A 66,880-nucleotide genomic window follows, 5' to 3' on the forward strand; every position below is an offset into this window, starting at 1 on the left:
TTCCTTGAGTGGAAGTGGCATAATTCTGTAAGTCAGATTTCTAATCAGCTCAGTTCATCCACTAAGGCAATCACTTTCAGAAAATCTCCTTGGTGTCATACTCGTTAAAAAGCATGATACAAACCTTGGTTACACCTCAGTGACAAGGTGGTGTGTTGTGGATGGCTATTGATTTAGTCAGTGTTAAGTCAATGTTAGCTACTTGTGCTGTTTTGACAACCCCACATTAATAAAACATGGGATGTGGATCAGCTCAAATAGCACTACTGAAAATAATTTCAGGGTGAGAACAAAAAACTGGGTGAAATGGAAGATTGTTAATGACTATCTGCAGGGTGGCTTTATGGGGCGTCATTAAACATGGATTTAAGCTAATCATTTTTTGCCCAAAGTTATTTTTCCCTCCTTATTCCCTAAACTAAGGGGCTTGTTATTTTAAAGATATTGTGCCACTGCCACTTCAAACAGTTCCAGCCAGCTGGGGCGGTGCACTAATGATGTGGCCGTGGAAACGGAGCGGCCAGAGGGTCACCCTGTGTCTTATCACTAAGCACAAAACAAGGACAATCCTTTGTTCCCTTCTGCAGATTTAGAGTTAGGATAGCTGACATGATGGAACACAAACCAGATAAAACATGGAATAAATTAATTGCATATTCATTCAAACATGCTTATTCGCTGTGGAGCAATCTTACTTTTTGAAACCTGGTAACTGGGATGTGGGACTAGGCAGGAGAGGGAATACTATACTAGGTTCATCAGCAAATGGAAGAGAGTCACATCCTGTCTTGACGAGTAGGTGGAGGAGGGAGTACAGGTGCTCCATCTAGCTGCAACTTCAAAGGCCTAAGAGGACCCGTTGACTGGACTTGTTGCATCCTCTTTCAATGCTGTGCTTTCATTTCTAATTTCTGACTCTGGGAACCCGGGAGGCCAAGTGCTGCGACAAGCCATTAAAATGTATTCCGATACAGGCACACTCTGAGAAAAACAGTGTTCTTAAAGGGTTATTCGGCTGTCCCCATTGGAGAACCCTTTTTGGTTCCAGGTAGAACCCTTTCTTTAGGAAGAAAGGCACCTAGCAGCAGACAAACAATTACGTTTAGAGGGGCTCTTTAAATGGGCAACAGTCCAATCACAGTCTAACCCTTGCTGGACTCCGAGTCTCTAATTGTCAGTGACTGGGGCAGGCCATTAATTTTCATTATTAAAGAGGAAATATTTAAATAACCAACTCATCTGTTAATGCCATTGTCTGCCCACAGTCTTCTTCCCTCTTTTTTTCTCTCTCCTTTCGCTATAGGCATGGTAAACTCTTTATATGGCTCCTGAGCAATAACAACTGTACTGAGCAATATATAATCGCAACATGCAACAATTTTAATGATTTTACTGAGTTACAGTTCATATAAGGAAATCAGTCAATTGAAATAAATTCATTAGGCCCTAATCTATGGATTTCACATGACTGGGCAGGAGTACAGCCATGGATGGGCCTGGGAGGGCATAGGCCCACCCACTTGGGAGCCAGCCCACCCACTGGGGAGCCAGGCCCAGCCAATCAGAATGTGTTTTTCACCACGAAAGGTCTTTATTACAGACAGAAATATTCCTCAGTTTCATCAGCTGTCCAGGTGGCTGGTCTCAGACAATCCCACAGGTGAAGAAGCCAGATGTGGAGGTCCTGGGCTAGCGTGGTTACACGTGGTCTGCGGTTGTGAGGCCGGGTTGGACGCACTGCCAAATTCTCTAAAACGATGTTGGTGGCAGCTTATGGTAGAGAAATGAACATTAAATTCTCTGGCGACAGCTCTGGTGGACATTCCTGCAGTTAGCATGCCAGTTGCACGCTCCCTCAAAACTTGAGATATTGTGTTGTGTGGCAAAACTGCACATTTTAGAGTGGCCTTTTATTGTCCCCAGCACAAGCTGCACCTGTGTAATGATCATGCTGTTTAATCAGCTTCTTGATATGCCACACCAGTCAGGTGGATGGATTATCTTGGCAGAGGAGAAATGCTCACTAACAGGGATGTAAACAAATTTGTGGAAAAGATTTGAGAGAAATAAGGTTTTTGTGGTATGGAACATTTCTGGAATGTTTTATTTCAGCCCATGAAACAAGGGACCAACACTTTACATGCTGTGTTTATATTGTCATTCAGTATAATTCCGTCCACATAACTGAAGTCAATTAAAAGTGCCCTTGAATCGCCTTTCCTTCAGCAGGTCAATGGATGTGAACAGCCTAATCACAAGATCCTGTTGCGCCTTGGCTTTTCCCCTGGCGCTAAGTGGTTCTATTTGGGAAGTGTCCATCCCTGTGCCATGAAATGGTGCCTGACTGGAGCTTTTTCTTCACCGGCTGTGTGCGGAATAATTGCTGCACGTGGAGAGGCACCTCACCCCAGCAGCCGCGTAATTAATATGTGTGCGCAAAAGAGAACGAGAGAGAGGGAGAGAGCGATGTGTAGTATCTGACAGGGAAGCTAAGGGTTGTTGGTGATGGTGCCTTTCACTTCCTCCATGCTGGTTCATGGGAATTGGGAAGGAGACCCTCTCAAGTTTCCATCGTGTTGTTGTGTGTGAAAGAAAAATAAATGTTCCTTGCTGACAATATTCTCATGTAGTTTATCACTTCTCTAAAAGAGTAATTGTGGGCCTATTGCAAAAAGTCTGATTACAATATGAAATCTTGGTTTCCTGGCTGAGGGGAAGAACATGTAATACATTTAACTCAGGCTGAAGATGATCTACAATCACACTGAATAATGTGGCATAGTCACTCTCAAGGCACAGGAGAGACCTTACAGAGGCTTGGGGCCACGTACACTAGTTAAAAGTCTGTAATAATCCAATTACAAAACCCCACAATGTGTGCATGGATGCCCAGACGGTTGCAGCACAGATGTCCTCAACAGATCACCTCTGAGCAGTGCCCAGGAGGTGATAACACCCATGCTGTGACTCAGAACCCCTGCGGGGACTCTTGGACAGCATTTGAATAAGCAGGCGAAATAGCCTCCATAATCCAGAGGGAAAAAGCTTCTGATCTGAAAACCTGTCAAAAGCTAGGAAAAAGAGAGCCAGTCCTTAGATGGGTGTAGCATGTATTACCCTATTATGGGATTTGATATCCTGCAGCCTATTCACAACAGCACGCCATACAGCCCACCATCAAATAACATGGAACCCTAAAAGTCATGCTGGCAGTATTGGGGGACATCCTTCAAGTGCATTATAGGTTCACAAGGAGGAAGCCAGCTATGGTTCTTTTCTGAGCCAAAGTCTGGTTTAGTAGCAGCCCTTCCCATATTAGGCTAGAGCCAAAATACCACTCAAAAACTGTCTTTTGGTATTTGTTTCATTTATTGTAAGTTTTCTTCCATATTAAGAGATAAAACAGAAAGATAAAATAAGAATAAAAAACGAACAAACAGATGGAAATTGAACACTAAGGCTTGGTTTAAATAAAGGAATTAGCCCCAATACATGGAACGTACAGTATAATCATGAGACAAGTAAACAACCATTCTAAGAGAATCCTTGCAGCATAATAGCTGATAAATCAGGTTATTGGTAATTCAGGTAAGGTTCCCACACTTTGTACAATTGATCTGTTTTAGAATGTAATGCACAAGTCAAATATTCCAATGGAACCCATTGAAATAGTATCTTATGCCAGCCTTTAAAAGATGGGACCTTGTCAGCAATCCAATGTAAGAGGATGTTTTTCCTCTCTGCGAAGGTAAGGATGTTTTACAACCTTCTCTTACCCACAGAAGTAACATGCCTACTAGGGAGACCTAACAGCAAAGAAACCGGGACCAATTCTAGGTCGATCCCTAGAATTTGTTAAATTTCTTGAAGGACATTAGAACAGTACCTTTGTAATTTGGAAAAGGACCATGCATATCTCCAAATCTCCATATCTCCACATCTCCTCGTCGAATAGTAACAGACAGTTCATTCTCCCACACTGGCTTGACCCCTTGTGTGTCTACAGTAGAAAAGGGCCTTAAAGCATCATATAATGAACTTACAGACATTTCCTTTGTGTGAAAAAATGCATTCTTTCAATGACAGACATATCAGGGTTGCCAACCAAGATGGTGCTCTTCAAAATATGTCTGACTTGTAGAAAGCGGAAAAAGTCCTGCTTTGGGAGCTGATATTTCTCAACCATCTGCTCTAATGACATTAGAATCTTGTCAGCTAATAAATAATTTAGTCTGCCTATGCCCTTATTAAGCCAAAGGTTAAAGCCAACATCCAGCAATCCTGTTACAAAATCAGGGTTGTTAAGAATCGGGGTAAGAGCAGAGGTTAGTTTGGGCCTTCCCTGAATTCCATGTTTTGAGGGTATTCTGTGTAATGGGATTATTGCAGCTATCTTTTATAGATTTGAAGCTTCTGAAAAATAAAAGATCCTGCAAGGGGTATTTTGAAAAAGAAGTCTCAATATCTAACCAGAGGAGTCATCATTTGTTATCCCGTCAGTAATATGCCTTAAGTGGGCACACCACTTATAAAATCTCATATTGGGCAGATGTAAGACCCCTACAGAATTTGGCAGCTGCAATATTGCCATCTTAAGTCTTGGCTTGTGTTTTCTCCATATAAAGGAACTTAACCAGCCATTTAAACATTTTATTACTTTATTGGAAAATAAGACCAGGATGATTTGGATTGGGTTAAGTAGTCTAGGTAAAACATTCATTTTCAAGAGGGATATTCTACCTAACCATGAAATCGGAAGAGAATTCCAGCGCTCCAGGTTAGTCCACTATTGATACAGTCCCAAAATGTTTTGCTTGTCAGCAATCGAGTTATCAATATATAGAACTTTCATCAGTGGTGTAAAGTACTTAAGTAAAAATACTTTAATGTACTACTTAAGTCGTTTTGGGGGTATCTGTACTTTACTATTTATGTTTTTGATAACATTCCTAAACAAAATTTGTACTTACTCCCATACATTGAACCTGACACCCAAAAGTACTCGTTACATTTCAAATGCTCAGGCAGGACATCATTATGGTCCAATTCATGCACCTATCAATATAACTCGTCGTCATCTGTACTGCCTCTGATCTGGCGGATTCACTACACACAAGTATTGATCTATGAGTGTTGGAGTGTGCCCCTGTCTGTCTGTAAATAAAAAGAAAATGTGTGCGGTCTGGTTTGCTTAATATTGTCAGAGTGTGCGCAACTGGTCAAAGGAAGTTAGGTGCAGGAGAGCAGAGACGAGTGAACAGGCACACTTTATTCAGGTAGAGGAACAGCCGGACGCAACTGCGTCACAACACTCCGGCCCAAGGAACAAAGCAATAGCGCCCAAATTACACAAAATGGTCAAAATAACCAACCCACGGGTTATAGCAATATCCGGCGCAAAACCAGCCTGAAGCGACTCACACGTAACAAAAAATAATACCACACACAGACATGGGGGGAACAGAGGATAATATACACGTAGAGTAATGAGGGTGTGTAAACCAGGTGTGCGGGAAAACAAGACAAAACAAATGGAAAATGACAGGTGGAGCGGCGATGGCTAGAAGACCGGTGACGTCGACCGCCAAACGCCGCCCAAACAAGGAGAGGGACCGACTTCGGCGGGAGTCGTGACAAATATAAGGAATTTGATGTATAGCATTTACTTTTACTTTTACTCTTGTATGACAATTGGGTACTTTTCCCATCACTGTACTTAAGTACATTTAAAACCAGATACTTTTAGACTTTTATTCAAGTACTATTTTACTGGGTGACTTTCACTTTTATGTGAGTAATTTTCTATTAAGGTATCTTTACTTTTACTCAAGTATGACAATTGAATACTTCTTCCACCACTGACTTTCAAAATACAGAAAGTGTCATAGTATGAAATGTTTTACATGGTATTTTCCTTTTATTAATTAGCCAAGTAGCTAACAGCATGTGGCTATCAGTTATGCTAAACTGAGTTGGGGGGAAAAAACATCACCCAAGTGTCACGCCCTGGCCATAGAGAGGGTTTTATTCTCTATTTTGGTTAGGCCAGGGTGTGACTAGGGTGGGCATTCTATGTTCCCTTTTCTATGTTTTGGTATTTCTTTGTTTTGGCCGGGTATGGTTCTCAATCAGGGACAGCTGTCATTCGTTGTCTCTGATTGAGAACCATACTTAGGTAGCCTTTTCCCACAGGGTTGGTGTGGGTAGTTGTTTTCTGTTTGGTGTGTTCACCTGACAGAGCTGTTGCGTTTTGTTCCACTTTGTTTTTTTGTTGCAGTGTTCAAGTTATTTATAAACATCATGAACACGTACCACGCTGCGCTTTGGTCTACTCCTTCTTCCAAAGACAACCGTTACAGAACTACCCACTACCAACGGACCAAGCAGTGTGATAAAAGGGAGTCATGGACCTGGGAGGAGATCCTGGATGGGGCAGGACCGTGGACAAGGCAGGGAGAGTATCGCCGCCCGCCGGAGGAGATAGAGGCAGCGAAGGCGGAATAGCGTTTCTGGGAGGATCGGCTGAGACGACAGGAGGAGGCTGAGAGGCAGCCCCCCAATTTTTTTTGGGGGGGGCACACGGGGAGATTGGCGGAGTCAGGCGATAGACCTGAGCCGACTCCCCGTGCTTAGCAGAAGCAGCGTGGTACTGGTCAGGCACCGTGTTATGCGTTGAAGCGCACGGTGTCTCCAATACGCACTCATAGCCTGGTGCGCTATAGGCCAGCCCCCCGCAAGTGCCATGCTAGAGTGGGCATCGAGCCAGGGCGGATTGTGCCAGCTCAGCGCATCTGGTCTCCAGTGCGCCGTTTCGGCCCAGGGTATCCTGCGCCGGCTCTACGTTCTGTGTCTCCGGGGCGCTGGGAGAGCTCAGTTCGTCCTGTGCCTGCGCTCCGCCAGTGCCGGGCGAAAGTAGGCATTCAGCCTGGAAGAGTGGTGTCAAGGCTACGCACCAGATCTCCAGTGCTCCCCCACAGCCCGGTCTATCCTGTGCCTCCTCCACGGACCAGGCCTCCAGTAGGTCTCCCCAGCCTGGTGAGTCCTGTGCCTGCTCCCAGAGCCAGGCCTCCTGCATGTCTCCCCAGCCTGGTGAGTCCTGTGCCTGCTCCCAGAGCCAGGCCTCCTGCATGTCTCCCCAGCCTGGTGAATCCTGTGCCTGCGCCCAGAGCCAGGCCTCCTGCAAGTCTCCCCAGCCTGGTGAGTCCTGTGCCTGACTCCAGTCCGGAGCTGCCAGAGTCATCCGCCTGTCCGGAGCTGCCAGAGTCGCCCGCCTGTCCGGAGCTGCCAGAGTCGCCCTCCAGTCCGGAGCTGCCAGAGTCGGTGCCCAGTCCGGGGTCGGCGGCGAGGGTCCCCGGTCTGCGTCCCTCACCGGAGCCGCCACCACGGAGAAAAGCCCACCCAGACCCTCCCCTATAGGTTCAGGTTTTGCGGCCAGAGTCCGCACCTTTGGGGGGGGGGGGGGGGTACTGTCATGCCCTGGCCATAGAGAGGGTTTTATTCTCTATTTTGGTTAGGCCAGGGTGTGACTAGGGTGGGCATTCTATGTTCCTTTTTCTATGATATGGTATTTCTTTGTTTTGGCCGGGTATGGTTCTCAATCAGGGACAGCTGTCATTTGTTGTCTCTGATTGGGAACCATACTTAGGTAGCCTTTTCCAACAGGGTTGGTGTGGGTAGTTGTTTTCTGTTTGGTGTGTTCACCTGACAGAGCTGTTGCGTTTTGTTCCACTTAGTTTTTTTGTTGCAGTGTTCAAGTTATTAATAAACATCATGAACACGTACCACGCTGTGCTTTGGTCTACTCCTTCTTCCAAAGACAACCGTTACACCAAGCAGAAAGCCGTTTCTTCTGTGTGGGCCAATTAAGCGTTAAGCATTGGGTATAGGAGATTCAAAGTTCACACCAATTCAGAGTTCACACATTCTGAGTTAACAGCTCATACAGATCAATGCCTGGCATTGGGTCCCGTGTGGCTCAGTCGTCTTCCTGCGGTGATGGTTGTGGGTTCGATTCCCACAGGGACCAGTATGAAAAATAAAAATAAAAATGTATGCTCTGGATAAATGTAAAATGTAATGGTGTGAGGAAGGATTGAAGTTTGCATCCTGTAGCATTAATTCCAAAAAGTTTTGGAACACTGTAAAGTCCATGGAGAATAAGAGCACTTCCTCCCAGCTGCCAACTGCACCTGAGGATAGGAAACATTGTCATCTACGATAATCTATGATACCCCCCCCCATTCAACCTCTCTTTCGTATTGTCTGAGATCCCCAAAGATTGGAAAGCTGCCGCGGTCATCCCCCTCTTCAAAGCGGGAGACACTCTAGACCCAAACTGTTATAGACATATATCCATCCTGCCCTGCCTTTCTAAAATCTTTGAAAGCTTTCAAAAGCTGGCTTTCAACTCTGTCAATCACCACACTCTTATCGGCAGACTCAATAGCCTTGGCTTCTCAAATGACTGCCTCGCCTGGTTCACCAACTACTTCTCAGATAGAGTTCAGCGTGTCAAATCGGAGAGTCTCTATGGGGGTGCCACAGGGTTCAATTCTCGGGCCGACTCTTTTCTCTGTATATATCAATGATGTTGCTCTTGCTGCTGGTGATTCTCTGATCCACCTCTATGCAGACAACACCATTCTGTATACATCTGGCCCTTCTTTGGACACTGTGCTAACAAACCTCCAAAACAAGCTTCAATGCCATACAACACTCCTTCCGAGGCCTCCAAATGCTTTTAAATGCAAGTAAAACTAAGTGCATGCTCTTCAACTGATTGCTGCTCGCACCCTCCCGCCCGACTAGCATCACTACTCTGGACGGTTCTGACTTAGAATATGTGGACAACTACAAATACCTAGGTGTCTGGTTAGACTGTAAACTCTCCTTCCAGACTCACATTAAGCATCTCCAATCCAAAATTAAATCTAGAATCGGCTTCCTATTTGGCAACAAAGCCTCCTTCAATCATGCTGCCAAACATACCCTCGTAAAACTGACTATCCTACCGATCCTCGACTTCGGAGATGTAATTTACAAAATAGCCTCCAACACTCTACTCAGAAAACTGGATGTAGTCTATCACAGTGCCATCCGTTTGTCACCAAAGCCCCATATACTACCCCCCACTGCGACCTGTATGCTCTCGTTGGCTGGCCCTCACTACATATTTGTCGCCAAACCCACTGGCTCCAGGTCATCTATAAGTCTATGCTAGGTAAAGCCCCACCTTATCTCAGCTCACTGGTCACCAAAGCAACACCCACCCGTAGCATGCGCTAGAGCAGGTATATTTCACTGGTCACCCCCAAAGCCAACACTCCCTTTGGCCGCCTTTTCTTCCAGTTCTCTGCTGCCAATGACTGGAACGAATTGCAAAAATCACTGAAGCTGGAGTCTTATATCGCCCTCTCTATCTTTAAGCATCAGCTGTCAGAGCAGCTTACCGATCACTGTACCTGTACACAGCCAATCTGTATATAGTACACCCAACTACCACATCCCCATATTGTTACTTATCCTCTTGCTCTTTTGCACCCCAGTATCTCTACTTGCACATCATCCTCTGCACATCTATCACTTCAGTGTTAATGCTAAATTGTAATTATTTCGCCTCCATGGCCTATTTATTGCCTTACCTCCCTACTCTTCTACATTTGCACACCATATACATAGATTTTTCTATTGTGTTATTGACTGTACTTTTGTTTATGTGTAACTCTGTGTTGTTGTTTTTGTCGCACTGCTTTGCTTTAGCTTGGCCAGGTTGCCATTGTAAATGAGAACTTGTTCTCAACTGGCCTACCTGGTTACACAAAGGTGAAATAATATATATATATATATATATATATATATATATATACATATATATATATATATATATACATATATATATATATATATATATACATTGCTCAAAAAAATAAAGGGAACACTTAAACAACACAATGTAACTCCAAGTCAATCACACTTCTGTGAAATCAAACTGTCCACTTAGGAAGCAACACTGATTGACAATAAATTTCACATGCTGTTGTGCAAATGGAATAGACAACAGGTGGAAATTATAGGCAATTAGCAAGACACCCTCAATAAAGCAGTGGTTCTGCAGGTGGGGACCACAGACCACTTCTCAGTTCCTATGCTTCCTGGCTGATGTTTTGGTCACTTTTGAATGCTGGCAGTGCTTTCACTCTAGTGGTAGCATGAGACGGAGTCTACAACCCACACAAGTGGCTCAGGTAGTGCAGCTCATCCAGGATGGCACATCAATGCGAGCTGTGGCAAGAAGGTTTGCTGTGTCTGTCAGTGTAGTGTCCAGAGCATGGAGGCGCTACCAGGAGACAGGCCAGTACATCAGGAGACGTGGAGGAGGCCGTAGGAGGGCAACAACCCAGCAGCAGGACAGCTACCTCCACCTTTGTGTAAGGAGGAGCAGGAGAAGCACTGCCAGAGCCCTGCAAAATGACCTCCAGCAGGCCACAAATGTGCATGTGCCTGCTCAAACGGTCAGAAACAGACTCCATGAGGGTGGTATGAGGGCCCGACGTTCACAGGTGGGGGTTATGCTTACAGCCCAACACCGTGCAGGACGTTTGGCATTTGCCAGAGAACACCAAGATTGGCAAATTCGCCACTGGCGCCCTGTGCTCTTCAGAGATGAAAGCAGGTTCACACTGAGCACGTGACAGACGTGACAGAGTCTGGAGACGCCGTGGAGAACGTTCTGCTGCCTGCAACATCCTCCAGCATGACCGGTTTGGCAGTGGGTCAGTCATGGTGTGGGGTGGCATTTCTTTGGGGCGCTGCACAGCCCTCCATGTGCTCGCCAGAGGTAGCCTGACTGCCATTAGGTACCGAGATGAGATCCTCAGACCCCTTGTGAGACCATATGCTGATGCGGTTGGCCCGGGGTTCCTCCTAATGCAAGACAATGCTAGACCTCATGTGGCTGGAGTGTGTCAGCAGTTCCTGCAAGAGGAAGGCATTTATACTATGGACTGGCCCACCCGTTCCCCAGACCTGAATCCAATTGAGCACATCTGGGACATCATGTCTCGCTCCATCCACCAACGCCACGTTGCACCACAGACTGTCCAGGAGTTGGCGGATGCTTTAGTCCAGGTCTGGGAGGAGATCCCTCAGGAGACCATCCGCCACCTCATCAGGAGCATGCCCAGGCGTTGTAGGGAGGTCATACAGGCACGTGGAGGCCACACACACTACTGAGCCTCATTTTGACTTGTTTTAAGGACATTACATCAAAGTTGGATCAGCCTGTAGTGTGGTTTTCCACTTTAATTTTGAGTGTGACTCCAAATCCAGACCTCCATGGGTTGATAAATTGGATTTCCATTGATTATTTTTGTGTGATTTTGTTGTAAGCACATTCAACTATGTAAAGAAAAAGGTATTTAATAAGATTATTTCTTTCATTCAGATCTAGGATGTGTTTTTTAAGTGTTCCCTTTATTTTTTTGAGCAGTATATATTTGTAACTGAGTACATTTCCATGTCACTCAATATTACATCCCATTGGGGGGTGGAACCTCTGACCCCCTGAGTGACAGCCATTCAGAGTGATTGTAGATCATCTTCAGCCTGACCCTCATGACCGGGTTCATTCCCAGGGGTCTATGCTAGGATGTGTAAATTGAACTATTGAACCAATCGATAGACAGTTTGAAACATGTTTTTGCGAGACCTAGGAGTTGTTTCAAACATGTTTCTGATTCTTGCCTCTCCTTTTGCACCACACAATTGTTGTCAATCAATCACATTTATTTATAAAGCCCTTTTTACATCAGCAGATGTCAGAAACTGCTTATACAGAAACCCAGCCTAAAACCCCAAACAGCAAGCAATGCAGATGTAGAAGCAGAGTGGCTAGGAAAAATTCCCTAGAAAGGCAGGAATCTAGGAAGAAACCTAGAGAGGAACCAGGCTCTGAGGGGTGGCCAGTCCTCTTTTGGCTGTGCCGGTTGGAGATTATAACAGCACATTGCCATTAAGGTCAGATTGTCTGGTGTACCTGAAAGATATATTTTTATTCCATAGATAGTGTGCACATCGCTGAACCTACCTTGTGTCATGCTATTTGAGTTATACATTTCCAAACACTTTTTTTTCTGCCTGACTCATTGTTCGGTTATGAGGGAACAAACTCACTGTCAATTTTATTTCTCCCAATGCTTTTAATGAATGTCTTCAGTATAATTCTGTAGGATCTCACCTCTTCTCAGTAGTCTCAGTACAAGGAGCAACCTTGAGAAATGTCAAGCCTGTAAGTTAATCACCATGTTAGACCTTAATACAAATACCATAAATGTCTATTTGGCATCTTCACTCAGTTGAGGTACACACTTATTTGAATATCATGAGTTTTGTAAGCTTTTACCAGAATTTGTATATTTTGGATCTGGTTGGGAGGCAGACAGTTCCACCTCAATACCTGTTGTCATGTTATAGCCTATTATTTAGAATTTCCATCATTCACAGAAGGGATCATCAACTATATTAAGTCGTGGTTCGATTTTTTTTCTTGAGCGGATGGTCGGGGGGCTGGAACATAATTATAAATAATTTGTAGACCGCAAATTGACCCCAAGAAGCCCAAACAGATACAATATTTGACTAAAACAATCATTTCAAACCTTGCTTACATCTGTGTACAGTTACATGTTTCTCTGTATTACGCGTGGGAATACTTGGGAACAGATTTCCAAAATTTAAATCACTTGGAGTTGGTTTCATGGTGTTTTACAGTCTTTTATGTCTAATAATAAAACCACTTGCAGGCCAAATCTGGCCCGTTTACAGGTTGACTTGATAATGTTTGACTTCAGGTAAGTATTCCATCTACTGTTCCCTGTACCAAATAAACAATAACCTGTTGTGTTAATGCTGGTGTAGTTGGCTGAACAAAAATATCCTTTATTATTGTATAATTTTGAAGCTATAGCAGATGATTATGACAGAAGACACAGGTAGAGCTAGCTAAATGTGACAGGTGGATCTACCCTCTTCTTCACAGTGTATTTCTTACATGCCTCCGCAACAGCCCGAGGCGGCGAAAGTGTGCCTTCACTTCCTGTGACTATATATGGAGACCACCGGTATAGCATGAGTGAAGAAGAAAACGGCTCCGGGAAAAATGAGAGCGTTTGTCTGTGATCAAATAAAATAAATTAACGTTTATTGCGGCCGATGACTATCTCCTATCTTAAAGAGACAAGCACGTATTTTCCGTCGATTTTGTTGTGCCAAAACAGGAACTCAGAGACGCAAGCAAAAACATACGCACATCGCAACTGTGAATGAGAAAGCTACAGGTGAGCATTATTTTTCTTTATCTACAGCATTTCAACTTTATTTAGTTGCACGTATACCTTCTCTATTCCATGTCTGTTTTAAAGATGAAAAGAGCACTTTGCATTATTCTGTTTCAATATGTGAACATTTTGGAGGGGACATTTCATTCATACCTGTTGATTTGAATTGTAACCAACTTGCGTGCATAATCAACGAATATTTTAATAAGTTGACAGATACATATTTTATGCCACGGTAAATCTTATGTGTATGAATGTCGTTTTGTTATCTTTTTGTTAGGTGCTAGTCCCCATTTAAGTTTATTATTCTAAGAAAAAGTTGTTTATCCATCCCCTCAGAATCCAGTAATATTAATTTATGTTTTAAAATGAAATCCTAGTTATACATGATGCTTTTGGTTGATCTGTTGGTTGATTATTGACCAGAAAAAAAGTACGAACAGGTGATTTCATTTCCTCAACAAGATGTTGGGTAATGGTACGCACAAATATATTATTCCGTCATTTAGTTGTAGGCTATAATTAGTCGACTATCTTTCAGAGGATCTTGTGTTCTCTAACATGCACTCTGCATGTGATCTTTCAAAGGATTTCATCCTATTGTTCCATCTTAGTTGTTCATGTCAATGATACGTTTAGAAAAGCTGCAACCTGTTCCCTGCATTGGTCAAGGCAACCCAACCTTGCTGAACTGAAACTCTTATTTGGTATGTAGAAATAATTTAAGAAACAGACAGGCAGAGATGCACACACCTTTTTTTAAATACACAAGTATGTATATCAATTATTATTTTCACTTAAAGGCTAGATGTGTGAATTGATAATAACTGCATAGTTACACTTCTAGTGCTCTCAACAAATCTCCATTAATGTACAATCAGAATCCTTTGTAGAGCATACTTTTCCCCAATCATCCAGTCCTGCTAAATTGTCATGAAGCATAGTTTTCTGCATGAGGGATGTATTCGCCAAGAGAACCTTTCTTATGTATATATCATGCAGTTGTCTTGGAAACTGACTAACCTGATGTAGGGATGGTTGATGTGTTCGTTATAGCAATCACTCCTGGTAACCTCCCTTTTAACTTTTAACAATACTTCTGAAAGTACCGATGGTCTCTCTCCAATTATTGTGCGATATTGGCCCTCATTTGTGAATTTCAATGAAGAGGGTTGATGCATAATCAGTCTGGTCTTTGTGGCAATACGCTCTGCACTCAGACGATTTGCATGTACCAGAGAGGTGAACGACTGTTATGCAGATTGCAGGAATATGATTTCCTTTTTTAATGAAGCTCTTTAGAGGTAAACAAAAACAAGCGGGGTCCTAAGTGTTCACTTAGAAGGAGCTCGTTAAGTATCTTAAGGAGACAAATAACTCAGACAGGTGTTGTTGTATTTCCACTGCACCTAGAAAGTAATCACTTAGAGTTGTAATAATGAATTACATTTCATCATCATGTACCCAGTGGATGCATTCAGTGAAGAAAATATTATTTCCTCCACTGAATTTTGCCTCTCCTACATGAGTAGCCTCATAGCCTGTAATTAATCCTGCATCATATTACACTAATCAAAATAATTTAACAAAATGTGCCTCTGCACACACATCGTAATGTCCCAGAAGACAGAAAATGCTGAATCCGATTTTCTTTGACCATTTTGTTTCACATAATTCTTAGAAGTCCCCCTTGAGTTCTCTTGAGAAAATAGGTCTCTCAATCTTATACAAAGAGAACGATTACAGTATAGTCATGTTCTGTCTGCACAGTGCATTTTCAGTGCTGTATTGAGAGTAACATTAGCACACAGTTTGATAGTGTTGTTATTTTTGGGTTATGGCTAATGTATTGTAACATGTGATTGTTTGATTGCTTGGTTCTGTAACGGTCACTTCGGTTTGAGATATGAAAAACACGGTTGATTAGAAATCGCTGTTGCGGAGACATCATTCTAAACACAACAGTCACTTCAATGGTTGTTCCCACATCTATGGTTACATCTATGGCTATAAGAAAATTCCATTCTCTTATTGATTGACAGTTTAAATCTGTCTGTGTGGTACAGTTTCTTCCCTCAGAGCTTTGAGAAAGCCTCCTGCTGCAGGTTAGAGGCTACTTGATTCTAGAGTCTAGCCCTATGAGTCACTCTCTCAGCACTACTGGTGCTATAAAAACACTGGCTAACCCTGTCTATTCCCCGCACCCCTCTCTCTCTCCTTAAACATCCAAAGAGCAACTTGTGAAAAGGTTGAGTGAGAGAGTAACTTCATTTTGATGTGTCCGTATGTCAATTTGGCCCTTATAGTAGGCCTACTAATGACTATGATTCTAAGGATCCAGGCCATATTATGTTGGTTGAAGGGTCCTTTTTTCTAAAGAGAGACGAACACGCCGTGAATCATTCATTTGTGACTTCACACAGGCTCATGGTTTTGTAAAGGATCGAGCTCATAAGCATTTACCCTCACCATCATGCAACCTTTCATATAATATAGTATATCTTGTCATAGTCACCATGGTTGATATTGTGTTGTGTTTGAGGTTGTGTTTGTATTGAGAGTTGAGTTGAGTAGAATAGAGAGGAGACCTTCCTTATCTACATAACATAACCAGTCTGTATTGTTTTACATATCATGTAATGCATTGCATGTACCCAGTGTATTCAGAGAATAGTCATAAAAGTGAATTCTCATTGAATAGAGAATTGTTGCTCCCTGCAGTATGCCCTTGTTCATGTGGCTCTCTAAGTAGTTTCTGCTGTGTTGCCAGGTTGTGGCTTTGTATAGCCTAACTAGCACAGAAAGCCTTTACCCAGGCTGTAAAACAGCTCCTAGACTCTTTCCCACCAACACTGACAAATATTCACTGCCTATCGATCTCAGATGCAAAGTCTTATGTCAATCCTGAATTGAGCGCCCGCTGATCACCCTAACAGATTGGCTCATTGGCGTTGCAGGGGCTGCTGAGAATAAGCTGCTACCGTGGAACCTCTGATTGTCATCCGGTGGTTCTTCCAAAGCCTGGAGGGGATCAGAGCCCTTATCTATCTAGACATGCACACAGATCCCAATGATACTGTTGCTATGTCTCCCCATTCCATGTGAGGAATTTCCTCTCCATGTTCAACAAGAGCCTTAAAGGCTTGATGTGGAGCTCCCAAGCCCAACACGTTCTGTCTGCCATGTCACAATGCCCAGGACTCTAGTATAGCTGTTATGTTTGGGTTGGACATAAGTGAGCCCTTGTCAAATCAATAAGGTCCTTTCCCCCCTGATTATCTGTAGATGAGCCATTCACACAGGTTTCAGTCTGTGGGCCTGAGTGACCACTTCTTTGGCCCACACACAAAGGATTCATAAATGAAATAGATAGTTGTTAATTGGGTTTTGTTCCATAATGATGTTGTTTTTTGTGTGTCTTTGAATGTAATTACATTTTGACAAAGCGGAAGGTCAACATGTGGATATCTTTATTTAATTATCATTTTGCAGAATGTCCATTTGATTGCCAGTCGTTAATGAAAAGGATTCTTGACATTTCAGTGGTTTGTAGAGCATCCTGAACATATATAATATAATAAATAATATAATGAATGACTTCCAGTGTATGTCCCAAAACCACAATAATATTGAGAAATGACAACTGTGGAAAATACAATTGGATTAGAGAAAAATACACACACACACACACACACACACACACACACACACACACACACACACACACACACACACACACACACACACACACACACACACACACACACACACACACACACACACACAGTAGGCCGTATACAGTACAGTCCATGCACATAATCAAGTAGCTCTCCCATAGGACCAACGAGATCATTTAAACAATCTGTATTCCGAGGGACTGGGAGGACCGTCACCAAACATGGCTAAATAGAGAACACTTGGGGACTAATTGATAACAACGGCATTCAAATTACATTTTCTAAAAATGCCTGCCCTCTATTTTGAACATGATATCATGGCAGAATCTGTTCACTCAAGCCTGAAGAAAAGAGATCAAGAAAGCTTGCTGTGAGACTCCAGGGTCCCACTGATGGATACACTTTACAGCAACAGTCTAGGCTGGCTGATGTCATTTGATAGATACCAGTAGGTTAACCAATCTATAAGGATGGTAATGACATCAGCGGCAGGATGAGTCCCCGGCGACAGAATGGGAGATTTTTTTATAGATATGAGTCATAAATCCATTTTTATCTCCATCACAATTAGCTTTGGAAAGAAGCGTGTCATTCTGGCTCCCTGGGAGTCTGATGATGGGGCATTTGCAGTCCTTTAGCCTCCCTGAATACGGAGCTGAGGAGATGAGAATCCAGCTGGGATCGGGACCCACTTTTGCCTCATTGGTGCTGTGGTGTGTTAAGCTAGCCTGGCCAGGGGAAGACTGATATAATAACATCAAGTGATTATTTATGCAGCCTGCCTCGGTAGAATTCTGTCTACCTGGATTTATCAACCCCTTTCTCTCCCTCCACCGTTACCATAGAGACCCCTCCATCCCCTAACAGCAAGGAGCCTTTCGCTGCCGGGGCTCGCTGGCTTCTCACAGGAGAAATACAGTGTTGAGCAACGCCGTCAGTCCCTGTTAAGGTCCGGGAACCTGTGATATATGTGTGTGTGTGAGAGTGAGAGAGAGAGAGACAAAGAGATATTCACTTGGCTGTGAGTCTTTCCATGGCACGTTGACCGGTTTTTGTCACTGGGACTTGATGACTGAGACAGCGTGACATCCAGTTGGGAGGCCAGCCACGTCTAATTGAAATAAGCTGCTCACCTGGAAGAAGGCTTCTCCCTGACTGTGATGCTTTGCTAACTATCACCAGTCAGAGCTGCAAGTGTATACCTAACAGTCAGGTATTGGATCTGAGACACAAGCAGGTATCTGGTGTTAGTAGTCTGCTCGGTTAAAACAGCATCAGGTGTCTATGACCTTGGGGAAACATGAAACGATGCACACAATTGACCAATATATGAACAAATCTCTCTCACAAAAGCCTCCCCTGAGAAATGAAAATGTGAAATGAAAACAGTACTTCTTATCATGTGGGTTTAACTATGCTGTCACTGTATAGGAAATAGTGGCATGAGATTCAAACCCACTTCATTCATAGGCAGTAACTCTTTTGACCCATATCCAAGGGACACTGCAATCCAGAACCTTCCTCACTGGTGGCATCATAGACATATGAATACCTACATCGATGATACTATTGGCATTCTAACTAAAAGAACGAGGCAAGCGCACTATCTGCCTCGACCAGTTACATCGAGTTAATTCCTATTACAAATATATTGTCTAGCTAGCTGTTATTTAATGTGTCACTTTCACTGTTTTTAGAGAAGGCAGAACACAGAGCTGCCAGTCTGTCTCTCTTCCTGTTCCCTCAGAGATGTGACAAAAGAAAGACATTTGCTGTCAGCTGATGAAAAGAATGTATATCTGTCCCCTGAAAAAACTTTGCCATCAATCAAAACCTCTCTCTTGTATCCATGTCATTTCTTGTCTTTTAGTGCCTTTTAGTTTTTTCTCTACCTCAGCATTGTACTGTTACTGCATCTACTGGTGTCAGCCACCATACAAGCTGGCAGAGGCTGGAGAGTGACTCATACTCACTGAGGTGGAACCTAACGATGGCCTTGTTCTTTAGAAATCTCATATCGTATCACAGTTTTACAGTGGATTTAAAAAGTCTACACACCCCTGTTAAAATGCCAGGTTTTTGTGATGTAAAATAATGAGACAAAGATAAATCATGTCAGAACTTTTTCCACCTTTAATGTGACCTACATCGTGAACAATTCAATTGAAAAACAAACTGAAATCTTTGAGGGGGAAAAATAAAAAATAAAAAACTCACAATAACCTGGTTGCATAAGTTTGCACACCCTTAAACTAATACTTTATTGAAGGACCTTTTGATTTTATTACAGCACTCAGTCTTTTTGGGTAGGAGTCTATTAGCATGGCACATCTTGATGTGGCAATATTTGCCCACTCTTCTTTGCAGAAGCGCTCCAAATCTGTCAGATTGCGAGGACATCTCCTGTGCACAGCCCTCTTCAGATCACCCCAGAGATGTTTAATTGGATTCAGGTCTGGGCTCTGGCTGGGCCATTCCAAAACGTTCATCTTCTTCTGGTGAAGCCATGCTTTCGTGGATTTGGATGTGTGCTTTGGGTCATTGTCGTGCTGAAAGGTGAACTTCCTCTTCATCTTTCTAACGGACGCCTGAAGGTTTTGTGCCAAAATTGCCTGGTATTTGGAACTGTTCATAATTCCCTCCACCATGACTAAGGCCCCAGTTCCAGCTGAAGAAAAACAGCCCCAAAGCATGATGCTGCCACCACCATGCTTCACTGTGGGTATTTTGTTCTTTGGGTGATGTGCAGTGTTGTTTTTGCGCCAAACATACCTTTTGGAATTATGGCCAAAAAGTTCAACCTTGGTTTCATCAGACCATAACACATTTTCCCACGTGCTTTTGGGGGACTTGATGTTTGTTTTTGCAAACTTCAGCCGGGCTTGGATGTTTTTCATTGTAAGAAAAGGCTTCCGTCTTGCCACCCTACCCCATAGCCCATTCATATGAAGAATACGGGAGATTGTTGTCACAAGTAGCACACGGCCAGTACTTGCCAGAAATTCCTGCAGTTCCTTTAATGTTGCTGTAGGCCTCTTGGAAGCCTCCCTGACCAGTTTTCTCGTCTTTTCATAAATTTTGGAGGGACGTCCAGTTCTTCGTAATGTCTCTGTGGTGCCATATTTTCTCCACTTGATGATGACTGTCTTCACTGTGTTCCATGGTATATGTAATGCTTTGGAAATTATTTTGTACCCTTCTCATGACTGACATCTTTCAACAATGAGATCCCTCTGATGCTTTGGAAGCTCTCTGCGGACCATGGCTTTTGCTCTGAGATGCAACTAAGAAAATGGCAGGAAAATCCTACTAGAACAGCTGAACTTTATTTTTGATTAATCAGAGTCACTTTAAATGATGGCAGGTGTGTAATGACTTCTATTTAACATGAGTTTGAGTGTGATTGGTTAATTTTGAACACAGCCACATCCCCAGTTATGCAACCAGGTTATTGTAAGGTTTTTATTTTTCATTTTTCCCCCTCGAAGATTTCAGTCTGTTTTTCAATTGCATTGTTCACATTATAGGTCACATTAACAGTAGAAAAAGTTCTGACATGATTTATCTTTGTCTCATTATTTTACATCACAAAAACCTGCCCTTTTAACAGGTGTGTGAAGACTTTTTATATCCACTGTAGGACCCTTAAGAACAAAGTCAGGGATGAATCTGTGGTGATGATGCTTCTATCTTAGCAGCACTTCTCTCTGCTACAGTAGACGGGGGTCGGTGGAGGAGGATTTGAGAGAGCATTGCTTTAATAAGAGTTATTGCAGGTAGGCGTGTCACAACAGTGGCCAACCAGCAAGTCTATGATGAAATCACCCAGCATACGATATCAGTCAGCCTTGGACAGAAATAGCACGTACCTTCTGCCATGGGTTGAGTATAATTGAGTTAAGAGGGTGTGATTACTGTGATTAGCCCTGTGTTTATGTAACCAAAGGGAAGCTCCTCAAGTGGATATAACCCTGTGGTAGATACTGTATATCCAACTATAGTTCAAATAAACACTGGGATAAACAATTACAAGGATTTTCAGACATTTACTGAACATTGTTGTACAACCTGACACTTGTTTTAGGCTCATGTTCATGTGAATTATTCTCCTTGTGACCCCAGGTAGTGAATGAGCATGACGACGTTGCTGGACCTGAAGAGCAGTGTTCTGAGGCAGGTGCAGAGGAGCCAGTCTCTGAGGGGGAGGAGGGAGCCAGCAGCCTCAGCAGCCAGCAGCGTCCCCGTCACACACTGCCCTGACCAGTTACCTCACGGGTGAGTCTCACACACTGCCCTGACCAGTTACCTCACGGGTGAGTCTCACATACTGCCCTGACCAGTTACCTCCCGGGTGAGTCTCACACACTGCCCTGACCAGTTACCTCACGGGTGAGTCTCACATACTGCCCTGACCAGTTACCTCACGGGTGAGTCTCACACACTGCCCTGACCAACTACCTCACGGGTCAAATCAAATCAAATTTATTTATATAGCCCTTCTTACATCAGTTGATATCTCAAAGTGCTGTACAGAAACCCAGCCTAAAACCCCAAGCAGCAAGCAATGCAGGTGTAGAATCAGCCCTTGCCTTAACAGGAAGCCAGTGTAGGGAGGCTAGCACTGGAGTAATATGATCATATTTTTTGGTTCTAGTCAGGATTCTAGCAGCCGTATTTAGCACTAACTGAAGTTTATTTTGTGCTTTATCCGGTAGCCGGAAAGTAGAGCATTGCAGTACTCCAACCTAGAAGTAACAAAGGCATGGATACATTTTTCTGCGTCATTTTTGGACAGAAAGTTTCTGATTTTTGCAATGTTACGTAGATGGAAAAAAGCTGTCCTTGAAACAGTCTTGATATGTTCTTCAAAAGAGAGATCAGGGTCCAGAGTAACGCCGAGGTCCTTCACAGTTTTATTTGAGACGACTGTACAACCATCCAGATTAATTGTCAGATTCAACAGAAGATCTCTTTGTTTCTTGGGACCTAGAACAAGCATCTCTGTTTTGTCCGAGTTTAAGAGTAGAAAGTTTGCAGCCATCCACTTCCTTATGTCTGAGACACAGGCTTCTAGCGAGGGCAATTTTGGGGCTTCACCATGTTTCATTGAAATGTACAGCTGTGTGTCATCCGCATAGCAGTGAAATTTAACATTATGTTTTCGAATGACATCCCCAAGAGGTAAAATAGTCTCACATACTGCCCTGACCAGCTACCTCACAGGTGAGGCTCAGTGGCACACAGAATCAACAGCAGTTATAATCGCACACATGCATGTTAACACGAATATTCACTCACACACTCACTCACTCAGGTAATAATAATAATATAGCACTTTTCATTACAACATAGAATCTCAAAGCGCTTGCAAAGAAACTAGTTATAAAAAATGGAAAGCGAAAGCTGTCTTTTGTCAGCCTTATAGGCAGTTTGAAAAGGCAGTCAGTCTCTGGTGTAGCTTGAGTGGAGAGAGGGGCATTGATGGTTAGCCAGGGAGAAAGTCAGTCTGACAGATACAGCTACACACACACAAACATTCAGACTGGATGAAGGAAAGGTTCCTCTGTCTCTGAGAAGAAGGCCTAGTCTGGTGCTGGGGACTATAAATATTCTGGACAAACCCAATATGTTTAATGTGTCCCTCTCCTCTACTCCAGAGATGGGACCTGTTTCTAAAATGCCTCGATCAGGCAGGTCTTCCCCAAGGAGACATCAAACATCCCAAAATACCAACAGCTACATGCACAGTCAGACACTCAGTGAATTGGGAACATTGTTTTTAGGGGGGAACAACACTTAGAAATAATTAAATGGTCTATCATTTATCTTTAATATATAACTCTAGAACTTTTCAGAACTATTATCGGAAAAGAACGAACCAAATGAATCCAATACGTGTCAACAGAATTTTCTTATGTTATTGATTAACACATTTATTTGATTGATTAACCCCAAACTGAGATGGTTGTGATGAGCTGTCATCCTAAGAATATTGGCAGATGAATTGTTTACAGCAGAATTGACAGGCGCAGGTGAATAAATCAATTGTTTTTCCATTCATCCTTTGGAGCGAGTTTTCTGTTTTGATTCCTCTTCAGCTGAATGTCAAAGCCATAAGTAATGGGCATGTGAACCTTGAGGTTTCTATAGCAACCCAACAACGTCTGTTTGTTACAGCCCGCTCCAAAAATATGAACAGCTAGATTGTTAATGACGGCGCCTATTTTATTTGCGAGGTAGAAAAGCACCTGTGATGCTCTGAGCAGAACCTTTTGTAATTATTACTTTGATCTGTTGAATTATTAAACACGGGCTCTTTAAAAGACTTGAGGCGCTACAGCGACCCAACCCTATTGATACACAGGGGAGATTGGGGTGGGTTGTCTCAGGGGTGGGTTGTCTCAGGGGTGGGTTGTCTCAGGGGTGAGTTGTCTCAGGGGTGGGTTGTCTCAGGGGTGGGTTGTCTCAGGGGTGGGGTGTCTCAGGGGTGGGGTGTCTCAGGGGTGGGTTGTCTCAGGGGTGGGTTGTCTCAGGGGTTGGTTGTCTCAGGGGTGGGTTGTCTCAGGGGTGAGTTGTCTCAGGGGTTGGTTGTCTCAGGGGTGGGTTGTCTCAGGGGTGGGTTGTCTCAGGGGTGGGTTGTCTCAGGGGTTGGTTGTCTCAGGGGTGAGTTGTCTCAGGGGTGGGTTGTCTCAGGGGTGGGTTGTCTCAGAGGTGGGTTGTCTCAGAGGTGGGTTGTCTCAGGGGTGGGTTGTCTCAGGGGTGGGTTGTCTCAGAGGTGGGTTGTCTCAGAGGTGGGTTGTCTCAGGGGTGGGTTGTCTCAGGGGTGGGTTGTCTCAGGGGTGGGTTTTCTCAGGGGTGGGTTGTCTCAGGGGTGGGTTGTCTCAGGGGTGGGTTGTCTCAGGGGTGGGTTGTCTCAGGGGTGGGTTGTCTCAGGGGTGGGTTGTCTCAGGGGTGGGTTGTCTCAGAGGTGGGTTGTCTCAGGAGTTGGTTGTATCGTGAGTTGGTTGTTTCGTGAGTTGGTTGTCACAGTGTTAATTACTCCCAATTTAAATGGCTAATTACTCCCAATCTAATATCTTTAAGAGTAATGTGTGAATTGTATAAAATAACTCATCCACCTGGTCAATTTATGTCAGCATAACGAAACATTAAGGTGAGGGGAATTCATGTGTTTTTCATAGGTAAAATCAAAACTTATATATATTGGTGCTTTCTTTGTAAAGGTTTCTAGGTCAAGCCATGTGGTAACTAGCATCTTAAATCGTTTTTACATGTAAGAGTCTATCTGGGAAGAACACCTTTTTATATCCTGGCGCTGTTGAGTGGAACAAGCTATCACAGCAACTCAAAGCCATGTCGACCATAACGTCATTCGACCAATAGAAAACATGATGTCTGTATGCAATGTTCTAGGCTATGACATTGTCATTCTGTCTTTTGTTTTGTTATGTGTTATATGCCTAAGCCTACTATGTCTGTTTGTAAATGTTTTAACCATTTATTTAAGAAGACCACAATGGAAAAATGTTTTCAAACATTTTTGTGTCCTCCTTGAAGATAGATAGTGCACCTACCTACCTACCTACCTACCTACCTACCTACCTACCTACCTACCTACCTACCTACCTACCTACCTACCGTGCATTCGGAAAGTATTCAGACCCCTTGACTTTTTTCACATTTTGTTACGTTACAGCCTTATTCTAAAATTGATTAAATTACATGTATTCCTCATCAATCTACACACAATACCCCATAATGACAAAGCAAAACCAGTTTAGACATTTCTGCTAATTTATGAGAAAAAAAAAGAAAAAAAAAACCTTATTTACATAAGTATTCAGACCCTTTGCTATGAGACTCGAAATTGAACTCAGGTGCATCCTGTTTCCATTGATCATCCTTAAGATGTTTCTGCAACTTGATTGAAGTCCACCTGTGGTAAATTCAATTGATTGGGCATGATTTGGAAAGGCACACACCTGTCTATATAAGGTCCCACAGTTGACAGTGCATGTCAGAGCAAAAACCAAGCCATGAGGTCGAAGGAATTGTCCGTAGAGGTCCGAGACAGGATTACATCGAGGCACAGATCTAGGGAAGGTACCAAAAAATGACTGCCGGTTTGAAGGTTCCCAAGAACAAAGCGGCCTCCATCATTCTTAAATGGAAGAAGTTTGGAACTATCGAGACTCTTCCTAGAGCTGGCCATCCGGCCAAACTGAGCAATCGGGGGAGAAAGGCCTTGGTCAGGGAGGTGACCAAGAACCCGATGGTCACTCTGACAGAGCTCTAGAATTCCTCTGTGGAGATGTGAGAACCTTCCAGAAGGATAACCATCTCTGCAGCACTCCACCAATCAGGCCTTTATGGTAGAGTGGTCAGACTGAAGCCACTCCTCAGTAAAAGGCACATGACAGCCCGCTTGGAGTTTGCCAAAAGGCACCTAAAGACTCTCAGATCATGAGAAACAAGATTCTCTGATCTGATGAAACAAAGATTGAACTCTTTGACCTGAACGCCAAGCATCACGTCTGTAGGAAACATGGCACAATCCCTACGGTGAAGCATGGTGGTGGCAGCATCATGCTGTGGGGATGTTTTTCAGCGGCAGGGTCTGGGAGGCTAGTCAGGATCGAGGGAAAGATAAATGGAGCAAAGTACAGAGAGATCCTTGATGAAAACCTGCTCCAGAGCGCTCAGGACCTCAGACTGGGGCGAGGGTTCACCTTCCAACAGGACAACAACACACAGCCAAGACAACGCAGAAGTGGCTTTGGGACAAGTCTCTGAATGTCCTTGAGTGGCCCAGCCAGAGCCCATGTAAATATACTAGTCTTTTGTCAAGGGCACTACAATCACTAGTATACAGTCACTAGTAGGTGTTGCAATATTGAAAGTGTCTTCATATAATCTTAGTAAAGTATGATATTTCAGTTTTTACATTTTTTTTATAAATTAGCAACAATTTCTAAAAACCTGTTTTTGCTTTGTCATTATTGGGTATTGTGTATAGATTGATGCGGGGGAAAAACAATGTAATCAATTTTAGAATAAAGCTGTTACGTAACAAAATGTGAAAGTCTGTCTGTCTGATTTACATGGGGGGGATGGGGTTGTCACTATCAACTCCATTATAATACATCCCAAGCTCTTTTGTGCTTTTTTTGTTGTTGTGCTTTTAGCTTCCTTCATTGCCTCTTTCACAAATATATTTTCTGTCACACACGTGCATGTGCAAACACACGCATACATTTACTTAAAATGTCATATGGTATTCTCACGGCATAAAAAGCTTCATTTTGTTCGGAACGTTGTTAATTCAAAGAAAGGCTTTGCTATTTCTAGGACTCGACTCTGTATCCTATATAGCTTCATTTCCTGTTACAAAAGGAATGAGCTAGTAGCGAACAACCGACCTCATACTGTGACATCCAACCCCATGTTGGGGCTGAGTGTGTTTGATGGCTTAACTCCATATTGGAATGCGATTTTTTTAAAAGGCTCCCCATTTCAACCCAAGACATTGTTCTTTCTCCTAATATTGAAACAAGTCTTGTAAAGGCATCTGCATGCTTCCCATCCGAACCGGTTGTGAACAGTTTGTTTATATATTATGACAACATTTGGTGATGTTTTGTTCATTTGGTCATCTGCACAGGTTTTTTTGGGGCTGTTCGTGCACACAAAAATGTCTCTCGAGGCAAGCCGAAGTCGGTAGCCTAAGTCTACGTCCCTTTGTCAGCGATTGGTCAACAGTAGGGATTCTTCGATGAAGTGTTTGTTGTCATTCAACGAGAGACAACTCGTTTTTATGCAAATTGTTTCACTTGAGAAATACTGCACCAAACGTCTTAGATCTAAAATCTCCACAAAAAGAAAAAATGTATGACACATTTCATGAGTTATTTTGAGGAAGTGCATACTGGCTATGGCGTCTCAAGATGAACAAACAGTACTATTGCCACTTTTTTTCAAGTTTTTCAAGCAAAGGTCTTTTAAGGGAGTATGTAAGCACACTCGTTCGGTTCGACCGAGGCATGCTGACACCTTAACAGTACTGGTGCTGAGAAATACACACGAGTAAAAAATAAGTATGACAATCAACCCGTCTCCCCTTTATCAACCCAGCTATGGGAGATGAATTGGATCAGTATCACATCAATCTGACCCATTGATTTGCACTGAAAATGTGACATTCTCCATCCATCCATCATTTTGTACCTACCTGGACTGCAACGAGAGAGATTATAATTAGACCTGGCCCCTGTGTCACCATGATGGTTCTAAACGATCACTCACTCTATCACCACTCGGAGAGAAGAAGGAGGAGGGAGCGGAAGAGGGAGATGGAGGAAGGAGATAGAGAGAGACTCGTCTTCCTCTGCCAGGCAGGCAGCAACCATGGTCATCGTCTCCCACTGAAGACTGCTAGAGCGAACCCTGAGTGAAGTCTGACTGAGCCGCTGGACACTCATCATTAGGTTGCATGAAAGCCTGTTTGTGTCCATCATTAGCCATAGAGAGGGATAGAGAGAGAGCCGACACCTATGATCCACACTGACGCTCATTAATACCAAGGATGCAAATGAGGCATGGCTAAAGCACCAGTGCCCGGCCCAGTGTAGACGACCCAGGGTGTAAATTACCCAGATGGGCGTCTGACGTAACGTCAGTTCCAGGTCAGAGACAAACACACATGGGGGAAAAGATTATACGCAGTTGTTTCTTCAGTCAGAACTAAATAATCACAATGTAGGTTCTCATCCATGGTTGGAAGGAAGTCATATGTTAGTCGTGCGTAGAGAGACATCACATGTAGGAAGTACTGTAGTACTGAAGAGGAGATTATTAACCAATAGACAGACATTTCCTGAGGGTGATTGTATTTTCTAATGACTATGACTTGCTCTTTTCAAAGTCCTGTCCTCACCTTAAACACGGGCCATAATTATTCAGGCATTACCGAATTATTCCCAGCTCATTGATTTGTAACACCATTAGAGGGATTTGAATGTCTTAATTCATTATCATAAAATTAAAGAATGGAGAAAAGACCAGAACACTCACACCTAGCAAACATTCTCTATGTGGTGTTTTGGGAAATACTTTCTGAAGCTTTGAAACTGCATCCTCATAACCCGTATGATGTCTATTAATATGGGGACACTCCCATCTCTCCTCGTGACCCCCCTGCGTCTCCATGGCCAGGGAGATGGTGGCTTCCCTGATTAGCCCGGACCCTAAAGGTCGACTATCCAGAGCGTGAACCGCGAAAGGTCTAACCACAGGAATAATGGGGATCCCTAAACTAAGGGCTAACGCTCTGTTGATACAATTCCCAGCTGCGCCTGAATCGACGAGTGCCTTATGCTGGGAATGCGCGCAAAACTCAAGGAAACAACCATCATACTCCCTGGGAAGGGAGAGACGCATCCCACTGGAACTGGATCCGGACGGGACGGGTAGAGGTAACCCCGGTTGCGCTGGTCGAGGCGCTGGAGAGACAGGTACATGGTCTGGACAACGCGATCCATCATGGCACCGAGATGATGCAGCATTGCCACGTGTTCCTGGACACGCTCCTCGACTCCTCTGACCGGGGTACCTGCTCCTGCTGACTCCATGGTAGGTGTGAAATTCTGTCAGGCGTGTGCGTACTTGTGGTGAAGTCAGGTGCAGGAGAGCAGAGAATTGTGAACAGGTGCACACTTTATTTAGTCAGGAGAGCGATACAGACGGACGCAGCTGCGTCAAAAAACCTCCAGCCAACAAGGCAAAGTGTGTAACGCGCAAAACAGTCACAAAACATCAAATGTATAACAATACAAACAGGTTTCGTGAAATGACACAGGAGAGTGTGTACAAAAACACGTAACACAAACAATTTCACACAAAGACATGAGGGGGAACAGAGGAATAAATACATGTAGTGTGATTGGGGAATGAAAACCAGGTGTGCAGGGAACAAGACAAAACAAATGGACATATGACAAATGGAGCGGCGATGGCTAGAAAGCCGGTGACGTCGACTGCCGAACGCCGCCCAAACAAGGAGAGGAGCCGACTTCGGCGGAAGTCACACTATGTAAGATAAATGTAAGAGAAAACATTTATTTTGTAAAAAAATTTTTTTTATCATGTTTCAGCATATACCCAAACACATGAAGTATTCATCTGTATATGTTCGTCTGAGTCTGAATGTCTAGTTGCCTGTTTCATCTCATAATTCACCTTTTAGACAGCAAAACATGAGCAAAGCTTTTGAATAAATATTCCAAATAAAATGGAATATTAATAATAAACTGTATTGGAAGAAGCTGTTTCCTAGCAACATAAAATGGTGTGTGTGTGCGTGCGTGCTTGTGTGTGTGTGTGTGAGAGAGAGAGAGAGCGAGTGAGACAGAGGGAGAGAGAAAGAGATTGACTGACTCACACAGACCCCTATAATTTGTGATTGTGGGTTTTTCTTAATCACAAATCTGCAAAGAGAATCCAGACGTCAGAAAATACAATTACAAAGGTTAAAAGCGAAAGGTGCCGGGGGTACACTAAACATTGAGCCAAAGTCTTGTTTTGGATACATAGTGTTAAATGTTGATAGACTCAAATAACCTATTTAATCACCATATGACTCATGATGTAACCAACCTGGTAACAAAGCAGACAAGCTTGGCATGCCTTCACAAAAATGTCAGGCTAGCTGTCAGATATGAAAGTACCTATTTAATGGGGCTGACACGTTACAAGACTACCATTTTCTAACATAAATAAAATATCTGTACCTTGAATTTTGTCACTGTATTGAAGGAATGTTTTTCATGCTCATTAATTAGATGTGTACAGAAATGAGGTATTTTAGCTCTTTGGGGATTCTGTCAAGCTTCCATTGTCAAGACAGACAGACATTCTCATTCCTCTGTCATCCTCGTCCCACACTAAACGTACCATGGCCACAAATAATCAGGGGTGTTACCACCCACTACCTCCTGCTCCCTGGAGACACTGTCTCAGACTCAGACAGGGGCGTGGAATGCAATGCATGGGGAGATCAGTGGGCACTGTGTCGGCTGCCACCAGACTGCCACGCACCCACTGTGATGTGACAGGCAGCGTTAATAAAGGCGCGTGACTGAGAGGGGGCCATGTGGACAGCTCCTCTGTCCTCTCTCTGCATAATGAGACAGGGGGTCTGGGCTAGGAGACAGGTGGGGGGCAGGGGGGTGGGGTGGAGGTGTCAGGCCTGTATTGTTGCTCCTGGTGCTCTGCCATACAACTCATTCCAGAACACTCCTCTAGTCTGGGGAGGGAGGAAAAGAGGGGAGGGGGAGAAAGGGAGGGGAAGAAAGGGAGGGAGTGGGGGTATTCCCAAGGTGTTCAGCTGTGCCAGTGAATCCCTCCAACCACGAATGTGCCTCATCACCATGGCGACTGGGGCTATGAAATTAGCAAGTGGCAGGAGTCCAGGAGTTGACCAGCTCAGAGAGAGAAAAAAATCGAATATATTTTGTATCTTCCCTGGATTAGAATAACGTTCTATGGCAGACATGGTAGGGTGGCTTTGAATCTTTGTTGAGCTTCATATTAAGGGTAGTGCAGTGAGATGATTCTTATTGAATGATTCACCACATAGATGGGCTGCTGTCTCACCTTCTATCCACTGTCTGTTTATACTGGTCTTAGGCTACCATAAGTTCCCAGACACACACGTTATTTAAGTGATAATGCCAGAGAAGCCGTTATTTGGAGGATGTATTGGCACGGGTGTTGTTAGGCCCGAGACGAAGTCGGGGACTGGCAAACTGTGCCAATATATCCTCCAACCACCGGCTTCGAGGGCAATATCACGTTTATTTATTTCACCTTTATTTAACCAGGTAGGCAAGTTGAGAACAAGTTCTCATTTACAATTGCGACCTGGCCAAGATAAAGCAAAGCAGTTCGACACATACAACAACACAGAGTTGCACATGGAGTAAAACAAACATACAGGCAATAATACAGTAGGAAAATAAGTCTATATACAAAGTGAGCAAATGAGGTGAGATAAGGGAGGTAAAGGCAAAAAAAGGCCATGGTGGCGAAGTAAATACAATATAACAAGTAAAACACTGGAATGGTAGATTTGGTAGATTTGCAGAGGAAGAAAGTGCAAGTAGAAATAGAAATAATGGAGTGCAAAGGAGCAAAATAAATAAATAAATACAGTAGGGGAAGAGGTAGTTGTTTGGGCTAAATTATAGATGGGCTATGTACAGGTGCAGTAATCTGTGGGCTGCTCTGACAGCTGGTGCTTAAAGCTAGTGAGGGAGATAAGTGTTTCCAGTTTCAGAGATTTGGCTTTGGGGGTGACCAGAGAGATATACCTGCTGGAGCGCGTGCTACAGGTGGGTGCTGCTATGGTGACCAGCGAGCTGAGATAAGGGGGGACTTTACCTAGCAGGGTCTTGTAGATGACCTGGAGCCAGTGGGTTTGGCGACGGGTATGAAGCGAGGGCCAGCCAACGAGAGCGTACAGGTCGCAGTGGTGGGTAGTATATGGGGCTTTGGTGACAAAACGGATGGCACTGTGATAGATTGAGTAGGGTATTGGAGGCTATTTTGTAAATGACATCGCCAAAGTCGAGGATCGGTAGGATGGTCAGTTTTACAGGGGTATGTTTGGCAGCATGAGTGAAGGATGCTTTGTTGCGAAATAGGAAGCCAATTCTAGATTTAACTTTGGATTGGAGATGTTTGATGTGAGTCTGGAAGGAGAGTTTACAGTCTAACCAGACACCTAAGTATTTGCAGTTGTCTACATATTCTATGTCAGAACCGTCCAGAGTAGTGATGCTGGACGGGCGGGCAGGTGCAGGCAGCGATCGGTTGAAGAGCATGCATTTAGTTTAACTTGTATTTAAGAGCAGTTGGAGGCCATGGAAGGAGAGTTGTATGGCATTGAAGTTTGTCTGGAGGGTTGTTAACACAGTGTCCAAAGAAGGGCCAGAAGTATACAGAAGGGTGTCGTCTGCGTAGAGGTGGATCAGAGACTCACCAGCAGCAAGAGCGACATCATTGATGTATACAGAGAAGAGAGTCGGCCCAAGAATTGAACCCTGTGGCACCCCCATAGAGACTGCCAGAGGTCCGGACAACAGGCCCTCCGATTTGACACACTGAACTCTATCAGAGAAGTAGTTGGTGAACCAGGCAAGGCAATCATTTGAGAAACCAATGCTATTGAGTCAGTTTATACAACGGGTTCCCAACATATTCAAATAATGATTGACATATTTCCATTAAAATCAATTTATTCATACTATTTCATCCTTCCACAAGATATAGTCCCGAAACAAATCTAGGGTTGCTACCCAAGCCGGCTGGTCGTTCGTTCTATTGGTTCGGTTGCCAGAGACGCGACCCAGTCATTCAGTCCTGTATCTATGGACGCGACCCAGTCGTTCTTTCTAAATGTTCCATTGCCATACTGGCTGACAACGTTCGTATCCCTTGCTTGCTAGCTAACCAACTACGACTAGCTTACAGTCACGTCAAACAGTGCAGACAGAATAACAATAGCAATTTGTTTATACTGTTTTCTAGTGACATTTAACAATGAGTTAATGAGGCACGATTTCGCTGGCATAGAAAATGTGCTCTCTCGTTAGGACTCTGTTGTTTAGAGGAGCTAGCCAACAACACAGCTAACACAATAACTTGAAACTGAAGCTGGAAAGACTGCAAACTAGCTGCACTTCATTTCGTTTGACCTTTTTTCAATTGACATTTCTTTGTAAATATCCATAAAAAATTATGCCAGCTGATTGATGATTTAGACTGGCTGAGAAACGCTGCCTGCCTCTCTCTCTCGTCCCGACTCCCGACCCCTACACGTTCATTACTATGGGACAGTTGGATATCGAATTTGGACATTGAAACAATGTTGCAAATGTTGGTTTATACAAATCTCCTCTGTTGAAAACTAAATGTTAGTCTAAAAGAAATGTGAGATAAGATCTAGATGCTTTTTATAGTGGAGATCAAGTGTATAACTTCTCTGCCTGGGCTGATGAGACAGTGGATTGCGCTGTCAGATGGATCAGAGTAAATAGGCATTTTAATGTCATAGATTTCGCTGGTGGTAACATGTGGAATAGACACCGTCTGGAATGCGCTTTTAACCAATCAGCATTCAGGATTAGACCCACCTGTTTATACAATGACAGACAATTCCCCTCAGACTTGTTGCTGCAGGAAGGAATGTCTGTCTAGTCTAGTGAAAGACCAGGGGTACTGAATCATGTATAATGTAACAGTTTGTTCATGATACTCTACTGTATGTGCTGCAGGTTGTGATTGACATCTCAGCATTAGGTCTCCTTTAGTCTTTTGCTAAATGGAAACCAGGCATAATAAAGCTCATCCACAAGGACGATAGAAGCATCTGTGAGTAACAGTGTTTACTGAGGGGTTAAGAAAGCATTTCTCTATATAAACCCTTTAGGACAGTTTTTTTTCTATAATCTTAACAGAAAATACATAAATTATATTTAACAGAACGTGTCAAATGAGAATTTAATTGACAGTGTTATCCCTCTGTATGTTTTACAGGCTGTCTGAGGGGAATGGAGAGTTCTTTGTGCGTATGAATGGCATCCTCCAGAAACAAGAGAATCTGCTGCGTGCTGCCCAGGCTGAGGTAAACCTTAAACCTCCTTATGTTTATTTGAAGGGGCAGTGTAGTCAAAAATGTGATTTTCGTGTAAAAAAAACTAGACATTTCCGTGCTATGAGGTTGAAATAACAGGCCCTTTTAGTTTTGGAGCTTTAAAAAACTAACAACAAAAAACGGCTGGAATTTCAGCCTGTTCAGGTGGGATGGAGTTTTTGGCCCACAGCATGACATCACAATCTGATCTGATTATTCTGACCAATGACCAGTCATCTTTTATTTGCATGTGTATCCTCTTACTTTGAAGGGGTAGGCTCTAGAGTCTAGACGATCCTATCTGCCAGTCAGGGCTGTGCATGTAAATATATTTACATTTATGTCAACACACCCACACAATCAGATTGAGCAATGATAAAAAGTATATTTTGAGTTATTTTCATGAAGTAACCACACACAGGGATTTTTTAGACATACAGTGATGATTTAAAAAAAAAAAAAAAAAAAAAGACTGCACGGGGGCTTTAAGCAGGAAGTTCCTTGAAATTATTATTATTTTTTTTAAGGAGACTATAGAGGAAAGGCCTTGGGTAGTATACAAATACTTTGCTCTCGCCGGTCCTCTCTGCTATGTCTATGTAACGGGGGTTAATGTGCTGCTAACAGCTTAACTTCCTCCACTGTCCGACTGCCCCACACTGGGCTCGAACCAACGATCTCTGCTTCGCAGCACACGTGACCGCCCTCCTTAACAACGTTCCAATGGGTTGAACCACCCAAAAGGTACCGACTGGACCCCTCGGTCTGGTACATTTCAAGCTATTTGTGGAGCTAGCTTTACGGTACGTTCGTAACTCTGTGTTACACAGTGGGCTGTGGGGACAGACGGACAAGGTTGAGAAGGCCGCTCAAAAGGCTGGAGGCTCAGCTGTCACAAGAAGCTGCTCTCCATAGCTCTCTACCCCCTCACTTCCCACACAAGAGGAAAGAGACTGGGATTGAATGGGGCGCTATTAAGATGTTTATCTGAGACCACTTGTTTTCCACCCTCTTCAGCTATTAAAGTGGTGAAAGGGGAACCAAAAGAAAATCAATGATGCATTCATTGCCTCTGTCTGATTGTGTGCCGCGATTGAAAGCGAAAGTGTTTGGTTGGCGATAACAGCTCATTGTGACTTAACCTCACAACCCTTTCCAAGCCTTATTGAAGCAGTCATGGTGATGGAGCCTGCTTAAGGGAGATTGTGTGGCTCTGAGGTTTAAAGTTATCTCTCTGTGTGTCTCCGCAGTGTGAAGGGGAAGGTAACACAGCCGCACCACCAGCAGAGCACGTAGACCAAGCCTTCGTTCCAGAGCGGTCCAGCAGGAGAGAGGTGAGTAGCCTGGGCTCCCTAGGGTAGAACATTAAGCTCTAACGATGGAGGTGTATTTTACTTGTTATTGGCTTTTTCTCATATCTAGCTCTCCAACTAGAATCTAGTGTCCTGACCCAGTTTGCCTCTATCCTCACACGGCTGTAGCTAGCTACACTGTTGCGTAAACCTCACACATTGTTAGCTACAGTAAGGTCTAGAGGTCGACCGATTATGCTTTTTCAACACCGATACCAATACCGGTTATTGGAGGGCCAAAAAAGCCGATGCCGATTAATCGGCCGATTTAAAAAAAAACTTTTTTTTATTTGTAATAATGACAATTACAACAATACTGAATGAACACTTATTTTAACTTAATATAATACATAAATACTGTCAATTTAGCCTCAAATAAATAATGAAACATGATCAATTTGGTTTAAATAATGCAAAAACAAAGTGTTGGAGAAGAAAGTAAAAGTGCAGTATGTGCCATGTAAAAAAAGCTAACGTTTAAGTTCCTTGCTCAGAACATGAGAACATATGAAAGCTGGTGGTTCCTTTTAACATGAGTCTTCAATATTCCCAGGTAAGAAGTTTTAGGTTGTAGTTATTATAGGAATTATAGGACTATTTCTCTCTATACGATTTGTATTTCATATACCTTTGACTATTGGATTTTCTTATAGGCACTTTAGTATTGCCAGTGTAACAGTATAGCTTCCGTCCCTCTCCTCGCTCTGGGCTCGAACCAGGAACACATCGACAACAGCCACTCTCGAAGCAGCGTTACCCATGTAGAGCAAGGGGAACAACCACTCCCAAGTCTCAGAGCGAGTGATGTTTGAAACGCTATTAGCGCGCACCCCACTAACTAGCTAGCCATTTCACATCGGTTACACCAGCCTAATCTCGGGGGTTGATAGGCTTTAAGTCATAAACAGCGCAATGCTTGAAGAATTGCGAAGAGCTGCTGGCAAACGCACGAAGGTGCTGTTTGAATGAATGCTTACGAGCCTGCTGCTGACTACCATCGCTCAGTCAGACTGCTCTATCAAATATCAAATACTAGACTTAATTATAACATAATAACACACAGAAATACGAGCCTTTGGTCATTAATATGGTCGAATCCGGAAACTATCATTTCGAAAACGAAACGTTTATTATTTCAGTGAAATACGGAACCGTTCTGTATTTTAACTAACGGGTGGCATCCCTAAGTCTAAATATTCCTGTTACATTGCACAACCTTCAATGTTATGTCATAATTCTGTCAAATGAATTACGGCCTTTGTTAGGAATAAATGGACTTCACACAGTTCGCAATGAGCCAGGCGGCCCAAACTGCTGCATATACCCTGACTGCTTGCACGGAACGCAAGAGAAGTGACACAACTTCCCTAGTTATAAGAAATGTATGTTAGCAGGCAATATTACCTAAATATACAGGTTTAAAAATATATACTTGTGTATTGATTTTAAAGAAAAGCATTGATGCTTATGGTTAGGTACATTGGTGCAACGACAGTGCTTCTTTCGCAAATGCACGTGTTAAATCATCACCCGTTTGTTGAAGTAGGCTGTGATTCGATGAGAAATTAACAGGAACCGCATCGATTATATGCAACGCAGGACACGTTAGATAAACTAGTAATATCATCAACCATGTGTAGTTAACTAGTGATTATGTTAAGATTGATAGTTTTTTATAAGATAAGTTTAATGCTAGCTAGCAACTTACCTTGGCTTCTTGTTGCCCTCGCGTAACAGGTAGTCAGCCTGCCACGGCTCCTCGTGCCACAGGCTCCTCGTGGAGTGCAATGTAAGGCAGGTGGTTAGAGCGTTGGACTAGTAACCGGAAGGTTGCAAAAACGAATCCCCGAGGTGACAAGGTAAAAATCTGTCGTTCTGCCCCTGAACAAGGCAGTTAACCCCCGTTCCTAGGCCGTCATTGAAAAAAAGAATGTGTTCTTAATCTGACTTGCCTAGTTAAATAAAGGTGGGAAAAGAAATAAGAAATTGGCAAATCGGTGTCCAAAAATATCGATTACCGATTGTTATAAAAACTTGAAATCAGCCCTAAATAATCGGCCATTCCGATTAATCGGTCGACCTCTAGTAAGGTCACATCATTCTATTGACAGAGACATGTTTCCCAACTCTTATTTAGCAGTGACCCTGCTTTAAGAAAGAAAAACGGTGGTTAAGGCATTCACTGAGGTTGTTTTCTTCCAGCTGGACCTCCTGTATGAAGAGGCCGTTTACACGGTAGTCAACAGGGTGGGCGTGCCCTCGCCAGAGTACGTCACCAATGAAGGCGACATCTTCAGTTATCTGCTGAAGGTACACACACTCCTTTGATCGGCTAAATCCGTTTACTGAACAGCTCACCTGGCCAAACTCTCACACACCACGGCAGAAACCAACAAACACTTACTCTCATACACATAAGCGCACACACACTTATGAACGCACCCTAGTGTGCTGTAATTTACACTTCAAATACTGACTAATAAAATAGACAAGACCAGAAAGAGCCAAGTAAGCTGAAATAATTACTGTCCTAGAAAACCAACAGCAGAAATCAGATTGTCTTGTCATGTGATTCCTGTTGTAAACCCCTCCTCTAATCTCTGTCCTCACCAACTGATCCTAGAGGTTCAGTCTGGCGGTAGAGAGCCTTGTTTGCTTTGAGACATCTGTAGGAGACTGAGCAGATGTGCTTTGGCTTAGAGCTGATTAAACATCAAAGCCCAGGCCCACTGAGTTTTGATGTTCAGCTGTAATATTACATCCATTCAGACCCTGTCACTCCAAAGCTGCATCCTTGCTTCCTCTGTCGCTCTCTGCTTGAGGTGGTGGACCGGGGCACATGTCCCCATGCTTTGAAGTGACCCCTGGTTCACTTTGGACTTTTGAAGATAGTGCGATTGAACCTGTACAGACGTCTTGGATCGGGCTTATGAGAACGCAAATCATTGGCAAGGGATGTAATGCTTATCATCATTGTATTATTGTTTCAAATAGTTTTAAAGTTATGCTGGGATTTATAAAGCGTACAGGTCAAAATGCAGGCAGGAGTATAGTTGGATGTGTATTGCAAATATGCTCACAGACCTATGAGGCTCTCTTGCAAAGAGCACCCTTTTCCAATGTCGTCCCTCTCCTAGGTATTTGATATGGGTCAGGAGGAACATGACATCATTCTGCAGAGAGTCCAAGAATCCAAGGTGAGATGCTGTGTTCCACTCCCATCTTGTCAATTTCCATCTCCTGACTCCTCTCCTGTCACTTCCTGTATCTCCCATCCGCAGACACAGGCCATGTAAGCTGTATGAACACGATAGCACCACTGAGTTGTCACTGTGAGGATCTTCAAGTCTGCACCATTTAATGTGCCTTTCTTTTGTGTTTAGATATACACTGAGTTTACAAAACTGCTCTTTCCATGACATAGACTGACCAGGTGAATCCAGGTGAAAGCTATGATCCCTTATTGATGTCACTTGTTAAATTCAATTCAATCAGTGTAGATGAAGGCGAGGAGACAGGTTAAAGAAGGATTTTGAAGCCTTGAGACAATTGAGAACTGAATTGTGTGTGCCATTCAGAGGGTGATTGGGCAAGACAACATATTTAAGTGCCTTTGAACAGGGCATGGTAGTCGGTGCCAGGTGCACCGGTTTTGTGTCAAGAACTGAAACGCTGCTGGGTTTTTACCACTCAACAGTTTGTCATGTGTATCAAGACATCCAGCCAACTTGACACAGTTGTGTCAAATCATTGGAGTCTACATGGGCCAGCATCCCTGTGAAACGCTTTCGACACCTTGTAGAGTCCATGCCCCGATGAATTGAGGCTGTTCTGAGGGGGGGGACTCAGTATTAGGAAGTTGTTCCTAATGTTTGCTATACTCAGTGTATAGCATGTTGCATTCACAAGGTTAAAGTAAAATGCATGGAAAGCACTAACAGCCCTATGTACCCGGAGAGACAGCTGATGGAGTGTATTGATAGCCATAGTGAGGCTCACTGTGCACCAGGAGACATAATGATCTGTGAAAGCCCACTTTGTATGATGCCCTTGACTACCAGCAACCTTTCAAATGTCAGTTTGAAAGAGATGCTGGGCTCTTCTGCAAGACTCCTTGAAAGGTTGTGTGCAGAGAAGAACATCTTGTGCCATTTAAATGTTCCATCCTACAATGATCTCTGTTTCTCGCCGGCACAGCAGTGTCTTTCCACCTTAGTGACACACAAAGCCCTGGCATTATACATCAGACAAAGAAAACACACATTGATTATTCTCTCTTGACGGACTCACGTCTCACGCTGCAGTGATTGCTGGTATTTTGTTTACCACTGATGAAAGTGTATTTGTCGAGTTAAAGAATCCGAATAAAAATAAAGTTCACAGACTAGCTGTTGTTTTCAAAGTGCACTCTATGCCATGTTCAAGGCCCGGTTTTGGAATGCAGCGTGCTTATGGATCGTTTCAGCGAGATGTCTCACTAATGCATGACTCTTAGCCTGTGTACTACTGTTACTTTGTGCACTTTGTTTTGCAGAGAGCCAGTTTCACCCTGAGAGTATCTGTCATGAAAGGGAAAAATCTAATGGCAAAGGATGCAAATGGTGAGGGGTGTTTGTGTTCGTTTACTGCTATTGATGGGAAGCAGCATTTGTTTTCTGTGCGTGGATATGAAATGTCATCGTGTCCATTTGCCAACTCCAACTCCCCATTGACAATGAATGCAATTGTTTATTATTGAAATAAGATTAGAACATTTTCAGATCAACTATATTGAGTGAGACACATTGTTCTTTCCATCTGGAAGAAAAATAAAAACCTCTCATGATACAGTGGTTCAACCAAGAGACTAGAACCATCATCACGTCACTGTCCACTTTAGACAACACTGGACCACTTTGTCTAAAAGCACACAGGCTGCTATTACTAGCAGACCAATTGCTTTTGATTCCTCAACCTCAATAAGGTACATCGCCATCGTTCTAACAGTATAATCTCAGTGTGTCTCTGTATCAGTTTAACCCTTACTGTGCCTGGGTAGGGTACAGCGACCCCTATTGCATGCTGGGAATCCTCCTGGGCCAGAGCCCCCGGGAGACAGAGGAGAAGAAGGAGAGGAAGTTCAGCTTCAGGAAGAGGAAGGAGAAGCTGGAGAAGAGGTCCAGTACCAAGGAGGTTCTAGCAGCCACGTGCATCCAGGTGACTGAGGTCAAGCCAGAAACTCTCAACCCAGTCTGGAATGAGCACTTTGTTTTGTAAGTACAGTACTGACAGTACGCCGACTCTGGAAGTTGTTGGCAGAATGCTTGACATTTGTATGTGTCTCAGAGCCGTAACGGTAACAATGTTTGTTTACACAATGTTAAATGATTATATTTCTTTCCTCCAATAGTGACATTGATGATGTCCACGGTGATCTACTGCATATGGACATATGGTAAGATTAAACACAGTGTGGGCCTTTCCACTTTCAGTCCAAATTCCAGATTCCTGAAAACATCCTACTAACCAACTGTCCTACTAACCTTTCCTCTTCTTCTCAGGGACCATGACGATGACGTCTCCGTCGCAGAGGCCTGCAAAAAACTGAATGAAGTCAGTGGACTTAGAGGAATGGGCAGGTAGAACAGGCTTCTATTTGCTAATTATAAAGTCAGTGAAATAGGCCCTTCAATATGGTGAATGGAGGTCTTGACTGTCAGGTCATTGAGACGCAGTGCTGGTTGATTGCTCTGTGTTATATTTCATGTATTCATCAGTGCCTTATCCCACCAGGTATTTTAAGCAGATTGCCAAATCGGTGCGGTCCAATGGGACGTCGTCATCAGGATCATCTGAGGACAATGTTGATGACTTCCTGGGCTGCATCAACATTCCACTGAATGTAATTCTTTAAAGTTACAGTGCTTTCACTTCCCAACTGCTGTTTACTGGTAATGTTTCTTATTTTATACAGTAGTAATACATTTTACGTGATGCAGTTTATTCTAATATTTGTATCTATTAGGTATTATAAGTGTTAACTAACGTTTATTAATTCCTGGCTCACTGTCTATCAGAGAGGCGCAAACACCCGTTATTAATTTATTGTAAATCCATCATAAAAGAGTGTGAAGTTTCGGTCTTCACCTTCATCAGACCGGAACGTCACTCGGTTTTAATGGATTTAGAATAAATGATAGTTTTATAATGGAGAGAGTGTCGCACCTCTAAAGAAATCCACTATTATTTAAGGCAGCACCTCTGTTTCAGTTGTTTGAGCACCAAACCCTTTTTTCCCTGGCTTAGTGTCTAGCCCATGGGCAGGCCCTCGGATCAATATAAAAAAAATCTCTCTCTATATATATATATATATTTAGGAACTCAGTCGGGGTCTCAACTTACTGTTGAGAAAAAGTGCAGTTTCTAACTTTGGCAGTTTTTCTCTTGTTATGTCAGTCACTGATAGTCAAGTAAATTAGCCCATTTCAGCCCCCCAAAAATTGATTGATAAGTTAGCTTAGCAGCCAGCTATCTAAACTTTTTTATCAGTCTCACTCAGATATTATATTAAAAACTGCTAACATTTCTCTCCACCCCATGGAAGAATGTGTAGAATTGCAGGAAATTAGCTGTGAAACAGGATGTGGGTACGCAGACCAGCGAGCAACTGCTGCCCCTCATGATGAGTTCAGTCTTTTTGTGGTCCCCACCCTCATCAAAGTTGCCAATCCCTGGTCTAGCCTGTTTGTTGTTCGCCTGTAGGAGATTCCTGTGATGGGATATGATAAGTGGTTTAAGCTGGAGCCCCGGTCCAGTGCCTCCAAGGTCCAGGGAGAATGTCACCTGATTCTGAGGCTCTTCACTACCCAGGTAGCTACTACAGTCTCTCTGCTCCACAGTACCTGTGTAGTCTACCCAAGTCTCTTGATCATTTCATTTTGTTCCCCAGAGAGACACTACACTGAGTAAGAGGGAATCCAAAGAAGTCATTCATAAGAAGATGCTGAGTCAGATTCTGGAGTATGAGCATGCTCATATTCAGGTGAAACTCTACTATACAGTGCATCCTATTATCAAGTGAAATGACAGAAATGGCTATGGATGGTTTCCTTATGCTATCTATGTAAATAATCTTGTTTTTCTCTCCAGAAAGAGCCTTATAACTGGAATGGGCAGGTGAGTCCTCCAGCATGGACTGTGCTGTCCCATCATGCTGTGCAAACTGACCTCTCGCCCCTGCAACAGGCCATCATGTAAGTAGCTACAATAGTAACACTTCAATGTAGATCATATGCCAAAGGTATTGCGGTGGTCCAAATGAGAAAATCTAAGTTATGCCAAGCTGGTGGAGCCTGTGCCAATAAAGTTTCACATCTTTATTTATGAGTTGCATCTTTTCCTTCCTAGTCCTTTTAGGTCTGAAACCATTCACCTCAGCCGAGAGGTGAGGGTCATGTTATGTACAGTAGATGTATAGTAGTATGTATTGCTCTGGTCTGCAGTCGCTGGCAGTGCTATAGCAGCCACCACCGGTCCCAGAGGATGTGTTACACCCTGCTGCTGAGGCTGCTGAGGACCATCGATGCAGAGTGGGATCCCCAAGCTGTGCAGGGAGACCTGGTAGGCCTACTGTCTGCTCACAGCTCCCCTCTGGCTCACAATCACCTTTCGTCTGGCATTAGGACACCTCATTAACTCACCACTCAACATCCATCATCCTATGACCTAGGGATCTGTTATTCAATCAAAACCTGGTTGTTTCGGTGCGGTAGTTTTTCTGGAAACTAGACTGAAGCCCAGAAGTCTGTCTGAATGTGCTGTTATTGGCTAGATCGATCATTGTGAGGTTGAGGGATGTGATGATGATGTACTTCCTGTGTTCAGGAGCGGCAGCTGTCGGACAGCTTCAGGCTGTACACGGACCACTGTCTGTGTCTGATGAAGAGCATGCGCCAGGTGTTCCCCTGCGCCAGTCCAGCCGCCGTCACACGCTGCGAGCTCATGCTGAGGTAAACTCATACCACAGGAGGCTGGTGAGGGGAGGATGGCTCATAGTAATGGCTGGAATGGAATCACATTAAACCATATGGAAAATGTGTTTCATGTGTTTGATACCATTCCGTTCCAGCCGTTACTATGCGCACGTGCTCCCCAATTAAGGTGTCATCAGCCACCTGTGACTCCCCCCCCCCTCTCTCACCATATCACGGCATCAAACACTCGCCAGCGCAGTCATACCAGACCAAACACTCAACCAAGTCACTAGAATAAAACCACAGACAGAGTACCTAGAACAGTCAAGCCAATAGGAGGCTTTTCTACTTGAATGGTGGTGACTGTGCCAATAAAAGCAGGCTCATGTTGAGGCTCATGTTGCTATGCTCTTTCTCTGTGAGCAGCCCCACGGGGCACTGTACTTCTGTGTCGCACAGGCCAGATGAATCGAGATCCTGCAGGGCCTTTTCCAATGAGATTTCAAAGTCTGCCCAGTGATTGACACTCCTACCGAGATCTCTGTGTATTGTGGACACAGACAACACACAAAAAAAGATGTACTCAAACACATACTAATCGTTCTTGCTGTCAGTCACCTTAACGTTAAAAGGCTGACAGAAATGACAGGTTAGGTCAGTCAGGATTGTCTGTTCCAGCAATCATTCGGAACATTTGTGTCCAACAATCGTTTTGATTACCTACAAATCACCTTGCATTGTGCCTTTTGTCTTTTACTCAGTAATGAGTTGTTGGGCTACAATAACAGGCCCGTGTTTCTCTCCCTTTGTGTTTGTGACTCAGGGGTGTAGGACACATGCAGGCCATGCCGGCCTTCAAGACTGCGTGCCCCCTTCGAAATGAACTGCATTTGGAAATTGCCACTGTTGTCAAGGTACAACGTAAATATAAGGAAGACCTGTTAGTGTTAGCACTGTTGCCTGACTAATTCGAATGACTGCAATCTTTGATTTCAACAGAAAGGTACAGTGGAGTGGTACGAGAGCACAATTTCACAATTCAAACCAGAGGAGGGGGTAAGTTGACGCCATAAGAATTGATAACACACAAAGTCATCCAAATAAAGAGAGTCGCGCGTTCTATATATAAACTCCCAGTCATTTATTGGGTAACATTTATCGGGGTTGTGTGTGAGCTGGAGTGTGTTGATTCTATAGGCTCTAGAGGAGCAGCTGAGGAGACTGGTCCAGGTGGTGGATGCAGTGTGTGCAGATGTACAGAGGGGACAGAACGTCTACAACAAGCTCTTCTACAGGTACACAGACAGTCCCTGCAGTTTGTGTTAATTGAGGACGGTGACAGGGCGAACTTGACTTTTAAGTAGAATCCTGTTGATTATGTCAAATAACAAGTGAATCCTGGTCTTTGTTTTGTCTTTTTAAACCCCCCAGTGCGGTGAAAGTGGATTTCTTCAGCATCGCGTATAGACAGTTGGAGAAACTGGTGAGAATTCCTTTGAAACCAAAAGGGATAGAACATGCCAACATCTTTATCCACACATGACATTTATCTTTACCTTTATTTAACTAGGCAAGTCAGTTAAGAACAAATTGTTATTTACAATGACGGCCTAGGAAAAGTGGGTTAGCTGCCTTGTTCAGGGGTAGAACGACATATTTTTACCTTGACAGCTCGGGGATTTGATCTAGCAACCTTTCGGTTACTGGCCCAACGCTCTAACCACTAGGCTACCTGCTGCCCCAAGCTGCCCCGATACAGTATACTGATGCATATAGTGTTCCTGTATGTTCAACATGCATGTATCCTCACCGTTGACCCTTGACCTCTGAAATGGGGTGACTGACCCCTGTGCTCCCCCAGGTCGCTGACGACGTGAGCGTTGCCATGGAGAAGGTGTGTGGCACTCTGGAGCAGGAGAGCTCCAGGCTAACTCAGACCATGGGAGAGACTCTGTTAGAGCTCTACATGTCTCTGAAAATCCTCAAACGCTTCAGAGAGTCCCTCCCTCTCAGGTGAGTTTGTGAACACCCTGTCACCCCGGTCAGACTGGTGGATGGTGGATGTTCAGCTTGGTTGCATTGAACTTTTAGAAAACAGAAAAATGGATTAGATGTTGTTATTGCTTGGTGATTTGATCTTGCATTGAACTTCTCCATACGCTTGAACATACAGTAGATTAGCTAAATGTCAGGTGGTTAATGAGTATTTCTCTCTCAGGGACGCTAAGATGATGGCCTTGACTGGCTATCACAACTGGTTCAAGACGTCTATCCACAAGTGGCTGCAGATAGTCCATGACAAGGCTTGTGACAGGATCCGCAGAGCAGTAGACATGGACCAGGTGAGAAAGACGTTTTATGGAAGTGTCTGTAGAGATTGCTTTTCCATGAAAACATACGGCAATCGGGATATCCATTACACTTCTACTGCAGAACCCACTGATGATCCGTAACCCACCATGATGTTTCTATCTAATGTACTCTGAATATGAGTTAGTTTCTGTGTACTGTACCTGTGTGTCAGTGTATTTCTAGTACAGTACATGTGTGTGACTTTCTATGAGTTGTTGTTCATAGAATGTGTGTGTGTGTGTACTGAACAGCTGGAGCCAGTACAGCAGGCCAAACACAGCTCCTCGGCGGTGGATGTGACAGCGTGTTTCAGCCAGGTGCGGGAGTTCTGGAAACAGATGTCCTGGCCAGACTCTGCAGGGGCCTTCATCTTTGTCACCCGCCTGACAGACGTGAGTGCCACCGCCACCGCCACACACACACAAACACACACACACCCATGCACACACACACACAAGTGCATGCTTTCTCACACGCTGCACATTTAGAGACAGTGTAAGAAGCTCTACAGGTGGCAAGCCACAATCACAAACAACCAGAGCAGAAAGAAAATCATGCTAATTGAGGGTTTCACTCTCGATGATGATGATGGTGAGTGAGATGTTGTCTGTGTTGCAGAATTTCTGCAGCGAGGCCGTGTGTTACTCAGAGATGATAAAGCGCAAGATTGAGAGGAGCCAGCAGGGTCGAGACATCAAGAGCCTGACAGTGCAGGTAACGCCTGTGGGAAGGCAGGAAGGAAGGGGGGCTTCAGGATGACGTGGGAAGTAAATGTCAGCGAGTGTTCTTTCCCTGGCAACACAAAGACCTCAGCGGGTTGTCTGTAGCGTAATATGTTTGGTCTACTTCAGTGGAAGCTGCTTAGAGGAGAACGGATCATAATAATGGCTGGAATAGAGTATATGGAATGGTATCACAAACATGGTTTTCATGGGTTTGATACCATTTCATTCACTCCATTCCGTCCATTAGAATCCATTCCAGCCATTATTATGAGCCCTCAGCAGCCTCCACTGGTCTACTTACCATCCTGCCTCTTTTCATTGTCAATCATTCACTCCCTCCCCAATCCCCTACCTGCCTCTTTTTTAGCCCTGCCTCTTTTTCGTCCTTTGTTTCCTTCAACCATTTCGACCTTTCCTCTGGCTTTCTCTTCTTCCCTCTACTAATGTACTTCCTGGATCTTGTTGTGGGCTAGCTGTGCATCGCCCTGAACAACACAGAGCATGTGCGTGTGTTCCTGGGCCACCTGCCTCGGGACCTGGACTGGCAGGGCGTGGAGCAGGCCATGGAGGAGTCGTGCGGGGCGGAGGGGAAGGAGCAGGTCAACAAGGCCCTGAACGGACAGCTCTACAACGTGGATGCGGACCTACAGAGGGAGGCCAAGCGCCTCATCACCCACCTCACAAACAAGGTCCCTCTATCTCACTGAACTGTCCTCTCTGTCAGTCATACTTAGTAACCAGTCATCAAATTGTATTAGTCACATGCACCGAATACAACACCTTACAGTGAAATGCTTACTTACGAGCCCCAAACCAACAATGCAGTTTAAAAAAGAAATAAAATAAACATTATTGAATAAGAATAAGAAATAAAAGGAAGAAGTAATTAAAGAGCAGCAGTAAAATAACAATAGCGAGACTATATTCAGGGGAGTACCGGTACAGAGTCAATGTGCGGGGGCACCGGTTAGTCATGGTAATTGAGGTAATATGTACCTGTAGGTAAAGTTATTAAAGTGACTATGCATAGATGATAACAACAGAGAGTAGCAGCGGTGTAAAAGAGGGGGGGGGGGGGCAATGCAAATAGTCTAGGTAGCCATTTGATTAGATGTTCAGGAGTCTTTTGGCTTGGGGGTAGAAGCTGTTAAGAAGCCTCTTGGACCTAGACTTGGCGCTCCGGTACCACTTGCTGTGTGGTAGCAGAGAGAACAGTCTATGACTAGGGTGGCTGGAGTCTTTGACAATTTTTAAGACCTTCCTCTGACACCGCGTGGTATAGAGGTCCTGGATGGCAGGAAGCTTGGCCCCAGTACTACCCTCTGTAGTGCCTTGCGGTCAGAGGCCGAGCAGTTGCCATACCAGGCAGTGATGTAACCAGTCAGGATGCTCTCGATGGTGCAGCTGTAGAACCTTTTGAGGATCTGAGGACCCATGCCAAATCTTTTCAGTCTCCTAAGGGGGAATAGGTTTTGTCGTACCCTCTTCACGACTGTCTTGGTGTGCTTGGACCATGTTAGTTTGTTGGTGATGTGGACACCAAGGAACTTGAAGCTCTCAACCTGCTCCACTACAGCCCCGTCGATGAGAATGGGGGTGTGCTCAGTCCTCTTTGTCCAGTAGTCCACAATCATTTCCTTTGTTTTGATCACATTGAGGTAGAGGTTGTTGTCCTGGCACCACACAGCCAGGTCTCTGACCTCCTCCCTATATGCTGTCTCGTCGTTGTCGGTGATCAGGCCTACCACTGTTGTGTGATCGGCAAACTTAATGATGGCGTTGGAGTCGTGTCTGGCCGTGCAGTCATGAGTGAACAGGAAGTACAGGAGGGGACTGAGCACGCACCCCTGAGGGGCCCCTGTGTTGAGGATAAGCGTGGCGGATGTGTTATTATCTACCCTTACCACCTGGGGGCGGCCCATCAGGAAGTCCAGGATCCAGTTGTAGAGGGAGGTGTTTAGTCCCAGGGTCCTTAGCTTATTGATGAGCTTTGATGGCACTATGGTGCTGAATGCGCGGAGCTGTAGTCAATGAATAGCATTCTCACATTGGTGTTCCTTTTTTCCAGGTGGGAAAGGGCAGTGTAGAGTGCAATAGAGATTGCATCATCTGTGGATCTGTTAGGGCAAATTGGAGTGGGTCTAGGGTTTCTGGGATAATGGTGTTGATGTGAGCCATGGCCAGCCTTTCAAAGCACTTCATGGCTACAGACGTGTCATTTAGGCAGGTTACCATAGTGTTCTTGGTCACAGGGACTATGGTGGTCTGCTTAAAACATGTTGGTATTACGAACTCAGACAGGGAGAGGCTGAAAATGTCAGTATTTTTGTATTTGTATTTATTATGGATCCCCATTAGCTGCTGCCAAAGCAGCAGCTCCTCTTCCTGGGGTCCAGCAAAATTAAGGCAGTTTATACAATTTTAAAACATTACAATACATTCACAGATTTCACAACACACTGTGTGTCCTCAGGCCCCTACTCCACCACTACCACATATCTACATTACTAAATCCGTGTGTGTGTGTGTGTGTGTGTGTGTGTGTGTGTGTGTGTGTGTGTGTGTGTGTGTGTGTGTGTGTGTGTGTGTGTGTGTGTGTGTGTGTGTGTGTGTGTGTGTGTGTGTGTGTGTGTGTGTGCGCGCGTGTGTCTGTGCCAATGTTTGTGTTGCTTCACAGCCCCCGCTGTTTCATAAGGTGTTTTTTTTTATCTGTTTTTTAAAATCAAATTTTACTGCTTGCGTCAGTTACTTGATGTGGAATAGAGTTCCATGTAGTCATGGCTCTATGTGGTACTGTGTGCCTTGCCTCCCATAGTCTCTTCTGGACTTGGGGACTGTGAAGAGACCTCTTGCGGTATGTCTTGTGGGGTATGCATGGGTGTCCGAGCTGTGTGCCAGTAGTTTAGACAGACAGCTCAGTGCATTCAACATGTCAATACCTCTCATAAATACAAGTAGTGATGAAGTCAATCTCTCCTCCACTTTCAACCAGGAGAGATTGACATGCATATTATTAATATTAGCTCTCTGTGTATATCCAAGGGCCAGCCATGCTGCCCTGTTCTGAGCTAATTGCAATTTTCCTTTTTTCTAAGTCCTTTTTTGTGGCACCTGACCACACGACTGAACAGTAGTCAAGGTGCGACAAAACTAGGGCCTGTAGGACCTGCCTTGTTGATAGTGTTGTTAAGAAGGCAGATCATCGCATTATTATAGACAGACTTCTCCCCATCTTAGCTACTTCTGCATCAATATGTTTTGAGCATGACAGTTTACAATCTAGTGTTACTCCAAGCAGTTTAGTCATTTCAACTTGCTTAATTTCCACATTATTATTCCTTATCATGATTTAGTTGAGGTTTAGGGTTTAGTGTTTTGTTCCAAATACAATTCTTTTAGTTTTAGAAATATTTAGGGCTAACTTATTCCTTGCCACCCACTCTGAAACTAACTGCAGCTCTTTGTTGAGTGTTGCAGTAATTTCAGTCGCTGTAGTAGCTGACGTGTATAGTGTTGAGTCATCGGCATACATAGAAACTCTGGCTTTACTCAAAGTCAGTGGCATGTCGTTAGTAAAAATTGAAAAAAGGGGCCTAAACAGCTACCCTGGGGAATTCCTTATTCTAACTGGATTATATTTGATAGGCTTCCATTAAAGAACACCCTCTGTGTTCTGATAGACAAGTAATTCTTTATCCACATTATAGCAGGGGGTGTAAAGCCATAACACACAAGTTTTTCCAGCAGTAGACTAGGATCAATAATGTCAAAAGCTGCACTGAAGTCTAACAAGACAGCCCCCACAATAATTTTATCATCCATTTCTCTCAGCCAATCATCAGTCATTTGTGTAAGTGCTGTGCTTGTTGAGTGTCCTTCCCTATAAGCATTCTGAAATTCTGTTGTCAATTTGTTTACTGTAAAATAGCATTGTATATGGTCAAACACTATTTTTTCAATAAGTTTACTAAGGGTTGGTAACAGGCTGATTAGTTGACTATTTGAGCCAGTAAAGGGGGCTTTACTATTCTTGGGTAGCGGAATGACTTTAGCTTCCCTCTAGGCCTGAGGGCACACACTTTCTAGTATGCTTAAATTGAAGAAGTGGCAATATCGTCTGCTATTATCCTCAGTAATTTTCCATCTAGATTGTCAGACCCTGGTGGCTTGTCATTGTTGATAGACAACAATAATCTTTTTACCTTTTCCACACTGACTTTACGGAATTCAAAAGTACAATTCTTGTCTTTCATAATTTGGTCTGATATACTTGGATGTGTAGCGTCAGCTTTTGTTGCTGGCATGTCATCCCTAAATTTGCCTATCTTGCCAATGAAAAGTAATTAAAGTAGTTTGCAATATCAGTGGACTTTGTGATGAATGAGCCATCTGATTCAATAAATGAAGGAGCCGAGTTGTCTTTTTTCCCCCAAAAAAATGGATTTAAGGTGCCCCAAAGATTTTTATTATAATTTTTTTATATAATTTATCTTTGTTTCATAGTGTAGTTTCTTTTTTATTTAGTTTAGTCACATGATTTCTTAATTTGAAGTATATTTGCCAGTCAGTTGGGCTGCCAGACTTAATTGCCATACCTTTTGCCTCATCCCCCTCAACCATACACCTTTTCAATTCCTCATCAATCCAAGGGGATTTAACAGTTTTTACATGTAGTACTGGTCATTTTCTTAATGGGTGCATGCTTATTAGTAACTGGAATAAGTATTTTCATAAATGCGTCAAGTGCAGCGTCTGGTTGCTCCTCATTACACACCACAGACCAGCAAATATTCTTTACATCATCAACATATTAATCATGACAAAACTTATTGTATGACCTCTTATACACAATATTAGGCCCAGCCTTTGGAACTTTGGTTTTCCTAGATATGGCTATTATATTGTGATCACTACATCCTATGGATTTGGATACCGCTTTAAAGCAAATATCTGCAGCGATAGTAAAAATGTGGTCAATACATGTTGATGATTTAATTCCTGTGCTGTTTGTAACTGCCCCGGTAGGTTGACTGACAACCTGATCCAGGTTGCAGGCACTGGTTACAGTTTGAATTTTTTTCCTGAGTGGGCAGCTTGATGATAGCCAGTCAATATTTAAATCACCCAGAAAATATACTTCTCTGATGATATCACATACATTATCAAGCATTTCACACATATTATCCAGATACTGACAGTTAGCACTTGGTGGTCTATAGCAGCTTCCCACAAGAATGGGCTTTAGGTGAGGCAGATGAACCTGTAGCCATATTACTTCAACAGTGTTTAACATTAGATCGTCTCTAAATCAAATCAAATCAAATCAAATGTATTTATATAGCCCTTCGTACATCAGCTGAAATCTCAAAGTGCTGTACAGAAACCCAGCCTAAAACCCCAAACAGCAAGCAATGCATGTGAAAGAAGCACGGTGGCTGGGAAAAACTCCCTAGGAAAAACTCCTGAGAAAGGCCAAAAACCTAGGAAGAAACCTAGAGAGGAACCAGGCTATGAGGGGTGGCCAGTCCTCTTCTGGCTGTGCCGGGTGGATATTATAACAGAACATGGTCAAGATGTTAAAATGTTCGTAAATGACCAGCATGGTCAAATAATAATAATCATAGTAATTGTCGAGGGTGCAACAAGCACGTCCGGTGAACAGGTCAGGCTTCCGTAGCCGCAGGCAGAACAGTTGAAACTGGAGCAGCAGCATGGCCAGGTGGACTGGGGACAGCAAGGAGTCATCATGCCAGGTAGTCCTGAGGCATGGTCCTAGGGCTCAGGTCCTCCGAGAGAAAGAAAGAAAGAGAGAATTAGAGAGAGCATATTTACATTCACACAGGACACCGGATAAGACAAGAGAATACTCCAGATGTAGCAGACTGACCCTAGCCCCCCGACACATAAACTACTGCAGCATAAATACTGGAGGCTGAGACAGGAGGGATCAGAAGACACTGTGGCCCCATCCGATGATACCCCCGGACAGGGCCAAACAGGCAGGATATAACCCCACCCACTTTGCCAAAGCACAGCCCCCACACCACTAGAGGGATATCTACAACCACCAACTTACCGTCCGAAGACAAGGCCGAGTATAGCCCACAAAGATCTCCGCCACGGCACAACCCAAGGGGGGGGGCGCCAACCCAGACAGGAAGACCACGTCAGTGGCTCAACCTACTCAAGTGACGCACCCCTCCCATGGACGGCATGGAAGAACACCAGTAAGTCAGTGACTCAGCCCCTGTAAAAGGGTTAGAGGCAGAGAATCCCAGTGGGAAGAGGGGAACCGACAAGGCAGAGACAGCAAGGGCGGTTCGTTGCTCCAGCCTTTCCGTTCACCTTCACACTCCTGGGCCAGACTATACTTAATCATAGGACCTACTGAAGAGATAAGTCTTCAGTAAAGACTTAAAGGTTGAGACTGAGTCTGCGTCTCTCACATAGGTAGGCAGACCATTCCATAAAAATGGAGCTCTATAGGAGAAAGCCCTACCTCCAGCCGTTTGCTTAGAAATTCTAGGGACAATTAGGAGGCCTGCGTCTTGTGACCGTAGCGTACGTGTAGGTATGTACGGCAGGACCAAATCGGAAAGATAGGTAGGAGCAAGCCCATGTAATGCTTTGTAGGTTAGCAGTAAAACCTTGAAATCAGCCCTTGCCTTAACAGGAAGCCAGTGTAGGGAGGCTAGCACTGGAGTAATATGATCAAATTTTTTGGTTCTAGTCAGGATTCTAGCAGCCGTATTTAGCACTAACTGAAGTTTGTTTAGTGCTTTATCCGGGTAGCCGGAAAGTAGAGCATTGCAGTAGTCGAGCCTAGAAGTAACAAAAGCATGGATTAATTTTTCTGCGTCATTTTTGGACAGAAAGTTTCTGATTTTTGCAATGTTACGTAGATGGAAAAAAGCTGTCCTTGAAGCAGTCTTGATATGTTCTTCAAAAGAGAGATCAGGGTCCAGAGTAACGCCGAGGTCCTTCACAGTTTTATTTGAGACGACTGTACAACCATCCAGATTAATTGTCAGATTCAACAGAAGATCTCTTTGTTTCTTGGGACCTAGGACAAGCATCTCTGTTTTGTCCGAGTTTAAAAGTAGAAAATTTGCAGCCATCCACTTCCTTATGTCTGAAACACAGGCTTCTAGCGAGGGCAATTTTGGGGCTTCACCATGTTTCATTGAAATGTACAGCTGTGTGTCGTCCGCATAGCAGTGAAATTTAACATTATGTTTTCGAATGACATCCCCAAGAGGTAAAACATATAGTGAAAACAATAGTGGTCCTAGAACGGAACCTTGAGGAACACCGAAATTTACAATTGATTTGTCAGAGGACGAACAATTCACAGAGACAAACTGATATCTTTCCGACAGATAAGATCTAAACCAGGCCAGAACTTGTCCATGTAGACCAATTTGGGTTTCCAATCTCTCCAAAAGAATGTGGTGATTGATGGTATCAAAAGCGGCACTAAGATCTAGGAGCATGAGGACAGATGCAGAGCCTCGGTCTGACGTCATTAAAAGGTCATTTACCACCTTCACAAGTGCAGTCTCAGTGCTATGATGGGGTCTAAAACCAGACTGAAGCATTTCGTATACATTGTTTGTCTTCGGGAAGGCAGTGAGTTGCTGCGCAACAACTTTTTCAAAATTTTTTGAGAGGAATGGAAGATTCGATATAGGCCGATAGTTTTTTATAATTTCTGGGTCAAGATTCGGCTTTTTCAAGAGAGGCTTTATTACTGCCACTTTTAGTGAGCTTGGTACACATCCGGTGGATAGAGAGACGTTTATTATGTTCAACATAGGAGGGCCAAGCACAGGAAGCAGCTCTTTCAGTAGTTTAGTTGGAATAGGGTCCAGTATGCAGCTTAAGGGTTTGGAGGCCATGATTATTTTCATCATTATGTCAAGAGATATAGTACTAAAACACTTTAGTATCTCCCTTGATCCTAGGTCCTGGCAGAGTTGTGCAGACTCAGGACAATGGAGCCCTGGAGGAATACCCAGATTTAAAGAGGAGTCCGTAATTTGCTTTCTAATGATCATGATCTTTTCCTCAAAGAAGTTCATAAATTTATTACTGCTGAAGTGAAAGCCATCCTCCATTTGCGAATGCTGCTTTTTAGTTAGCTTTGCGACAGTGTCAAAAAGAAATTTCGGATTGTTCTTATTTTCCTCAATTAAGTTGGAAAAATAGGATGATCGTGCAGCAGTGAGGGCTCTTCGATACTGCACGGTACTGTCTTTCCAAGCTAGTCGGAAGACTTCCAGTTTAGTGTGGCGCCATTTCCGTTCCAATTTTCTGGAAGCTTGCTTCAGAACTCGTGTATTTTCTGTATACCAGGGAGCTAGTTTCTTATGACAGATGTTTTTAATTTTTAGGGGTGCAACTGCATCTAGGGTATTGCGCAAGGTTAAATTGAGTTCCTCGGTTAGGTGGTTAACTGATTCTTGTCCTCTGACGTCCTTGGGTAGGCAGAGGGAGTCTGGAAGGGCATCAAGGAATCTTTGGGATGTCTGAGAATTTATAGCACGACTTTTAATCTTCCTTGGTTGGGGTCTGAGCAGATTATTTGTTGCAATTGTAAACGCAATAAAATGGTGGTCCGATAATCCAGGATTATGAGGAAAAACATTAAGATCCACAACATTTATTCCATGGGATAAAACTAGGTCCAGAGTATGACTGTGGCAGTGAGTAGGTCCAGAGACATGTTGGACAAAACCCACTGAGTTGATGATGGCTCCGAAAGCCTTTTGGAGTGGGTCTGTGGACTTTTCCATGTGAATGTTAAAGTCACCAAAAATTAGAATATTATCTGCTATGACTACAAGATCCGATAGGAATTCAGGGAACTCAGTAATGAACACTGCATATGGCCCAGGAGGCCTGTAAACAGTAGCTATAAAAAGTGATTGAGTAGGCTGCATAGATTTCATGACTAGAAGCTCAAAAGACGAAAACGTCATTGTGTGGTTCTGAATATAGACAGCAACACCGCCTCCGTTGGCATTTCTGTCTTTTCGGTAGATGTTATCACCATGTATTGCTACCACTGTATCATCAAAGGTATTATCTAAGTGAGTTTCAGAGAGAGTCAGAATATGAATGTCATCTGTTACAAGCAAGTTATTGACTTCATGGACCTTGTTTCTTAGGCTACATATGTTAATATGGGCTATTTTTAGCACTTCTCTGGGTTGCTTGATTGTTTTTAATGCTTTACTGGGAAGCTTATCAGAGGTAGACTTACTCATGTTATTTACATTGGAGCTGATAGTGCAGGGTGAGCTGCATAAATTGGCCTTCCTACTATTGCACACCGCCTCAGTGCTAACAGTGTAACTCTGGTTTATAGGCTCATGATTACTGCTTACAATAGCTGTAGGATAAACAGATGTGTTCGGTGCAATTAGGGGTACATAAATGAAATGACTTACATTTACAATACCCCTAAGATCATGTACATTTGATGCAGCATTATGACGACTCATTGTCACAATGGTAGGGATTAACTGAGCTGGTCCTGGATCATTTACCAGTTATTGTTTCAACGCAGCCTTGAAATGCGTGGACAGAGTCCAGGAGCCAAGATGATTTGGATGGACTCCGTCATTCCTGTAGACTATCTTCTGTTTCCAGAAGGTGTCAAAGTTATCAATAAAAGTGACCCCAGCAGAGATACAGTAGTCTTTTAGCCAGATGTGTAATGCCAGCAGTCAGCTGAATCTTTCACACCAGCTGCCTAACGATGGTACTGGACCCGAAATGATTGGCCATTTTTTGGAGTCTTTTAATGCTAAAATCAGTTCTTTTAAAATCAATTTTCAAATGTTCCGAGCTAGCCCTCCTTACGTCGTTTGACCCCACATGGACTACGACAGTGTTAGCTGACCAACTGGAAAGGGTCAGTGAAGACACTTGCCAGTTGGTCAGCGCATGCTCGCAGTACACGTCCTGGTAATCCGTCTGGCCCTGTGGTCTTGTGAATGTTGACACAGGCAAGGGACACAGTCATGCACGTCAATATCAGTTTCCATGAGAACGGGTTACATAAATGATACAGACCTTGGTTCAAATAGTATTTGTTTTCTTGTTTTTTTTGGACGTTTGATGGAGCTTGTTTGGTGTGCAAGACGTTCGGGGGTTTCACATTTGGGACTATTCCATTGGTTCCATTGCGTCAGGCAACTTTAATCCAGCTCAGCTAAAGTATTTCAAAGAAAACAAATACTATGTGAACCCAGGTCTGGTTACATAATACTGTATGATATGGCATACTCAAATTGGGTCCTGCCTGGTAACCATTGTCACATTGCTTTGAACAGAGAGGTAAACCAGTGCATTGTGATATTGTGTGTTTTTGTCTAGATGCTTTCAGAGCTGAAGAGGTACCTCCAACACATCAGCCTGTCCCCTGACTCCATCAACAACGATGATGTAAGACTGAACAGTACATTGTGCTCTGCTTCTGTCATGGAGCAGCAACCTCTCTGCTTTCTTTCTTTGTCCTTTCTGGGTTTTAAGACAATTCCTCTATAGGCTTTCCCCTAAGATGGGACACTGTTCTGTGACATTGTTCTGTTTCAGGCCGTGTCCCCCCTCATGAAGTACTTACGTGACACTTTAGTCATCCTCAGCGAGTCTCTGGTGAAGGAGAATCTGGCTAGGTAACTACCTGCTGTGTCACGTCTTTATCTAGATGAGCATCTTAGACATGCACACAATAACGATACCCCTCTGACACACCATGCTGTAGTACTGGTCATTATCTAGCCATTACGGTCACTTGACATACAGCGGATTATTGTCTAACTGTGTTCTGCACAGAGTTCTCCTCGGCATGTGGGAGCTGCTCCTCAGAATGATCCTAGACACGGTGGCGGAGAACATGGGAGTCCAGGTTGAGTTCTACAACCGCTTCCAGTACACTGTGGAGGTCAGTGGTCTGTGTGTGTGTCTCTCTCTCTCTCTTTCTCACACTCTCAGTTGACCCCAGAGATAGGGAGAATCACAGTAGGGGCCTATTTCCCCTTCTTCCTCATCTTCCTCCTCCTTTTCACCATCATCAGATACTGTATCCTTGCTAATCACTTGTGTGGTATAATTTCCATATCACTGGTATTCATCAGGTCTCTTGGCTGCTCAGTCCCTGCTGAGGAGAGTCCCCACTAGAATGGCAATGTGACAGTTCCTGTATTCTAATGGAGCATAGAGCTGGCAAGGGACACAGGACAGATTTGGATGAAAAGTCCTGAAAATGCAAAGCTGCGTGGGTAGAACATGTGGTGTGTTCCATGGTGATCTCCTTCTCCTTCTGGGGGCCTCACGCTGTCAGCGAGGATACATACCGGTCTGCTAATATCCTCTGACATATGCTCCAACCAAAGGCGTTACTTATAGTTACCACCGCTAATTAGCTAGCCATGCCAGTCAAACAGAGCGGAGTATCGGAACATGTACATGTAACCTGAAAACTGAAACCTTCCACACAACAATGCTCCTTTCAGGCCCTGGTGCAGTTCTTCTATGCTGATGGAGAGGGACTTGTCATAGAAGATCTGAAGAACCATGTCGACTACAAGGTGAGAGCATCAAGGGTTTATGTACCATTTAGCTACTTAATGCCTGACCGTGGTAGAGAGCCTCTTTTAGTGGGGGTTGTTCAGCTGGTTCCTGACGAGCCCCCTCTTTACTGCTGTTCCTATAGGCTCTTGACGAGGAGCTGAGGCTGAACAAGTGTTCGTCCTTTGAGCTAATCGAGCAGTACTTCCTGGAGAAGATCTCTCAGCAGGTAGTCTGCAGCCTGCTGGGCTGCCACATGTGACTCTAACCCCCAGGCTAGTGTAGTGGGGGAGTGTTGATTAGGAGCTGAAAGACCACAACACATTATCTTTTTCTTTATCTCTTTAATGCTTATGTGGTCGCTAGCTGTATTCTGTAACAGCGGGTTTATTTTACAACGCCAGAACAACTTTACAGGCATGTCCACTTACTACAAGCATTTCGCTACACTCGCATTAACATCTGGTAACCGTGTATATGTGAAAAATATAATGTGATTTGATGTCCAGCATTCATCATACTGAATGGATGTATAACAATCCAATCCAATCAATCATCTGTTTATGTATGATTTATAATATGGATCTGCCTTTCAGAGAACACTGAAGCACACCCGCTTTGGCCGCGTCAGTGTGAAGTGTTACTATGATGCTTCTGAGCAGAGGCTCACGGTGGAGATCCTACATGCCGCCGATCTCATTGCCTTGGATGCCAATGGTAAATATCAGAGTTCCATTGGCATGCAGCTCCATATGCAGAAAGAATGCCAAACCAATCTTTTGTATGAGCCCCTCATTCGTTCCTGTTCCTCTCTCTCTCTCTCTGGTGCCACACAGGGCTGAGTGACCCCTTTGTCATCGTGGAGCTCTGTCCCCACCACCTCTTCCCCATGGCCAAGAGCCAGCGCACCCAAGTGAAGCTCAAGACCCTGCACCCAGTATTTGATGAGCTCTTCTATTTGTGAGTGTCTAATCCGCCTTCTGTATGCACTAACATAGAAGGAAATGTTGGAATTGGTGGATGATATGATAATTCCCTCTTGACAGCAGCTAGATTGAAAAGCAAAACATGGAGATGTAGACTTCAGTTTGACTCATTTTCCTCCATCTGCTGTCCCACAGCCATGTCAGCCCAGAGCAGTACAGGCACAGGTTTGCCTGTCTGACTTTTACTGTGATGGACTATGATTGGCTGTCCACCAACGATTTTGCCGGGGAGGCCTTGGCCCCGCTCAGTGACTTCTGTTGGCCAGGGAGACCCAACGCCTCAGCGGCCGGAAAGACCATCCAGCCGACCATTCTGCACCTGGCCCGGAGCAAACCCAGCGGTAGGGAGCAGGGTTAGGGTCAATTTGATTTCAATTCAGTCAATTAATAAAGTAAACCCATATTCTAATTCCACGTTTTCCTCATTGAAAAGAATTTAGGAACATTTGAATTGTAATTTCAGTTTACTTCCTGAATTTACTGAATTGAAAGGAATTGACCCCAACCCTGGTAGGACAGTCCGCCGGATAGACTACAGTACATAACACCACCCCTCTACTCCTCACTGAGAGGGAACGGGCCCCCAGGGAGGAGAGCCTGTTAAGTCTGGGAAAGGTTTCCTATTACTTCTGTAATCTTACCTAGCGACCTGTACAATCTAAAGGTAATTGTGGCAGGCATTGGATGGATGCACTTACGTCTCTGTTTGCTCTCTCCATCCAGAGAAGCCAATCATGAGGATTTTGGACGCACGGACAGGAGACGGAGAGGCTCAGGAGTTTGTGAGGAAGCTAAAGGAGATTGAGAAATCCATGGAAGAGGAGTGAAGCTGTCAGCACTGGTCTGGTGTATTGGTGTATTCTGACCATGTCTTTGCCACATGTGCTTTTGTACTTGTTGTACTACCGTATGTTTACAATGTTTACAGTTTTCAAATCCTCTTGTACGTGCACTGAAAATGTAATGCTGAACAAAACACAGTAAGGCATATCTTTTTAAATTGAAATACGAATGTCCTGTCTCTCTGCTGTATTTTTATGCCTCAAATCAAATGCTATTTGTCACATGCGCCGAATACAACAGGTGTAGACTTTACCGTGAAGTGCTTACTTACAAGCCCTTTCCCAACAATGTGGAGTTAAAAAGTAAGAAAAATCTAAGGGTCCTATCTGAGATATATGAGAAATAGATTATCCTATAGTGATTATTTTGTTTTCTAAAGAGCTCATTGAATGTTATCTTAGTTATATTATCTTAGTTATATTATCTTTGTTATATTATCTTTGTTGTATTACATCTCTAACGTCTAACTGAATCAAAAACGATTTTGTAACTGATATGTATTCAGTCGAATCATGTGGGTGGATCAATCGTTGAAAAAATATATACTCACTACCGTTTCTGAGTTTGTGGCGAAGTAGCACAAGGATGTAACACTGCAAGGAAGAGCCATCTGTAGCCAGGTTTTGTAAGTCAACACAAGGAGTAGTGTCACAAATGGCTGCGTTTACACAGGCAGCCCAATTCTGAAATGTTTCAGATCTTTTCACACCAGCTCTTTTTCAGAGCTGATCTGATTAGTCAAAAAAAACAATAAGTTAAAGAAAAGAGATCACAATTTGGCTGCCCGTGTAAACGCAGCCTATGTGACACCATCTGTGCTTATTAATGATTGATAATTGGATGTTTATATCTCTTCAGATTATGAACCATATCCCTGAAGAAAAGAGTATTAGTCCTCTATTTGTTATATTGTAAATGTGAACTACTTGTCCTTGAATTGTAATGGATTGTGCTGCTGTTTATTGTACCATTCAGATGAAGATGTCTATAAATAAAGATTGTATTTGAATATGGTTCACTAGCTCTTACCACATGTTGTTCTCCTTAGAAAAATATGTTTCCTTCTTTGTAGTGGACTTTCCCATATGACATCAACATGTTGCTCTTCATGTTGCATGAGTCTTTTTCTAAATGGAAACTAAATGGACTCACAAACATATAGTAGCACTAGACACCTAGAAAAAAAACAGTCCTTTGTGTTTAGCTCTAAATGCCAGGGTTCATTTCGATTTCTTCCAGACCGAAAGATTCCGTCTCTGTCGGTCTTGTGTCTGCATGTTCTCTCGCTTCTCTGTCTCTTTATTTTGCTTTTCTCACTCTGTCTATCTCTACCCTCCCCCCTCTCTAGCTCTCGCTCTCACTATCTCTCTCTCTCTCTCTGCTCTTGTCACTTAGTTTCAAGGCTTCCAAAAGGAAACAGCAGATGTCTGTTTACAGGCACTCATTTTCTCTCCTCACTTCCCTCCTGAATATCATTCTCAGATGCAGGCCCTGTCTGCTCCCACCACCTCCACCTCCATTATCCTTCCCCTCTCCCTCTTCCTCCACAGTGTTCCCTCTATCACAGTCCTCTTCCGGCTCCCCTCTTGACCTTTCAGACCTTCACTCACCTGAAGAGAGCCACCTTGGATGGAAAACACGCTGCTGCACCACCACAGTGACCCCAAAGAGAAACCAAAGAGTCCAGTAATAAGGGCAGCAAGTTTATGTTGATTATGTCTAATCTATCAAATCATAAAAGTCTGAACCCCAGTGACCTGGTTACATCCCCATCCGCCTACACACAGTCCGACGTGTTTGTGACTGATGGACTTCCGCAATAATATGGGCTAAGATAGATAGATATAGATCGGTAGTGTTTTGATGGATATGTTGGGATGTTTTACAGAGACAGGGAGTGTTTATTTGGTATTATCAATCAATCAAACAACCCCCCCCCCAGAATAAAATCACCAAGCCCAATGCTGAGTAGCTGGTATTGGATTGAGTGTGGCCAGTGCTGTGGTGTCTCAGGTGTGATGGGGAAGCAGACATCTCATGGTTCTGTAACCCAGACGTCATGCCCTGTGGTCAGAACCTGTTTAATGTAGCTATCATGCCATCTGACAGCTTCAGCGTCATTACCATTCCATTCAGCTTCATTACCATTCCATTCCACAGCCTCACTCTCCCACCCTCTGATTGGTTCACTGTACTGCGACAGGAATCTACACTACAGCTCCAAACCAACAGGCATGCTTTTAGTATGTCGTTTGTTGATGCAGCAACACAGAGAAGCAAATGGAGGGAATTTGATATATAGTATGACCAAATATATTTCTGTAGATAATACATGACAGGTAGCCTAGTGGTTAGAGCGGTGAGCCAGTAACCGAAAGGTTGCTATATGAAATCTCCGAGCTGACAAGGTAAAAATCTGCAATTTTGCCCCTGAACAAGGCAGTTAACCCACTGTTCCTAGGCCGTCATTGTAAATTTGAATTTGTTCCTCACTGACTTGCCTTAGTGAAATAAAAGTAAAATAAATAAGAACATCAATGTAACAACACGTAACATTCACACAATGAGCTAAAGGCTATTGACACTCAAGGAATGCTGCACATGTGGTAGCTGTATCGCTAAAAAGTTAATTAAGCTCATCTATTTTCCAGTGGAGATAATGATTATTGGGTTGGGTGAGAGGACGCTCAAAACAGCATTTGCGTTGATACCCAGACTGTAAGAGCTTTAACCACTAGGTGTCCCCATAGTTTCACAAACCACTTTTTTAATCTGTTCACTATTCTGACTGTTAGGTGGCACATGGCACTGTACTTGGTGATCCATGCAGGATCTCTATTGGTTGAACTCATTACTAAGTCACAATAACAGCATGTCTCTGGTCATCCTTGTGTCACTCTACATCTGTGCTGTTCAACAGGATCGCTGAACCACCCTGCTGGGAGCTCCCAGGTCATCAGGCGCCATGGTAACAAAGCCTCATCGTCCCACGGCCTCTGATTCAAGGCCTTGCAGAGAGATGAACTACAGCTGGAGGTGGAACTAGAGTGGGGGAGGAACAAGTCTAAAACATTTAGCAGTCAAATGTTGATACAGTAAATACATGTTGATTTCCCAAGTATGTTTTGGTCCTATCAAATCAAATTGTATTCATCACAAGCTTCCTAAACAACAGGTGTGGACTAACAGTGAAATGCTTACTGATGGGCCCTTCCTAACAATGCAGAGAGAAATAAAATTGAAAAGTAGAAAAGTAAAACACATAATAATAAATTAATAATAGATACACAATGAGTTGACTATATACACGGGGTACCAGTACAGAGTCGATGTGCAGGAGTACGAGGTAATTGAGGTAGATATGTACATATAACTAGGAATAAAGTGACAGATAATAAACAGTAGCAGCAGTGTATGTGATGAGTCAAAAAACAAATGTAAATGCAGATAGTCCGAGTAGCTACAGTATTTGGTTAACTATTTAACTAACTATTTGGCAGTCTTATGGTTTGGGGGTAGAAGCTGTTCAGAGTCCTGTTGGTTCCAGACTTGGTGCATTGGTACCACTTTCCTTGCAGTAGCAGAGAGAACAGTCTATGACTAGGGTGGTTGAAGTCTTTGACAATTTTCAGTGCCATCCTCTGACACCGCCTTATATAGAGGTCCTGGATGGCAGGGAGCTCGGCCCCAGTGATGTACTGGGCCATGTGCACTACCCTCTATAGCACTTTGTGGTCGGATGCCAAGCAATTGCCATACCAAGCGGTGATGCAGCCAATCAAGATGCTCTCAATGGTGCCACTGTATAACATTTTGAGGATCTGAGAGCCCATGCCAAATATTTTCAGCCTCCTGAAGGGGAAGAGCAGTCTCTCTCCTCAGGCAGTGTCTCATGCTGGTGACAAACCCACTTCCCATCTGGGTAGGGATTGTATTTTTCCCTACTTGTAGGATACATGTTGGATTCTATCCACTTCTATTGTGCCCTTCCTGGCATGGTCTATATGGGCCTCTTCAGGGGCTCAGACTCAGTGGAGGTTGAGGTCTTTGAGGGCAAACCAGGAGGACTGTGCCTTATCCTTGTTTCTGCTGGCCCAGCCCCCCACAGGGCTCTGACCCTCCACAGAGCACACGTATGATGGGAGAGAGAGGGACCACAGTGGGCCTGCTGTGGGTCATGGCTCCCTCTCTATGTGTGTCAGGGACAGACAGCTCCATGGAGAGGACTCCTCCTGAGGCCATAGTAATACAAAACAGATGGAACCAGAGGAGAAGGAGAGATGTGGATACAGTAACACACACATGATTTACTGTACGTTGTGTTATCCTATCATTGCTATCCTTGTGTAACCTGTCATACAAATACAGTGTCTTCGGAAAGAATTCAGACCCCTTGACTTTTTCCACTTTTTGTTACGTTACAGCCTTGTTCGAAAATGGATTTAAAAATGTTTTCCCCTCATCAATCTACACATAATACCCCATAATGACAAAGTGAAAACAGGTTTTTAGAAATGTTAGCAAATGTATTAAAAATAAAAAACAGAAATACCTTATTTACATAAGTATTCAGACCCGACTTGAAAATGAGCTTACAGTGAGGGAAAAAAGTATTTGATCCCTGATGATTTTGTATGTTTGCCCACTGACAAAGAAATGAGCAGTCTATAATTTTAATTGTATGTTTATTTGAACAGTGAGAGACAGAATAACAACAAAAAAATCCAGAAAAACGCATGTCAAAAATGTTATAAATTGATTTGCATTTTAATGAGGGAAATAAGTATTTGACCCCTCTGCAAAACACGACTTAGTACTTGGTGGCAAAACCCTTGTTGGCAATCACAGAGGTCAGACGTTTCTTGTAGTTGGCCACCAGGTTTGCACACATCTTAGGAGGGATTTTGTCCCACTCCTCTTTGCAGATCTTCTCCAAGTCATTAAGGTTTTGAGGCTGATGTTTGGCAACTCGAACCTTCAGCTCCCTCCACAGATTTTCTATGGGATTAAGGTCTGGAGACTGGCTAGGCCACTCCAGGACCTTAATGTGCTTCTTCTTGAGCCACTCCTTTGTTGCCTTGGCCGTGTGTTTTGGGTCATTGTCATGCTGGAATACCCATCCACGACCCATTTTCAATGCCCTGGCTGAGGGAAGGAGGTTCTCACCCAAGATTTGACGGTACATGGCCCCGTCCGTCGTCCCTTTGATGCGGTGAAGTTGTCCTGTCCTAGCAGAAAAACACCCCCAAAGCATGTTTCCACCTCCATGTTTGACGGTGGGGATGGTGTTCTTGGGGTCATAGGCAGCATTCCTCCTCCTCCAAACACGGCGAGTTGAGTTGATGCCAAAGAGCTCCATTTTGGTCTCATCTGACCACAACACTTTCACCCAGTTGTCCTCTGAATCATTCAGATGTTCATTGGCAAACTTCAGACAGGCATGTGTATGTGCTTTCTTGAGCAGGGGGACCTTGCAGGCGCTGCAGGATATCAGTCCTTCACGGCGTAGTGTGTTACCAATTGTTTTCTTGGTGACTATGGTCCCAGCTGCCTTGAGATCATTGACAAGATCCTTCCGTGTAGTTCTGGGCTGATTCCTCACCGTTCTCATGATCATTGCAACTCCACAAGATGAGCTCTTGCATGGAGCCCCAGGCCGAGGGAGATTGACAGTTCTTTTGTGTTTCTTCCATTTGCGAATAATCGCACCAACTGTTGTCACCTTCTCACCAAGCTGCTTGGCGATGGTCTTGTAGCCCATTCCAGCCTTGTGTAGGTCTAATCTTGTCCCTGACATCCTTGGAGAGCTCTTTGGTCTTGGCCATGGCGGAGAGTTTGGAATCTGATTGATTGCTTCTGTGGACAGGTGTCTTTTATACAGGTAACAAGCTGAGATTAGGAGCACTCCCTTTAAGAGTGTGCTCCTAATCTCAGCTCGTTACCTGTATAAAAGACACCTGGGAGCCAGAAATCTTTCTGATTGAATACTTATTTCCCTCATTAAAATGTAAATCAATTTATAACATTTTTGACATGTGTTTATCTGGATTTTGTTGTTGTTATTCTGTCTCTCACTGTTCAAATAAACCTACCATTAAAATTATGGACTGATAATTTCTTTGTCAGTGGGCAAACGTACAAAATCAGCAGGGGATCAAATACTTTTTTCCCTCACTGTAGGTGCATCCTGTTTCCATTGATCATCCTTGAGATGTTTCTACAACTTGATTGGAGTCCACCTGTGGTGAATGCAATTGATTAGACATGATTTGGAAAGGCACACACCTGTCACATAAGGTCCCACAGTTGACAGTGCATGTCAGAGCATAAACCAAGCCATGAGGTCGAAAGAATTGTCCGTAGGGCTCATGACAGGATCTGGAGAAGGGTACCAAAACATTTCTGCAGCATTGAAGGTCCCTGTAGAACACAGTGGCCTCCATCATTCTTAAATGGAAGAAGTTTGGAACCATCAAACTGAGCAATTGGGGGAGAAAGGCCTTGGTCAGGGAGATGACCAAGAACCCGATGGTCACTCTGACAGAGCTCCAGAGTTCCTCTGTGGAGATGTGAGAGCCTTATAAAAGGACAACCATCTCTGCAGCATTCCACCAATCAGGCCTTTATGGTACTGTGGCCAGACAGAAGCCACTCCTCAGTAAAAGGCACATGACAGCCCGCTTGGAGTTTGCCAAAAGGCACCTAAAGGACTCTCAGACCATCAAAACAAGATTCTCTGGTCTGATGAAACCAAGATTGAACTCTTTGGCCTGAATGCCAAGCATCATGTTTGGAGGAAACCTTGCACCATCCCTATGGTGAAGCATGGTGGTGGCAGCATCATGCTGTGGGGATGTTTTTCAGTGGCAGGGACTGGGAGACTAGTCAGGATTGAGGGAAAGATGAACAGAGCAAAGTACAGACAGATCCTGCTCCAGAGCGCTCAGGACCTCAGACTATGAATGAAAGTTTACAACGTAGGTGCATAGGTCGAGAGAAAAATGTAAGTAATCAAGGTGACAGACCACCTTTCACACTCTTGCCTGCATCAAACTGATCTAGGGTGTAATCATTAGTCCAACAGTTGCAAACGAGAGTTTCTATTGGACAAATTCAGGTATGTTTATCCCAGTTTCGTTCCATTTGCTTCAGTTTAAGAAACGAATCCGCAGAATGAATACACCCCAGACCCAAACACAGTTCACTTTCATAGCAGCCACATCCAAACAGCATGATCGTTTTGCTCGTTGTAGAATTCCTTCTTGCATCTACGCACTCTCCACCTCTTCCCTTTGCTTGTGGACTTCAGTGCACAACACATCAGCTGTCTGTGACCAGGCGAAAAAACCTTTCCAAGCCAAACCTTCCTATCATAATGACTAATCACTACAC

The 66,880-nt window shown here is 43.7% G+C and overlaps 1 protein-coding gene across 1 annotated transcript; it reads left to right on the top strand.

Annotated features, from left to right (window-relative positions):
• The first annotated feature begins 13,129 nt into the window (after positions 1-13,129).
• On the top strand, positions 13,130-60,514 carry LOC115198755 (BAI1-associated protein 3). Its single transcript, XM_029761005.1, has 34 exons — positions 13,130-13,334; positions 21,134-21,286; positions 33,605-33,692; positions 34,952-35,035; positions 37,256-37,363; positions 38,191-38,250; positions 39,588-39,654; positions 40,092-40,305; positions 40,443-40,487; positions 40,594-40,671; positions 40,826-40,934; positions 41,795-41,902; positions 41,982-42,074; positions 42,182-42,285; positions 42,535-42,652; positions 42,917-43,041; positions 43,829-43,919; positions 44,005-44,061; positions 44,203-44,300; positions 44,437-44,488; positions 44,867-45,018; positions 45,224-45,347; positions 45,609-45,749; positions 45,976-46,071; positions 46,556-46,771; positions 56,466-56,534; positions 56,685-56,764; positions 56,925-57,033; positions 57,605-57,679; positions 57,805-57,888; positions 58,256-58,376; positions 58,496-58,619; positions 58,781-58,986; positions 59,369-60,514. Exons 2-34 carry the CDS (start codon positions 21,141-21,143, stop codon positions 59,470-59,472), a joined length of 3,546 nt encoding a protein of 1,181 aa, XP_029616865.1. The 5' UTR covers positions 13,130-13,334; positions 21,134-21,140; the 3' UTR covers positions 59,473-60,514.
• Positions 60,515-66,880: the final 6,366 nt, after the last annotated feature.

Source organism: Salmo trutta, chromosome 1 (assembly GCF_901001165.1).
Source record: "Salmo trutta chromosome 1, fSalTru1.1, whole genome shotgun sequence".
Classification (NCBI taxonomy): domain Eukaryota; kingdom Metazoa; phylum Chordata; class Actinopteri; order Salmoniformes; family Salmonidae; genus Salmo; species Salmo trutta.

Coding starts and splice junctions, on each gene's coding strand:
- LOC115198755 (XM_029761005.1), top strand. CDS start 21,141: ATGAGCATGACGACGTTGCTGGACCTGAAGAGCAGTGTTCTGAGGCAG. Junction 21,287..33,604: donor CCTGACCAGTTACCTCACGG/GTGAGTCTCACA, acceptor TATGTTTTACAG/GCTGTCTGAGGGGAATGGAG. Junction 35,036..37,255: donor AGCGGTCCAGCAGGAGAGAG/GTGAGTAGCCTG, acceptor GTTTTCTTCCAG/CTGGACCTCCTGTATGAAGA.